Source organism: Pinus tabuliformis, chromosome 8, assembly GCF_031772625.1.
Source record: "Pinus tabuliformis cultivar Carrire ecotype Pingquan chromosome 8, CPIR1, whole genome shotgun sequence".
Taxonomy (NCBI): Eukaryota; Viridiplantae; Streptophyta; class Pinopsida; order Pinales; family Pinaceae; genus Pinus; species Pinus tabuliformis.
In genome coordinates, this window is record NC_142294.1 from 1861283128 (window position 1) to 1861355216 (window position 72089).

The window sequence follows — 72089 nt, forward strand, 5'->3', positions numbered from 1 at the left end:
AGGGGAAACAACACTTCCATCTTTATAGTTGTGAGTGATATGCTTCCTGGTTGCCATAATTTTGCTTTCCATTTTTCTTGCTAACCTGAATGCCTTCTCTAATGAATCAGGTTCCCAAAGGTGAACATCATGTTGGATATTATCCTTTAAAGTCCATATAAACACATCAATTCTATGCTCCTCTGGAATATTTTTTACCCTTATGTTCAATTTTTGGAACTCCTCAATGTGCTCCATTATTGAACCCTTTTGTTTGAGACTTATCAATTAGCTAAAAAAAGTGTTTCTTTTGTATCCTCATAATGTGCTATCATTTCTTCCGTAAAAATTGCCCAAGTGATAATTTTTTTACGAGAGCAAAGCCATTGATACCATACAAACTGATTTGGTTCCAAATATAAATTTGCAATACGTACCTTTTGTGTGTTTTGCACATTATTGAGATCGAAAAATTGCTCAATCTGTAGTATCCATGTTGTGGGATCCTTGCCATCAAACTTCCTCATATCGATTTTTGGAATATGGTGGGTCTTCGATCCAACATTAGAGTCTATGAGATCATGATTAAAATTTCTTTTGTTTTCATCATGAGTTTCCTTTACTACCCTTTCACCATTAGTAAGCATTTCTTGTAGAAACTTTGTCAAATCTGTCTTCAAATCTTCCATGCCTGTCTTCAAATCTTCCATGCCTATCTTCAAATCTGTCTTCAAATCTATCTTCAAATCGTCCATCTTAGCTTCCACGTCATTCATCTTAGCTTCTACGCCTTTCTTTAAACAATCCATCTTAGCTTCTACACCTTTCTTTAAACCATCCATCTTAGCTTCTACATATTTCTTTAAACCATCCATCTTAGATTCTGTTACTTTTTGTGCAAGTGTTACTTGTTGCACTTGGTTTCGTAATTTTGATATATCATGTTGCATTTCTTCCTCTTCTTCATGAGTCATGCTAGAGCTTTCAGGTTGCTTACGAGATGTTTGCATTTTCTTTCCTCGGGGAATAAATTATCGATAATAATGCTTTACTATGCCCTTTGAATTCCTTCAAACTAATTTTTCAAACCAAGCTTATGCAAAAATTTAAAAAAAAACTGCACACTTTTTTTTCACTTTGTAGGAGCTTGATATTGAATCTGATGTATCTCTGTAATTTCAGATCATCCAGTTCTGAAATTGCGACCTGTTGTAGCCCTCTACGTCCTCTTTCCAATGCCACCAATCTGATCCAAATTGGATTCTCCAGGGAAGAGTTATGCCAAATATCTCACAGTGACCTGATTATAGACTAGTTCCATAGAGTGAACTTGTACGACGTGCCACGTGTCACTCTTTTGACCTTTGGCTCTAAAAAATATATACAAGAAACTACAATCCGTCCTCTTTCTGTACCTTCTTACAAAATTTCAATCTAATGCTCAGAGAGAAAGTTATGACTACTTTTCCCAGGTCACCTGTTTGGAATGTAATTCAGGAGTCTACAAAAAGACCAACTTCCTTAGATCATATCTCTGCAAATATAGCTCGAAAAGCTTTGAAATTCAGATCCAAGGTTTAGTGAAATTTCATATCAAATGGGTTTTTTTTTTTTTCTCTTCTGAAACGTCATAGAAAAAAACTATAGCGAAAATGCCACGATGACCTATTTGGAGCAGCGAAACCGTAGAATCCAAAGCTCTGATACCAAATGTTATGAAACCAACTCACAAAAAGATAGAAAAGATAGTTGAATGCCTTAGAATTTAGCCTCTTCGAGGGGGCAAACTCCTTTACATTACACAAATGAATAATTCTTAGATGATTCAAATGACAAAACCTCCTTTCTATATATAGGAGTCTAAGGGGTCACAATATAACCAAGCCGACCTAACAATAATAATATAAAGGCACAAAAATAACAATAGAGGGATTCTATGGGGCATAGTAATAACAATATGGGGACAATAGGGGCACAACAATATTAATTAGGGATACACTACAATATTAATGGGGGCATCACTAGTATTATAGGGACCTACCATAAACATCATACGACATGGATCCCAAAGAAATAGCTGCAATTTTTCATTAATCTCTTGTTGTAACTGGTACAAAATGATGTCTATCAAAGCCTAAGCAATCCCATTGAATCTAACCCTTTACAATGAGAAAGAAAAACAATATATAGACCTCAATTCAACCTCCCCCCATCCTCAGGGGTCGAATCCCTAAGTTGAGGAACCAATCCATCAAAAGCTGAAGAAGAAACTAGAATCTAGGCAACCCTAACAACTTGCCTCTAAAAGGAAGGGAATCGATTCATTTGACTTCAAGAGAAAAACATAGGCCTAGCCTAAAAAAACATCACGTTGTAACAATAGGCTAGGGTGTGTGGGAAAATGGTGAATTTGAGGGTTAAAAGTGATGGGAAGTGTTTGATAAGGTCTATGAAGGGTAGGGGAAGGTATATGAGCATTAGGATATAAGTTTTGCTGATTTTTTTACCATGGGATTCATGGAACCAAGAAAAATGGCCTCAAAACCCTAGGAGAGGGAAATGAGCCTTAAAAGCACAACTGAGGAAACAAGGTAAAAGATGACCCACTCACTTCAAATTATAGTTTGGAACCTGTAATAATGATGAAAACTCTTTGAATGATGGTACACTCAGCTCAGGGATGACATGGACCAGTACTTGGAAAACTCTGGAAGGAGTGAAAACAGTCCTAGACCTAATACCCAGTGACCAAATTTTTACTTGAGGGCTCACTGAAATGAAAAATTTTGACTTTTACACCCTAAGACCACTTTGTAAGAACATGTTTGATCATTGGTGGAAGGCTGCAAGTACTAACACTAACCAACATGATGAGTGATGAAGACCATGAGTAAGTGAAGAGAGCGGTGGTTACCAAGACACAACAACCAGTGACCAAATTTTTATTTGAAGACTCACTGAAATGACAAAAAAATGACTTCACACCCTAACACCCCCTATGTACTTCAACAAAGTATCTTGTGATTGCAAATCTACACCTAACATTAGAGATCTTTTTCTGAATTCTTGGGTGCAATCTTGCACATGTTTACCTTTAAGTTATCTAAAGTTCTGCCAATTCATGATGCCTTTCTTCATATAAGCTAGAGGGTAAAATTGTCTTTTGATTGTAGCAATGAAATCAGATAAACAAATTGATATTTTACTGTGTTTTTTTTATATCTTCTTATGTCTTTGATTCCCACCATACTAGTGTTTCACCCTCCAGCCTCAAGGAAGCTAGTTGAATCTTTATGTCATCCTCTTGAAGGTTTTGAATTCTGCAATAGACCTACAACTGACAAACCCAATTGTTAAGCTTCTCTGCATTCACTTCATCATTATACATGGGCAGTTCAAATTTAACATCAAGTTTTAATAGGAGTGATTTACCAGTTCCTTTTGAGGTATGTTGATGAGTATGAGTAAAGGTTGTATTAGTGGAAGAGGGTGAAGATGCTTGTGAAGAAGAAGATGAAGAATATGGTGGAGAGGGTGTAGGTTTATCTCCATTTCCATTACCTCCTCCTCCTAAAGAACCTTCTCCTTTGGGAGGCTTGGAGCTTTCACCTTACAGTCTGGTATTCGTCTCTTCATAGAGGACCTTCACCATCTATGTTATATCAAAGAAAGCCTTCCTAAAGACCTTCCCATCTTTTGTCATATTTGTAGGCTCTCCTTCATCAGACATGCTCATTGAAGTCTCAACTGCAGCTTGAGGAAGAACTGGTGGTGGAGATTGTGGCAACCTTGCACTCCTTCTACTTGACCCAACTTCAAGGATTTCAACCAGCTTCCCTTCTCCTCTCTTGAGCTTCAACCTTGTAAGCATGACATTCACTTACAAACAGTTAAATCCTTCTTGCACAAAGAAAACCAAGAGCTATGATACCAAACTTGATCTGATTGGGAAAATTATTTTTGTTGTGCTAAATTGCTTTTCAGAATATGTTAAATGTGCTTAAGGATTCATGAGATTATTTGCAAGTTTAAAACATGCATTTTTTGTTGCTTTTATGTAATTTTTTTTTCTGCAAATTAACATAAACAAATGACTGAATATTAACATATAATAGACATACCATCACCATAAACAATATCACAACAACACATGATGAAGGAGTTCGCCCCTCCTAGGCTACGTCTCCTTGGTTCAACTTCCAATGGCTTGGCCCTCTCTATTATGCTAACAATTGTGAATACATCAGTTTACAATGCTTAGAAAGATCTGAAACTTGTTCCATTAGCTCTACAATGCCCAAAAATGCCTGTGTAGCCTCTTTCTGCTCCTGATTTGGTCAAAACCTAAAGGAGTTATGGCATTTCCAAGTTTTATGCTAATCGCAAAGCAAACTCCCAAAAATCCGGCACCATTCTACAAATTTGCACCAAAATGCACTAACGGAACGACTATTTTGTTGATTTTCAGGCGAAATTGTTAGACACTTTAATTAGCCTCCAATGCCTATAATCCGAACAATTTGGGCACATTGGGGCCACGTGCCCGAAGCTAAGGCCAACGGCCCACCCGTGCCAGCTAGGCCCCCTTTCCTGTCCGCTGGTGGTTGCATTGTGGTGGTGTGACCAAGGGCTAGCCACTACACCTAGCCCTACCCCTAAATGGCATGCTTATAAAATTTAAATATACGTGAAGAACTTATAAGGTTAAGTTCTAATGCTATGGCATATTCGTGGAGGCTTTGGAATTGTGTTGTGAGGTTGCCGGTTCGACCCCCATTGCTCCTGCCCGGACTCTACCCATAATTTTGGTGGCCCCTGGGCTACTACGTGGCGGCCTCTCACTAGGCCACATGTTAGCCTGTGGTTGGCCACCAATCCAACCAATGAAAAATCGTTGAATTTCATCCAATAAGAACGTACCACTTAGCACAATATGATTCATCAAATAATGTTGAGTAGTCAACCTACCACAAAGGCCTGCATAGTTAGTGCCACGTTAGCAATACGGATTGCTAACTGGGCTGCCAAATTTTTACAAAAGTTCGCTTGCTTGGGAATGTGAACAGAACATGATTCTGGGAGCATACGGTCTCTATTTCGCGCATAACAAGTTGCGCTGAATTCAGGATGACGAGTACTACGCGGCCGTCCAGGTTCCACACCAATCTGTCAACTTTAAATTTTGAGCTATTTTTTTCAGCACCTGATCAGGACACCTTAGCCTAGCCCATCTCTTCCTTCCCTCACTGTTATCACCCACCAGTGCACTCATAGCCAATGGGGTGGTAGAGGACATGGTAATGTTGGGGACTCACGAGCTCAATTCTATGCCGAAGATTATGTGGGTCACTTTCAGGGCCACATTGTCCCTGAGTTTCAATTAGAACTCCAAACTACAAATGATGAAGTAGATCATAAACAACAAAACATTCAAGACATAGAGGGTCTCGATGGTCTCATTGCATGTGAACATAGTGACCGATCAAACGAGAAAATGAATTGATACCCGTTTTTTTGAGGTAGCAAAAAATTACTCGATTTTGAAAAGTGGTGATGCGAGAATACAATGTTTTAGCATATTTTTGGCACTTTAATTTTTCTTATGTATCAAGTATGAACATTTATTTTTAGATGTTAGTGATTTTCATGGTGATTTTGAAAAGTGTTGATGCATCATCAACCCTTTTTTTTAGAAGATTGATTTTTTACACTTTAAATTTTTTTATGTATCAAGTATGAACACTTTTTTTAAATATTGGTGATTTTTATCTCGATTTTTAAAAGTGTTGATGTAGCGTCAACCCTTTTGTTTAGAGGGTTTATTTTTTTATACTTTAACTTTTCTAATGCATTAAGTGTCAATATTATTTTTAAATGTTTGTGATTTTCACGTTGGGAAAAAAAAAAAAAATTAACAACATGACAAAAAAAACTCAAATAATAAAAAATATATATAAAACAAAAAAAACCCAGAAAAATGTAAAAATAAAAACAAAATTAAACTGTAAAAAAAAAAAAAAAATTAAAAAAAAAAAAAAGAAAAAAGAAAAAAATAAAAATAAAAATATATATATATATATATATATATATATATATATATTTCAAAAAGCATATAATTTAAAGAAAAAATTTGAATATTAAACCAAAAAAAACACATCTATAAAGATTTTTTTTAACTAAAAAAAATAAAAAAATACAACCACATAATAATAATAGTAATAATAATAATAAAAACCTAAAAAAAAAATTGAAAAAAAAAATAAATATTTAAATTAAAAAAAATTAAATTAAAAAAGGTTAACTTTAAAAAAAAAAATAAAAAAAAAAAATCATAAAACTTATAAAATAAAAATAACAAAAAAAATTAATCCCAAAAAAAATTGAAAATTGAAAATACAAAAATTTAAAATTTAAAAATAAAAATTGAAAAAAAAAGAGGTTAAAAATAAAAATTGAAAACAAAAAATAAAAAATAAAAGTTAAAAATAAAAAAACAAAAATTAATAAGAAAAAATTAACAAAAAAAGTTAATAATAAAAAATAAAAAATGAAAATTTGGGCCAATCAGCTTGCGAACCCTTGGGTGGGGTTGGCCATGGGCACGAGCAGGGAGGCAGATTGCATGCCACTACCTCTACTCTTGCACCCGCAGCCAACCATGCCCGTGGCCCAAATTTTGATTTTTTTTTTTTTTTTTTTTAACATTTATTTTTAATTTTTAATATTTATTTTTAATTTTTAACTATTTTTTCAATTTTAAATAATTTTTTTTCAAGTTGTTTTGTTTTGATTTTAATTTAATTTTTTAGTTTTGTTTTTTTTTTTTTTTTCAAAAATATGTGTTTTATTTTTATTTTGTTAATTTAAATTTTGTTTGTTTGTTAAATTATGCCTATTTTTGTTTTTTTTTAAATTATTTATGATATTTTAGCTTTTTGTTTAATTTTTTATATTTATAAGTTAATTTTATTTTATTTTCTACATTTTTATAGGTTTTTTTTAGTTTTTTTTTGTCTTTTTTCTTTATAGGTTTTTTTGTCATGTTTTTAAATTCTTTTTTATGCTTTATTTCTGGTTATATATATATATATATATATATATATATATATATATATATATATATATATATGGGGTTTTAATGTTTTTAATTTTTTATAATATTTTATTTTTTTGGTTTTTCTTTTGTATTTTTTTGTGTTTTTTTATTGTATTTTTTTCAACATTTGAAATTTTTTGTATTATTTTTTGTGTTTATTTTTATTGTTTTTATTTTTTTAATATTTTTTTTTAATTATTTATTGTGTTTTTCTTTTATTAATATTAAGATTTTTGTTTTCTGTTGTATTATTTTTTTGTGTTTTGAATTTTTTTCAATATTTGAATTTTTGTTTTCTTTTGTATTTTCATTTTTTTTAATTATAGGGTCTGTGTTGATACTTGTCTAGCAACCCGATCCCATTATGGGCAATTGGATAGTTGATTTTAAAATTTTTCTTATAATGAATCAAGTATGCCCCCACAATGTATCAATTTCATGATCGGTCTTTCAGTTTTCATTACAACGGGTCGAGTTCATCTAGATCATGTGTCAATTTGATGGTAGATTTTTAATTTTTGTTGCAATGTAACAAGTTGTCTTAGGCTAAGATTTTAAAATCGCTACATATTTAGCATTTAAAGAATAAATTAATCTCAGGTGTTCATTTTCAAAGTTTTTTCATAAAAATTTCCATAATGTCATGCTTTCAATATTTTGAAAAGTTGAGATTTTTTTGTAGTCATAATCTTTGGTTTTAATTGCATGGTTGAAAAATTGTCAAGATTTTAATGTTTTTCTAAGTCATGATATTTTATCTTTAATGATATAGTTGAAAACAATTACACTTTCATGTTTTTTTTAGAGTCAAGATATTTTATCTTTAACAACATGGATGGAAATGTTGGAATTATCAGGGTTCGAGACATGAGATTTTATCTTTAACATCATGTTCGAGAATTGTTGGAATTTTATAGTTTTTCAAAATCCGGATATTTTCTCTTTAACTTCATTGCTAAAAAAATGTCAAAATGTAACACAATTTTTTTTTTCTTATTCCAGAATAAACACTTTTTTAAGGATGTTTTTTTCATCTATTTTTCAAAACAAAAATGGTTTTTACTTCCATTTAAAAAAAAATGTTGAAAATCTACCCTAAAAAAAAAACATTGTTGGCATAAACAATTTTCATTTTTGGGTAGTTTTTTCATGTTTTTTTGGGGTTTTTGGACTATAGTACCCATTTTGAGGTAGTAGTTCCCGTTTGATCGATAACAATGTTTGTGTCCCTAACATTGGGAAAATTGGGGTTAGACAAAATCTTTTCCTATATATGATTAATTTGTATTAACACTTAAAATATGCTTTTGGAAAAAGTATTAGTAGATGGGTGAGATGCTCAGGATGATATTCTTTATAAGCTAGATGAATTGAAGATGTTGATGATGGACATGTATAAGCCTGATGAATTGAAGATGTTGCTAATGGATTTCTAAGGCAATTTCTCTCATCTAGAAATGGGATCACGTCTCCACTCAATAGTAGCATTGTCCCCACTCAATAGTGGCACTGTGTTATAAGGAAGTAGACCATCCCATAGATTCATACACTTAGGCCAATCTTCTTGGGATGGTCTACTTCCTCTATGGGATGGTCTACTTCCTTATAATACAATATTAATCCTTGATCGATTCATACAACTATAAATTCTACAAGATCAATCCTTGATCGGCGTAAGATCAATGTTTAATAAATTCTACGTAGTAACTAATACTCATTTGTATTTGGAATGATATAATACTTACTTGTAACTGTATTTGAGAAGTTCAAATTGACACTAGAGATTCCATATTTTCCACCAACTTCCCATCAATTCCATTGCTATTCCGTTTATTGCTATTCCATTGCTAGGAATCAACGACAATACTTTGATTAATTACGTGCTAATCTATAGTTAAAGACATTCCTACAAGTAGGAATAGCTAATTGAATAGCTAGTAGCTAAATAATTTGTATTATATTAATAACACTAATGGCTAAATAGGGAATAATCACCATAATAGTGAATAGGGATCTTACAGTTATAAGGATTTGTGAATAGCAATATAATAGGTAGAAGCTAAATAGGAATAGTTAATTTAATAGTTATTATTCAAATAGAAAATTATTTAAATAGTTATTATAAATTATTAGATAAATGGTAAATATAGCTTTTTTGGTAAGTAAGCATTTATGGGGAATTTGAACCAGTAATTTATCACAAGGAGTGCCTTAATAGTGCACCCATTCACCATCAATCCAAAACCCCTAGACTAAATGATAAATATAGTTATTTTCTAAAATTTAACTATTATTTTTTATATAACTAAATAAAATAATAAAATAATTGTTATTAGTTTCATTACCTGTACATATATATTACTATTCCTTGGAGATTATATAGAACGTTAGCTTTACTTGAACATCATGACTAAAAAAAAGGAAGTTGCTTTTAAAACAAGGGTATGAGATGTGGCAAATCACGTTGAATTTGTAGTACAAATACTTAGGCCACTCGACCGTACTAGGCCTCTCGACTTAATCGGTAACAGAACTATAATTACACAATAAAACCCTCAAACAAGTGAACTAATCAAAAAATTAAAATAATAATAATAATAATAATAATAAATTCATAATATTATAATAATTATAACGTGGACAATTAAATTTTGGGTCGGGGCTTAATATTGTTTCTCCGTCACCTTGTAATGAAAACTAGAAATAAATTGTGCAATTTCATATAAAAATCATATTTCCATATTTAATACACAAATAGAGGGCTTTCCTGAAAGCGAGTTTTCAAATTCAAACCAAATCCAGCAAAGTTTAACAAATATCATAAGAATTTACATTACTGAGCTAGTCTACTTCTAAGACGACATGAGAGGTGTAAGGGCCACGAGCTGCAGCCTATACAAATGAGCTCGCACGGAGGCGACGAGTTGAGGAGCAGTAGCACGGTGGGAGGAAACGCGCAAAAAAAGACTAAGTGTTGGTGGTCGTTTCGGTATATAGGCTGTGGGCGGTCTCGACAGGCCGACAAGCGAGCTAGGCCAAATGTGGAGACATGAGACTTGGGTCGGTCGGTGGGCGAGCCGACCCATTCAAGAATTAAAATGGAGTTATATGGTGGGTCAGCTAAGCATGGAGTCACAACGTTTCATGGAGGGCGAGCCATATATATGGACGAGCTTTGGTGAGGAGCTAAGGCATCAACAAATGCACAAGTTTAGGGCGTTCAAGGTGGAACAAAGGCTAAAGTGTGAAGTGGTCTAAAATCTTAGCGAAAGTGTAGGTGGACGAGTGCAAGGCCGAAGTACCCAAGGCGAAATGAAGGAGGTCATTCGAAGGCATTCGTGCAGGATCGTTCGAGGGCGTTCAGGTAGGAAGTCATTCGAGGATGTTTGGGCAGGAAGTCGTTCGAGGGCGTTCGTGCAGGAGGTCATTCGAGGGCGTTCAAGCAGGAAGTCGTTCGAGGGCGTCATTCAGAAAAAATCATTCAAGGGCATCGTGTAGAAGGTAGCTCGAGGGCGTTCGTGCAAGATCGTTCGAGGGCATTTGGGTAGGGTCGTTCGAGGTCGTTCGAGGGCGGGACAGGGCGTCCGGGGGAACGGTCGTTCAGGAATTCGTTCGAGGGCGCGACAGGGCGTCTACCCGAACGACACGAGTTGGTGAATGACAATTCGAGTGAAGTCTTGAATGGGTGCACGATGAATGACTCATCAGTGGAGACTTGGCAAGTTGGGCGTTCGATGGAGAGCGCCCGCTAGTGGACGAGTTGGACGAGTTGAACGAAACACGTTAGATGAACGTGTAGAGGCAAACGAAGAGTTGGGCAAAGTCATTCGGATGACCGTGTGGGCGTGTCGACGAGCTGGCTGAACGTGTTGTGTCGGTGATTGTAAAAATATTCTAAGTGTAAATTTGGGGTTTCCTTAAGATTGAACTTGTATATTGATATATTATTTATTACGGGCAGACTCATTACAGGGAGTTGCCCCTCCCAGTTATACTATTGTGCATTTCCTGTTAATGTTGATTCATGGTGTAATGAAGTTAATATGATAAATGGTATAACGAAAGATATGCTTAGTTGTTGAAAAATAAACTAAGTATCGAAAGGAGGCATAGTCCACGATCGAAAGTATTGGTGAAAAGAAAGTGGTCGGTGGTGATGCACCTCCTATAGTGCAGTTGGAAGAGTACTGCCAGTGTAGGGGCATGATAGGTGGTATCAGAGCTGGTGAAATACAACGCAAAAGTTGATTCCATTGCACTAATGTGATAGGTGGTATCAGAAATGATTGATGACAAGGAGCTGATCCCACTGCACTATCATGACAGGTGGTATCAAAGTTGATGGTGAACGAGGTGATTTAGAAATCTGAAAGGTGATTCAGATTTGCAGAAGGAAGTGTTATACTTCGTGAGAGGTTTAGCAGGGGTGAAGGATCATGCTTGGGCCAAGCTGAATGACAAGACATGGTAGGTTTAGAAGAATGTGAAGGGAGGATCTTGCTAACCTTGTACAGGTTGAAGTGGATGAAAGAAGAGAACCCACAGATTTGAGATGAACTTGAAGTGTTGGAAATGAATGTTGAAGACGAACTTCTTCGACTTGGTTGGGCAATGGAGCAAGTTGTAGCTACAGAGTGTGATGATGAAGAAGAGGAAGCTATGATATTTGAGGATGTTGCAGGCATGAATACGATAGAGGAAGAACTTGAAAGTGTTCAAGTTGGACCAGGATCGTGCAGTTTGCAGACATGGGTGGATGAGGAAACTCATATGGAGGAGCCTCATGATGAAGTAAGTACTATTGATACTTGTGTTTCAGTGAGACTTTTGGAAGATGAACCGTATGCAGGGAAGAGAAAAATCAGTTTGTCGATGCAAGGAGGGATCTTACCATGGATGTCTACGATGGGACCTTGTATGGAGAAGCAGGAGTCATTGACTGTTGCAGGACTTCTTGGGGTTGTTTGTGACCTTATGGTAGAAGGTAGAAGGGCCTGTGACAAGGGAGGAACGTGATGATCATTGCGGAGTAATGGGTCATGCTTTAGCCACATGTAGGATTGGCTAAGTGCCTGGCATGACTCATGGATAGATTGGAGGAGGGCACACACTTGAGTATGGTGATACTTGGGTGGACTTCTCATGGCCGAGACCAAGAGGAAGTCTTGGTGGAACCTTTAGTGGGGGAGCCATGGTGGAAGAGACTCATGTGATGATGATATGGTTGGGTGACCGAGTTCACTAGATCGATTTGCAGGCTTGGATGAGGATGACCGATTATTGAGATGGGTCTACTTAGTTGGACAACATGGGCAACTTGTGTCATGGACATCAGGTTGAAGACATGGAGCATGGCAGTGCTATGCAGGGACATTATGCAGGAGCACTTGTAGGGGTGTCACTTGGACATCCAATGAGGAGTGCCAAGGCAGGGATGTTGTGTAGGTGGACTTGCTGGTGTGACATGGAAATGTTTTACTTACGAGCCGGTGTAGATGTTGTGCACTTGGGTACAACAAAGCCATGGACTTGGTTGGATTTGTGAGCAGACTATGGAGCATTCCTACTACATCGAAAGTTAAGGCATCTTGCAGAGACCTTTTGGGCCGAGACATGTATGCTTGCTAGGATGTTGGTTGGAGATGGATCATGGAGCTCATGGTGACCTCAGGTTGTGACTTTTGAGGACTTCATATTATGGTGGACTTGGAGGATCTGATGCATTGAGGAAATGAGGTTAGGGACTTTGATGCAAGATGGGGTGCATACTTTTGAGTGCATGTATGGGTGTGCTTGAAAGATTGACTTGATGAGGAGGATTGATATGAGACACTTTGGAGTGGTAGAGTTGCAATGATGATGATGCCTTGGTGGAAACACTTGGGCATGGGTTGAGCCGAGACTTAACCACTTTTTACACATGGGAGCTGATTGGTCTATGATCATGGGTAGCACATGGGCGATGAGACAAGTGTACACTTGTTTCTTTGGCAGACTTGAGGGATGGCACATTACAGATATGATGGAGGTTGCTTCATGGACCTAGATGTGGCACATCGAGAGTCGGGTTTGATGAGAGGATCTCTTCATATTATGGAGATGGATTTTATATATGGATGATGATGTTGGGATAGATGCGATTGATTTCATGCGGCACATTGATAGCAAACATCATGGACAACATGCTGCAGACGAGATGGAGACTACTTCATGGATCTGGGCATGGCTTATATGGAAAAGGATTTTTGAGAAAGTTGATGTTGTGACAGGAGTCTGAGAAATGACTGATGATGGCATGAGGATGTGCATTCTCATGGTTTGAGCGTGACAGTTGGACTGATCACCCAACTAGCTCGAGACATGGGGGCTATAGTAGTGTGCAGAGATGTGTTGGCATTATGTTGGAGTATCATGACAACAATTCACACGATGATGATACATGATGAGGTCGACACGATATGTTGCAATAAGCATGTAGCTTGAGTGGAGGGACCAGCCTTCCATAGTAGGGGCAGCATGTGGAGATTCCGACGGATGTGGTTGATGATCATGGATTGAAATGACTTTCCGATGTATGGCATACCAGTGATTTATATGGCATTGGTATGGATATCTTGGCGACAGATGGTTATTGGGATGAGACATTGTCGAGGACGAAAATGATTTCAAGTGGGGGAGAATGTAAGGGCCATGAGTTGCAGGCTATACAAACGAGTTCGCATGGAGGCGACGAGTTGAGGAGTAGCAGCACGGTGGGAGGAAACGCATGAAAAAAGACTAAGTGTTGGTGGTTGTTTGGGTATATAGGCCATGGGTGGTCCTAGCGGGCCGGCGAGCGGGTGAGGCCAAACGTGGAGACATGACACTCGGGTCAGCCGGTGGGCGAGCCGACCCGTTCAAGAATTAAAATGGAGTTATATGGTGGGTCGACCAAGCATGGAGTCACAATGTCTAATGGAGGGCGAGCCATATATATGGACGAACTTTGGTGAGGAGCTAAGGCATCAACAAACACACAAGTTTAGGGCGTTCAAGTTGGAATGAAGGCTAAAGTGCGAAGTGGTCTAAAATCCGGGCGAAGGTGCTGGCGGACGAGTGCAGGACCAAAGCACCTGAGCTGAAACGAAGGAGGTCGTTCAAGGGCGTTCGGGCAAGAAGTTTCTCGAGGGTGTTCGAGCAGGAAGTCATTTGAGGGCGTTCGTGCAGGAGGTCGTTCAAGGGCGTTCGGGTGGGAAGTCGTTCGAGGGCGTCTTGCAGGAGGTCGTTCAAGGTTGTTCGAGGGCATGACGTGGCGTCCGAGCGAATGGTCATTTAGGAAGTCGTTTGAGGGCACGGCAGAGCGTCCGCCTGAATGACACGAGTTGGTGAATGGCAGTTCGGATGAAGTCTTGAATGGGTGCACGGTGAATGACTCGCCGATGGAGACTTGGCGAGTTGGGCGTTCAAGGGAGACCGCCTTCCGGTGGACGAGTAGGACGAGTTAAATGAAACGTGTTCGGGAGAACGTGCGGAGGCAAACGAAGAGTTCGGAAAAGTCGTTCAGATGACCATTTGGGTGTGCCAACGAGTTGGCTGAACGTGTTGTGCCTGTGATTGTAAAAATATTCTAAGTGTAAATTTGGGGTTTCCTCAAGATTGAACTTGTATATTGATATATTATTATTACAGGCAGACTCATTACACGGAGTTGCCCCTCCCAATTATGCTGTTGTGCGTTTCATGTTAATGTTGATTCATGTTGTAATGAAATTAATATGATAAATGGTATAACAAAAGATATGCTTAGCTGTTGAAAAATAAACTAAGTATCGAAAGTAGGCATAGTCTACGATCGCAAGTATTGGTGAAAAGAAAGTGGTCGGTGGTGCCGCACCTCTTATAGTGTGGTTGGAAGAGTACTGCCAGTGTAGGGTCGTGACAAGAGGTGTCAAGAAGAAGCTCAAGTATTTCTCTGGAGGAAGAAGCCTCGGCCCGCCTCCGTAAACCATTTGGAAAATCCACAAGGGAGGAATCGATAACGAAGCTTATTTTGGCCTTGAGTTCCGTTAACGGCGTTCGCACTGCCCCTCCACACCCACGAGCTTGCCTCCGTAAACAGTTTGGAAAAGCCACAAGGGAGGAATCGATGTTGTCCCTAATGAAGCTTATTTTGGCCCTGAGTTTCGTTAACTACATTCGCACTGCCCCCTCCACACCCATGAGCTTAGTGGTTAAATAAATGAAATCTGCATAGTCTTTATTGATCAACTCCACCAATTCGTTCTTTAGCATTAAGGTTCAATGTACAACGTGCATTTTTGGTTGCTGATCGTATTTAACTGCGCTATGTTGTGGTATGAGAATTCTAGTCCTTACCATACAAATTGATTTAACATTTAGAATGTTTTTATTGGAGTTGTTTTCAGTGTTATTTTTTAGATTTTTTGGAGCTAGTGTCTTATGGAAAAAACTGAGGTGAAATCTTGATTTATGTTATTTAAACTAGTTTTTTTTTACTGTATATATGGATTCATCACTATGAAAACCCCTAAGGTTCTTTGATTGTGGAGGGGGTACTCATCAAACTTGTGATTTCAATAAATTCCTACTAGATTTTAGAGAAATTAGACCAGAAAAATCCACAACATTAATATGAGAATTCAAGTCTTTACAAATTGATCGGAATAATTTAACATTTAGTGTGCTTTATTAAACTATCACCCTATCATGTGATGGTACATTATCATCATTAATTATAAATAAAACCAAAATTAAAATAGGTAAAAAATAAATTAAATTAAATTGGCTTATGATATAAATTTTGGAAATAATTGTTTAATTTTTTTGTCAACCACTGATTAATTAATAGTCATCCAATACGTTATACCTGCCTCTGGCAGGATAATAAGAAGTTGGAGCAGTATCTAATCTTAGACATGAATGAATTCCCCATGGAATTTTAAGGTCAATTAAATAAAAAGAAAACTGATACCATTTTTCATTGTTGAGCATTCTTATTATAAATTTGTATTTTTTTATGTGAGGATTTTAAAAAATGTTTTTATATTATTAAAATTTATTGTAAATATTGAGTTTATAGAAAAATGTAATTTCCATTCAAACGGAAAAACAAACTTACTGCAGCATCTTCCTTTGAGTATAAAATTAGTTATGTGAATATTAAATAAGAATATTTTTTATTATATGTATAGATCAATTTTAAATATGGATATAAATTTTAAATATAGATATAATATGAGTTGGGAGATTTAATTTTTTGATTTGTAATTTTTTTTATAAATAAGTATTATTTAAATGTTTTGTATAGTTATTTTAATTTTAGATTTAAAAAAAAAATATTTTAACTTATATTAACAAAATTTCAATTTTGTTGATGAATAACCAAAATTACATATCATACTGACCTGTAAAAGAAACTTCTCTAATCAATAATAATATTTTTCACTACATGTAATATATGTTTTTAAATTCTGCAAATACCTTTTTCTGTTTTGATATACCATGAGAGTTTTGAAAGGTGATTGCTTTTTTGATGTTTTGGAAAGTGATTGTATTTTAAATTCTAAAATTTGAATATTTTATTAAAAAAAATTATAAATATTATTTTAATATGCCCTATTATAATATAATTGAGAAATTATATATATATAAACTAAAACATCCTTTAAAGATTTTTGAAAGCATAAAATTTTAACTTCGTCCCCAACCATCTCATCTTTCAAGGTGAGAAACTGAAAAAGAAAAATCCAGTGTCACAGCATAAATTCGTTTCAAGCCATATCCTACAGAAAACGCTAATATTCCATAAATCTCGCTTGCAGAACCATTACGGAATTACAGCAATAATGCTTAATCACGTTTGAAGAACCATGATAGCATTACAACAATCATACTATTTTAAACAACTGAAACAAACAAAACACGCAATCTAATTGGAGGAAGCTCCTTCCTTACAGTTCCAGCGATTACTACTTAAATATTTAAGCAGAAATTACATCTCAAAAACAAAGCAAGCAACCTAATTGGAAAAAGGTAACAGAGTTTTCATCCCCAACTCCTGCAAATTCAGCCCTTTCCAACTTTCACTTCGAATCCATCAAGGGGAATGCTCTTTTGTATTTTTCCCATTCTGCCGAACATGTCATGAATCTGCTTCCTTCGAGGGAAACATCTGCAGAAATTTTGAGAGCGTCGTTCATGGTTGTCACATACTCTTTCCTTTCTTCCCACCACATCATGAACCTGCTTCCTTCCAAGAAAACATCTGAAGAAATGCTGAGAGCCTTTACCATCGTTGTCACATACTTTTCAAACTCTTCAAGACTTTGTAGGCTTTGGTGTTGGCCTTGTTTCAGATTTTCCAGGTCTTTCCAAGCCTCTTCTACATATGCCCAAAAGCACGAGTCCTCAGTAAGGGACGCAGGCTTGCCGCGGCTTCTTTGACCTCTTCTATTGCGAGTTTTTTCTTTCGCTTCCATCCATTCCTGAAGAACTTTATGGCGTTTGGGTCTTCCATCTGAAAGATAGTTGCCATTGCTGTTATGGCAATAATAATATGCTATATCCAGAGGCTCTACCAGTTTTCTATATGTATTGCCAGCATTTATCCACTTATTTTGGGATTGGAAATCACTGGGCAACTCGTGATTCTCCCACATTTCAATAATTCCATCCCAAAACTCTGCAAGCTGTACCCTACGAAAATTCGCATCGATATCGCGCTTCTTGCTATGGTTCTTTAAGGCATCATAATATCCTTTGCCACCATCCTTCTCACCATCCTTCTCACAACTCTCTTTATACCATTCAAGCTCTGCCATGGTTCCTTGTCTTCGGCTTAACTCGATAGCTAGCCTATCAACATTTGTGTTATACTTGTTTTCAGTTTCTCCAGCTTTCTGTAGGGCAAGCTGTGCATGATCATTCTGCACAAAGTTATCATCACCATTTCAACAACACCAAGAATCAATTAGTATGCCTGAACGAAAAAAGTAAAATTCAAAAGTGCAGATAAAAACAGTGGTACAATAGAACCTTATATAAAATCTTAAAAGGCCCTAAACTAGGAAAAACAACATGCACAGTAAAGACTGGGAGATCCTTAAATTGAAATCTTGTGACACAGAAAAACCCCAACACCAATAGTATTACCTGAGCTCCAACGCCAATAGCTTCAAGCTGCAATAAAATACCCATCTCGTAAGGAGATTCTGAATTGGAATTCTCTATTGATCGTATCCCTCTTATGGAGTTTTGCAAAACCTCCTCCAAAACAGAATCATACCTTATGTGCTCTGAAAGACAGGACTGTACAATCTCATCAAAAGAAGTTTGTTGGCTTGGCATAGTCAAACTAAGCATTTCCAAAACCGTCTGAGCGTTTTGAATACAAGCTGCACCATTGCTTGAGCAAAGCATGTAAGTGCCAAAAGGTCTGTATGGGCTGCTTGGAGAAACAAGGATCTGATTCAGAAGAGTCCTACAAGCATCTTGAATTAAAGAATCAGGCACATTTATGCCCTGCCAATAAGAACAAATAGTAGTAAAGGGCTTAGCAATTGACTGAATCGGTGCAAGGAGCATCCTAGGAACAATATCATGCTTGGAAACCACGTGACAAAAGTTGCCTCCTCAATTCTCACGCCCAACTGCTTCAACAAGCCTTTCATTCCCGACCAGAGGGCAACCAAACGTGATACAGAAGGGAGAGATTTGCCTTAGCCTCTTTTCCAGAACCCATAATGTGGCCAATGTTGCAATTGCCCCTCCTATGGAATGACCCACAAATATGATGGGCTTGAGTTTCCTTTGTTTGGAGTCCGCGTAAATCTGCAGCTGATTGATCATGTAATACGGAGTACAATGTTACTTTTCTTTTTGAATTTCAAAAATTTGCTCGTAATGAAGTAAACCATGTTTTTAAGAAACTAAGGTCATTTTGTCCTTACAGCTGTACATAGATACATTAATTTACCATTGCTTTGAAATCAGTTTTCTCCATTATATGGAGGAACAGCGTAAGAGCTCCTGGATGAATGAGGGCTGGATCGAGGCAACCAGAGAAGACCTCCTTTTGAACAGTTTGTATATTGTCCTCTCCACATTTACTCTGGTTGACAATGAAATCTTCTACTCTTTGAAACGAAGCGAAAGCAACACATACAAAATCTTCATGCTCATTCAGAGTAAAGCCCTCTGAATTGCTTGCACGAAGAGACTCTTCCCAAACCTCGGGCAGTAGTCCATATGACACAAGAAAAGTTGCAATCTCCTGACTAACAGTGAACCTGCATCAACATTTCTGTAAATCAGCACCATATAGGCTCTATATGCAGGAATGGACCCTTCTGAATTTAGATATGTGTGCATTAAATGGATAGAAATTGCAGAGCTTTGCAAGGTGAGAAATGTTGACCATGGATAAGTGAGCATGGAATCTTTGTCAACTTATATTTTGGTACACTATATGTGCCAGTTGGACACAGTTGGGTAAATAAGGAGAAATGGAAGAGATGACCCGATCCAACAAAAACACAACATTGATGCGAAGAACCAAGATGCAAATGAAAAAAATTAACCAAATATAAACATAAATAAAATTTGATGGTAATGATAATGCACAAATAAAAACTGAAAATGATGTATTATTAAAATAAATAAAAATGTAATTAAAATAAGCGAAAAACTTAGGTGTTGAAGCTAATGAATATAAATGAAAAAAACATTCCCAGCCTGCACTCTGACAAATTAATTTCAAGATTGACACAAGGAAGCCTATGACAAAAACAAGCAGATCGTGCAAAGAGAAGAGAAAACGATTGTGGAAGCTCATGCTTACTGTGGAGTTTGCCATTCTGATTCCATGGTCTGCTATTGCCGCTGGATTTGCTTCGCAATGGTAGTCAGATCTAACACCTGAAATTTCGTTATAAATGCACAATGGGGCTCTTGCTTTATATAGAAATTGGAAGGAGACCAGTAATATCCTGCAAATATAGAAAATGGAAGGTGCTGAGTAATATCGTGGAAATACAGAGGAAAAAAAGACTCCAAGATTTTTAATGGGTGGGTCCCTAGTTACATTGAATTAGTCCACATATTTCCGAGTTACATTGAATTAGTCCACATATTTGCAGGAAGCGGCAATATCATGGAATTGGAAGGTTCCGAGAAATTTAATGAGTTCGAAGTTGTTAGGTAAATAGGTTGTAATTTTTTAAAAAATTATACAAAAGACTAAAATTACATCAGAAAAACTCATCACAACTTTTTTTTTAAAATTACACTTAAGAAAACGGGTAAATTGAAAAATATTGAAAATTTTGGATACACCCTACACTGGTTAAAATAGTGAATAAGTGGAGGAGAAAGATTATTCAATAATAGCTATCCAAAAAGAGAGGGAATTATGAGGAATTATGTTGTACTTTTTGTGAGGGCCATCTGTTTATTATTATTGACTTGACTTTAAGTGGTTCCTTCGTAATTTTGTTTATTTAATATAGAGAATTAATAATAAAATAATTATATATTTATTTTAAGATAGCGGTTGTACATTTTGTGAGAGCAATTTGTTTATTATTATTGACTTCATTCATAAGTTTGTTTATTTAATATAGATAATGAATAATAAAATAATTATATATTTATTTTAAGATAGCCATATGTAGTACTTTTTCTACAATGACAAAATTATTATTATTATTTGTGTCAAACATATATTAATATATAATGATTTTTTCATATTAAAAGCAATGTTTTGTTTATTTCTATAGTTATTGTAAGATGTATGTTTTGTTCAATTAAATTAAATTAAATTTATTTTAATTTCAAATTTCTTAAGCATTAAATCAAATCAAATTTCAAAATATATATATGTTATCTTTTTATAAATTATTTTCATTAAAACTATATGCAATAAAAAGGAGAGTTAAAATTCCTTAACTATGAACACTTAACTAATAAATAATAATTACCTAAAAAACCTTTAAAGGAATCACTTGTACAGACATTCTAATATTATAAGTTTAAAGTTTTTATATATATTTAAAACTAGTGCAGCTATATAAAGTAAAATGGTTGCAAAGATAGAAAGGAGTCAAAACATTTATCTCCATACATCTCACATTGTTAAGATTAAAAAAATCTTAAAAGTAAACTAAATTATAGTTTTATTTTATATTATTGTTATTATTGTGATTAATTATAAAAATAATTAATATATGAGTTAAACATATATAAATTTAAAAAAAACATGTAAAAAATTGACTATTTCTAAAAATATTTGAAGTAAAGGTTAAATTAAAATTTTGAAAATCCTATATCAAAATATACACATTCTTAACATAATTAAAATGAATTTCAATTAATTGAGAAAAACATTCTATATATTAATTAATCACATTAACAATTTTTTAATTTATATGATTATTTTAAAATAATAATAATTATGTAATTAAATAAAATATTGAACTTAACAAGTAATGAAATTAATAGAAACTCATTTCAAGTTGGTGTAGCTTAGGTGGTAGGGAGGAGGCAATATTATTCTCCCCATCGTATTTCTAGTCCCACTGCTACATGAGGCTTTTTAAACCATTAATAAGCACATAACATATAAATTACACCCTACACTGGTTAAAATAGTGAATAAGTGGAGGAGAAAGATTATTCAATAATATCTATCTATCCAAAAAGAGAGGGAATTATGAGGAATTATGTTGTACTTTTTGTGAGGGCCATCTGTTTATTATTATTGACTTGACTTTAAGGGGTTCCTTCATAATTTTGTTTATTTAATATAGAGAATTAATATTAAAATAATTATATATTTATTTTAAGATAGCCATATGTAGTTGTACATTTTGTGAGAGCAATTTGTTTATTATTATTGACTTCATTCATAAGTTTGTTTATTTAATATAGAGAATGAATAATAAAATAATTATATATTTATTTTAAGATAGCGATATGTAGTACTTTTTCTACACTGACAAAATTATTATTATTATTTGTGTCAAACATATATTAATATATAATGACTTTTTTCATATTAAAAGCAATGTTTTGTTTATTTCTATGATTATTGTAAGATGTATGTTTCGTTCAATTAAATTAAATTAAATTTATTTTAATTTCAAATTTCTTAAGCATTAAATCAAATCAAATTTCAAAATATATATATCTTTTTATAAATTATTTTCATTAAAACTATATGCAATAAAAAAGGAGAGTTAAAATTCCTTAACTATGAACACTTAACTAATAAATAATAATTATCTAAAAAACCTTTAAAGGAATCACTTGTACAGACATTCTAATATTATAAGTTTAAAGTTTTTATATATATTTAAAACTAGTGCAGCTATATAAAGTAAAACGGTTGCAAAGATAGAAAGGAGTCAAAACATTTATCTCCATACATCTCACATTGTTAAGATTAAAAAAATCTTAAAAGTAAACTAAATTATAGTTTTATTTTATATTATTGTTATTATTGTGATTAATTATAAAAATAATTAATATATGAGTTAAACATATATAAAATTAAAAAAACATGTAAAAATTTGACTATTTCTAAAAATATTTGAAGTAAAGGTTAAATTAAAATTTTGAAAATCCTATATCAAAATATACACATTCTTAACATAACTAAAATGAATTTTAATTAATTGAGAAAAACATTCTATATATTAATTAATCAAATTAACAATTTTTTTAATTTATATGATTATTTTAAAATAATAATAATTATGTAATTAAATAAAATATTGAACTTAACAAGTAATGAAATTAATAGAAACTCATGTCAATTTGGTGTAGCTTAGGTGGTAGGGAGGAGGCAATATTATTCTCCCCATCGTATTTCTAGTCCCACTGCTACATGAGGCTTTTTAAACCATTAATAAGCACATAACATATAAAATTTTAATTTGGTAGTCGGGATTATTTCGAACACCCCCCCTTAAGTAGTTGGGATTATTTCCAACACTCCCCCTTAATCACAAATATTGATATTAATGATGCTTGAACAACCTCTTACATGAACACAATTTTCTTTTGCTGATGGTTTGGTGGAGATGTTAGCATATTGATTTTGAGATCTGCAATGTTCCAAAACAATTTCTCCATTATTAATCAACTCCTTGACGAAATGATACCTTGTTTCAATATGTTTACTTCTTTTGTGAAAAACTAAGTTTTTGGATATCACAATTGCAAACTTGTTGTCACAATAATTTTTTGTTGTTCCTTCTTGTTCATGCCATAAATATTTCAACATTCTTCTCATCCAAATTGCTTCACATGTTGCCCCTATTATTGTGGCATATTCATATTCAACTGTGGAAAGAGAAACAATTGGTTGTTTCTTGGAAGTCCATGACATAACTCCCGAACCCAAATGAAAAACATAGTCTGATCATGTGCTCTTTCTATCATATACAGTTCATGTCCAATCATTATCAGTATATCCAACTAGCCTAAAATTATTTGTTGTAGTATATAAAATGTCATATACTTTGGTTCCATTAACATACCTTAGAATTCTTTCAGTTGCTAGACAATGTGTCTCCTTTGGTGTCTCCATGAATCTTGAGACCAAACTCACTACATACATTAAATCAAGTTTAGTTGCAGTCAAATACATCAAACTTCCAACCATGCTTTTGTAGTGTTGGATTTACATGGTTGCTACAATCTTCTTTATTCAATTTCAAACCCATGGTTATTGGAGTTGGAACAATCTTGTTGTTTTGCATTGTAAACCTCTTCAAGATGTATGTTTCATACTTTGCTTGAGACATACAAATGTTATCTTCCTTTTGCTTCACATCTATACCTAGAAAGTACCTTAACAACCCCAAATTTGTCATTTCAAACTCATCTTTCATGACTTCTTTGAAATTAGCAATGAGAAGATCATCACTCCCAGTGAAAGTCAAATCATTTACATATAAAACCATAATTAAAATCTCACCATCACTTTCTTTGATGTAGAAGGCAGGCTCACCATCACTTTGGGTAGATCCATTGTCCAACAAGTATGAATTTATCCTATTATACCATGTGCACATTGCTTGCTTCATCCCATAAAGAGATTTCTTTAGTCTATACACTTTGTCTTCTTTCCTTTGAAACTCATAAACAGGTGGATGCTTCACATAAGCTTCCTCTTTCAGTACTCCATTCAAAAAGGTTAATTTCATATCCATTTGATATGCCTTCTATTTGTGTTGCACTGCTATTGCCTAAATTGTCCTCATAATTTCCATTCTTGCAACTAGTGCAAACGTTTTAGCATACTTCCACGCTATTATTTGTATCCCTTAACAAATAGCCTTTCTTTATGTCTTCCTATCCTTCCTTTCGCATTGCTTTTGGTCTTATAGACACACTTTACACATATCACTTCTTTTCCTTGCGGAAGATTCACTAATTCCCATGTGTCATTATTTTCTATTGCATATATTTCTTCATCCATTGTTGCTACCCATTTTTCCTACTTGATTGTATCTTCAAAATTAATTATATCATCTACGTGAGAAAATAAAGAAAAAAGAAAATTCAAACTTGCACAACGTTCACCTTCATTTTGCTCATAAATATCACTCAATTTTCTAAATTTTTGTCTTCCCAAGCTTGCCAAAGATGGATTTTATGTGTAACTTGAAGTTGAACTTGGAGAATGTGGAATTGCTAATATTTGTTGCGCACTTGGAGGAGTATTTTCTTGAATGTGATATTTGCCCATTACTTGTTGAAGGCATTACTTGAGGACTACTTTGTTGAAATTAAATAGGCGTAGGAGTCACCATTGAAGAAGTACCTATTGCTGCTAATTCCTCTTTATCTTCTTTTGGTAAATGTGATGATAAATTAATTGTCTTCTCCAAACTCCATATCATGCTTCCTCTACTATGAATTGTATATATCTACTAATTATGACCTTTTTGGTTATTGGATTATATAGCTTGTATGCCTTGGAATTGTCACTATAACCAACCAATATGCATTCCCCCCCTTGTTGTCTAATTTATTTCTTAACTCATCTGGGACAAGTGCATATGCCACACATCCAAACACTCTCATATGAGTAACACTATGTTTTCTCTCACTCCATGCTTGTTCCATAATCACCTACTTTACATATTTTGTTGTACATTTACTTATGATGTAAGTTGTACATGTTATAGCTTCACCCAAATATTTATTTAGCAAATCATTTTCTTTTAACATACTCCTTTCCATGTCCATAATTGTTTTATTTTTCCTTTCAACAACACCATTTTATTGAGGTGTGTACATTGTTGTAAATTGGTTGGCAATTCCATGCTCCTTAAAAAAACGTAGGAAGTCATTTGAGATGTATTCACCACCTCTATCACTTCTCAAATCTTTGATGTAGTTCCCACTTTTTTTTTCCAACAAGAGCCTTGAATTGATGAAAGTGATCAAACACATCATTTTTATGTCTTAGAAAATAAAAGCATGTCTTTCTTGTGTAGTCATCTATAAATGTAAATAAATAATAACTTCCACTAGTTGAGAGTGTATGCATTGGTCCAAAAAAATATGAATGGACAATTTCCAAGGGTGCCTTTGCCCTTATTGACTTTCCTACTGAAAATTATTATCTATGTTGTTTACCTAAGATGGCTCCTTCAGATAAGCTATCTAGTTTTTCTATGTTGGAAATATAGTAGCCATGGTCGGTACTTTCATCATGCAAAGAAATGAAAAAATTTAATTTAATTTTTTCCTCCAAATATTTCAAGTAGACCTCCTATTACTTTAAGTTGGTTGGGCCCCTAAGAGGCACCCATTCGACCCCCCTTCAAAGTATATATAAAGGATATTGTTGGGTAATTTAATTGCCTGTAAAATTACTTGCATTTATATGTCAATCTGGTTACATGAGCTTGCGAAGTACACTACAACATATGTGCTAGGAGATTAGCTTTCGATATTTATGCATAACTGAAATGAATTGGAAACTTCAAAAGGAAATTAGATTCTTTAATATAAACTATGGAAGTACTAAGTTCTTTGAAAGGAAATTAATGTTAAACAAAAAAACATAAAGATTACTGATCTAAGAAAACATGAGATTTTACCCTATGAAAGCATGGAGATTTTGTTCTAAAACATATAAACTTTAATCTATGGAATCATGAACATTTTAATCTAAAAAAACGTAAGCATTTAATCTGTAGAAAGAATGCGTTTTTAATCTATGATAAGCATAAACAATTAATCTATGTAAAATAGCCCCAAGGATTAGCTTAGTTGGTCAAAATCAGTTCCTCGCCATCGGGAGGTCACAAGGTCCATTCTCCCCGAAGCCCTTGGGGTCAGGTCTTGTGGTAGGCCGAGGTGCGTAAACCCAGATTTTTCTATGGACGTAGCGCCACCCATTGACTAGGGTGTCCATGAACCACTCTAAAAAAAAAAAATCTATGTAAAAAAAACCATGCATGAGAATATGAAAGAAATGGAAAACATCTATACTATTCTCACAAATATCCAAATGGGCCTCTTGAGGACTGTGAGGTGTTGAAAACTCGGATCAAGAGAAGAGATTTAAATCACCAATTTCATTCAGAGCTGCACTATATTAAAAAAATCACATTCAATGGAAAAGAATAGAGTTCTTCTCTTTCAATTAACAACAAAAATTACAAATTAGGATCATCCTTGACATATTCTCTCTCCTATCATCAAAGGGATTTAAATTTATAGATCTTTGAAACAACAACAGGCTTAGAGGGAAAAGAAGGCTAGCAAGTGAGGAGAAGGAGGCTCCGGATGGCGCGCACTGCAGCTGCCTGCAAGGGTTTCGGTTAGGGATACAGAAAGCCCTCCCACAACCGCCTGAAGAAAAACTGTGCACCTAAACCGCTTGTTACCTGGCCTGGCTTTTCAGGCCCCATCTGTCATTTTCAATATGACCTCGAATACTGTCAGTGATGTTATGGAAACGGAGGAGGAGGTTGACTATTCTGAGGATCCGCTCCCTTCACAGGTAATTTTTGGTCACCCTAATTTCATTTCGTCTTCTGCTGGCCCTAGCCTTTCGCCGCATCCATCGTCGCATCCCCACCCATCTTGCCTGCCTGAAGGTTCTTCTCCCCATGAGCCCCCTGGCCTAGAACTCCCCCCTCTGTCTCCAGGGACTCTCCGTTTCCTGTCGACTGTCATCCCCACGTCGCCATCCTTCGACCCGCACCCTCCGTCCACCTCGTTCTTGGCCGCATCCTCTTCTGGACTGCCCCCTTCGTCGGCGGCCGGGCCCTCCGCTCCCCTCCACTCACCCTCGGGTTGTTTTGAGACCCCTGCCGTCAGGGTCAGCTCATCGAAGGCGACTCCTCTGGAATGCTCCCCGGATCCATTGGCGGACCATCCTTCAGCTCCACGTTCGGGAAAGAAAAGAACCAAGTGCGTCAAAGCAACCTCCAGGGACATTTCTATCTGGTTTGGAGAGACATCGGCTATTGGGGAGGCAGCCAGAATGGCGAACACCATTCTAGTCGGGCATGTTCGAGGGCGTGCATATTCGGCGGCCCGGCTCACCCTCTGGGTGAAGGAGATCTGGGGAGGGGTTCTTAAGGAACTTCCTGAGGTGCAAGTTCTGCCCCGAGGCTGGTTCGCCCTTCATTTCGCCAAGGAAAATTACACTGATATGGTATTAGCTAGGTACTGGCACATCGAGATGGCGCCGGTGCTGTTAAAAAGATGGAGCCCCCTCTTCGATCCTGAACGAGAACAGATAGGGGCAGGGCCTTTGTGGGTTCGTCTGCCTGGGCTCCCCCTCCAGTACTGGAGCGAAGAAGTCTTCATTCGCATCGGGAACGCACTGGGATCATACCTCGACCATGACCGCACCTTTGTGGAATCCAGGAACAGAATGCTTGCTCGCATCCTCGTTCATCTGGACACCCACGAAGGCTTGGAGGAAAAGATTACACTTCACTCGGGGAGATTCATGCGGGTTCAGATTCTAGACTATGAAGGGGTGCCATTCAGATGCCGACGATGTCACAGAGTGGGTCATATATTCAAGGATTGCCCTCTCAACAAGAAACAAGAAGAAGCACCTATGCCAACTACCATACCCTCGAGGACCATATCTCTGGCCGCTCAGCGCACTCCGGCAGCGGGCACCCCCACCAGCATATCTCATCAGGCACCTGGTGCAGCTCACTGCACTGTATCAGTGCCGGTCACCAGATCTCGGGCAGCCTCAGCAGCCACAACAGCTCTGGGTACATCTCATCTCTCTCCTTTGTCTTTTTACTCTAATGTTCCCTCTTTGCACTCTCCCTCATTGTCTGCTGCATTTTGTACATTGCCCACCTCACCGGCTATTGCACCTTCCGCGCCCTCATCTCATAAGCTCCCCTCGCCATCTTCCTCTCCCTCATCATCCCGGGGATCAAAGCATAACTATAACCTTCGCCCTCGTGCCCACATCCTGGGTTCACATCTGAAAATTGCTGGATTGGGCATCACATCATCAGGGTCGACCCCTTTATCTGCTCGAGGGAGAAAATCACATCTTTCTAAAGCTATCAGGAGAGCGGAAGCCGAAGTTGCCACTGGGCGACAATCCACAATTGTTGGGGTTCTTATAGCAATGAACACCCCTGGCAATCTTCCTCCATGAAGTGCCTTTCCTTCAATTGCAGAGGCCTGGCTAGCGCCTCCAAGAAGCTAGCCCTGCACAGACTGATTGAATCATCTCCTGTTGACATAATCCTCCTCCAGGAAACCCTTGGCCCTGTCGACTCCATATCTGCCTCTCTATCCTCCATCACCCCGGGATGGCAATACACGGCGATGGACTCCACGGGTCGTTCGGGGGACCTTGCGATTGGTTTCAACCCAGCTTCTATCAGGGCTCAAGGTACATGGGGGGGACTTGGATTCATGGGACTCGATCTCTTCTCGGCTGATCTGGGTATCAACCTCAGGATTATTAACACATATGGACCCTATCATCAAAGAGAATCCTTATGGAATCACCTTCTGAGTTTATCTATCTTCACAGCTGAGAATATCATCCTGGGGGTTGACCTAAATTTTTCCCTGGGATATTGCGAATCTTGGGGGTCTATAGCTCAGATTGACTCGATCATCGGATATATGACCGAACTCCTGGAACGCCATGACCTGATCAATGTTCCCATGAATAAACCTCTCCCACCTGGAGAAACAGAAGAATTGGAGAAGTTGCCCTGGCGCGTAGGCTAGATAGATTCATGATGAAAGGTACTCTGTTTCAACAACTTCATCATTACAAACAATGGGTCGGTACTGGAGGAATATCTAAACACAATCCTATCTACCTGGAGATTTCAGGCCCAAATAAAAAATCAAAAGCCCCCTTCAAGTTCAACCACGGCTGGTTATAGGACCCCTCCTACATTAAGTTGGTTAAGGACTTCTGGATACACAATCCGATTGACAGAACAGACTCATTGGCAAAAGGCTTCTGCATGAATCTATCACAGCTCAAACATCATACTATCGAATGGGCCAGAGAAAAAAACCAAAAGGAGAATTCTGCTCTTATGCTCATAGAATCCGAGCTATCCTCACTCACAGATGAAAGAGGATTGGGCTTTACCTCAGCTGAAGACAAAGCCCACCTGGTGGAACTTGAAAACCAGAAGCAAAAAATCTTAAGGGAGCGAGAAGAATCTATTCGACTTCGTAGTAGAGCAACATGGCTAAAAGCCGGAGATGACAATACCCGCTTCTTTCATAATTATGCAAAAGGCAGGAAGGTAAAAAATACCATATGGAGCCTCCCTATGCCAGATGGTGGTGTAGCAGACACTTTCCCCAAGCTCTCACAGCTGGGATCATCCCACTTCAGGCACCTTTACAAGCAGCCACCAGGTTCAACTATTGCAGACATCATCAACATTGCTGGTCACTTCCCCAGGTTTGTAAATGAAGAAGAAGCGGAGAACCTCTTCGATCCAGTGACACCTGAGGAACTTGAAAGCACCATTAAGTGGTTCAAGAAGGATCGAAGCCCGGGGCTGGACGGATGGACCATCGAGTTTTACATTACCTTCTATGAGCTAATCAACAATGATTTACTGAGGGTGGTAGAGGAATGTAGGGTATCCGGATCGCTGTACAATGCTATCAATTCAACTTTCATAGCTCTGATCCCCAAATCTGATTCCCCTTCCTCTTTTGATGATTATCGCCCCATCTCCCTCTGCAACGTGCTCTACAAGATCATCTCCAAAATCATAGCAAATCGCATCCGTCCCATACTGTCTCGCCATATCGCTCCTCAACAATTTGCCTTCCTGGAACACCGTCAGATTCATGAAGCCATTGGAGCGGCTCAAGAAGCCCTTCACTCTATCTGGACCAAGCATCACAAAGCCATTATCTTAAAGATTGATTTAGCCAAGGCTTTTGACCGGGTCAGTTGGCTCTACCTCAAGATGCTTCTCATCCATCTGGGGTTCCCTAATAACTTCATCACTTGGATTATGGCTTGTATCTCCACTCCCACATTCAGTGTACTAATAAATGGATCTGCATCCCAGTTCTTTCACTCTGAACGTGGTCTTAGACAAGGCTGTCCTCTGTCTCCCCTTCTTTTCCTGATCGTCATGGATGGCCTGAGTCGCCTTATTGAATCGGCTAAGAGAAATGGGGATCTTTGTGGTCTCAAAATTACAGATGACTGCTTCCTCACACACCTTCTTTTTGTGGACGACGTTATGATCTTCCTTGATGGCAGCATTCAAGACTCCCACTCCTTCTCGAACATTATCTCTCTTTTCTCATCCGCCACAGGGATGCTTGCCAACCACACAAAATCCTCCATTATTCTCTCCAGAACTTCTATCCATGAATCACAACTGGCCCAACATCTGTTTCCTTATAGCATCCATCCCTTAGATAACGGCCTCAAATATCTGGGTTTCTGGATCAAGCCTATCAACTCAAAGATCATGGACTGGGTCTGGCTAGTCGCAAAATTGGAGAAACGCCTCAATATCTGGAGCCATCGATATCTCTCCCGAGCAGGCAGACTTGTATTGATTAAAGTTGTCTTGGAAGCGACCCCAGTCTTCTGGATGGCTCTAGCCCGGATCCTGCACAGCATTCTGGCCAGGTTACAACAAACTTGCAATAGATACTTGTGGAACGGGAATCAGGATAAGCGCATATATGCTTGGGTCGGATGGAAGAAGATCACAACTCCAAAAAAATGGGGAGGATGGGGCCTAAAAGATCTTCCTACATTCGCTCAAGCCCTCGCGGCAAAAATGGGATGGACCTTACTCACTGGTAACAATCTATGGACCAACATTACATATCACAAATATATTTGGCCTCTCCATATCTTGGATTGGATTCGCCTCCCAACCTGGCCAAAATCTGGCATATCATCTGTATGGAAAGCTCTTCTTAACTCTATGCCACTTATCAGGGATAATCTGGTATGGAAAATCAATGACGGAACTCTGGCTCGTATTGGTCTGGACCCATGGAATGGTAGTGGCGGTAGGCATATTCTACCTGAAGCACTCATCCGTCATCTCCACTCACAGAATATTAAAGTTTTGGCTGACATTGCAGATCCACAAAACTCTTCCATATTTGACCAGCACTGGAAATCAGCATTTCAGATCAATATCCCTCCCCTCTGGCACCAGGATTGGTCTGAATATATCAATGCATTATCATAATCGCATATCAGGATCAAACAAGGGCAGGACAAGCTCATATGGTATCACTCGGATAGCGGAGTATACACTCCAAAGTCTGGCTATCTCACTCTGATATCGCACAAGGTTCCGGATACAATCTCTTTTTGGTGGAACTTAGTTTGGAAACTCACCGCTCCCCCCAGGAAGAAACTATTCTTCTGGTGCATATTAAAAGGTGTTGTCCCCACTGGGGAATATCTCATGCGTCGTGCAGTCCACGGACCGACCTGGTGCACCCTATGCAAACTTACCTCCGAATCGAGCGCTCATCTATTCATAAACTGCTCTTCATTAAAGTCATTATGGCAAGCTCTATCAACCTCTATCCAACACACAGGAAAATGGGAGGGAGATGATATAATACGAACTTGGGAAACTTGGTATTACAACCACAAAAACTCCAAGCTTCAAAGCCTGCCTGTCGTTATTTGCTGGTACCTATGGCTTGCCCGAAATCGAACGATTTTCGAAGATAAACCTGTTAACTGGCCGCATCTCACTGCCCTCATCACATCGGCCTATAATGAGCTACCTGAGCCGCCTCAGCCTAGAGCTAGAATACCGCGCGACCCTCCGCGAATAGATCAAAACACTCCATGGGCATTCTTCGACGGCGCAGCCCAACAGCAGGGTTGTGGGGGAGGCTTCCTATTATACATCAACGAACAACATTTTTACAAAGCAAAACTGGGGTTGGGAACTGGCACTAATAATTTTGCTGAGATGATCACCCTCCGACACCTCCTGCATTTTGCATTGGGACACAACTGCATGCATATTCATATATATGGAGATTCGAAGATAGTCATTGATTGGTTCAACAATATTACTGTATGCCACACACACACTCTCAGCAACATATTGGATGATATAAACTTACTAAAGGCACAATTCATTGATATCTCTTGTCAACATATCTACAGGGAATACAACAGCAGTGCCGACCAACTATCCAAGGAGGCCACGACATTACCCAGAGGAGAGTGGATGATCCAGGAGCAGCGAGGAACAAATGCATACCACTACTACCATCGTCCGTATATAGATACACACTATCACAGGGCAGCCAGCCCATGAGATACAGATCTGAAAAATGATACTTTTTGAACTTATTGTACATAGCTGATAATATTATCTACTTGCAGCCCTGTGTGGCAATATGTATATATATAACAGATCAACAATGAACATCCTGCGTGATGATTTTTGCTTTTGAACGTAATAGATATATAGTTATACCCATATGTGGCAGACGAACTTACAACATATGCAAAATGCATCTACAATATGTAATTTTTCAAAGTTAATGAAAGATTACGATTTTTCCAGTGGACAAAAAAAAAAAAAAAAAAAGGCTTAGAGTTTTATTACTACAATTCTAGTCATGGGATCTTTATAGATCAGTTTGAAAATCAAATCAAATCAAATTTTATGGATTTTTGGATCAAAGATCAACCCATATCTGATCAAACTTATCTTTATGCCATGAATTTTCTAAAGAACAACTCGTTCTGGCCTCTTTGTTGACTATGCATTGAATGATGAATTGGAAAACTGTTTATCCATGTAATTTGAAAAATAAGGATCCAAAGCACCTTGAACATATCTCAAATAGTAACAAATTTGAGACAACTACTCATTAAGAACTTAGTTGGGCCCATGCTAAAAAATCCCCATGTTGTTGTTGTTTTTTTTTTTTTTTCTTTCTGAAATTCATTTTCATTTGCTCAAAAAACACATTTGAAGTTGAATGTTCAAAACTGCTACATTTTTGCTTTGATATTTTGCTATAGGTACACATGTGCGAGCGGGGTGGGGTTTGACCAACATAAATCCATATTTGAACTTTTAGAAACAATGTCCATGTGCCGAATTTTGCTTCTAGAGTGGTGCTACTACCTCAACCATGGAGATAGCTATGGAAACTTGACTAAACTACAAAAACTTGTATTGGCCAAACTGTCATTCGTAAACCATGCATAATTATCCTTAATCTACTAAAAATAAAGGAAAATGGTGTTAATTAACCACTTAGACATATAGAGACACATCAAGAAGAATTATGGGAAAAATGGTAGCAAGTGAGTGAAATGGTGCAATGGATGGTTGGAAGTGATGACTTAATGAATGACAAAGACAAGTGAGAATGATGACAAATCAGTGAGCCAACATCTCCCCCACACTAAGATATTTGCATGTCCTCATGCAAATAACAAAACTTGATCAACATATTTGTTCCAAAATATATCTTTGGGAATGACTTAACTTTCTTACACCATTTCTTAGCAAACTTGAATAGTTGTCTAGTATGCTTTGTCACTTAAATTTGTTGTGTATTCTGCCACTGACCAAGGCATTCACTGAGCTATTAGAGTGACAATATTCCTTCTTTGTTGCGCTGAATGGTGGATATCATTTCTCAACCTTTTTTCTACATTCTCCATTTTCTAGTTTTACTAGGACACTACACAATGTTCATCAACCTGTAATTTCACTTCAGAATTTGGAGGCTACTAGAAAATGTCGAATTGTGCAACTTAACACATTTTGACTTGTTCAATGAAGAAACATACAAAAGCAATAGAATTATGAACATGTAACTTAAAATTCTAGTTCTTGTAACATTGTTTCTCATGTAACACTTGTATGCACAAATGAAAATATTATTGATATGAATGGATGGATGGAGTGCCTTTATGAATTCAAAAAAAGGATCAAAACCAAGTCAACAAGGTGAAAAAACAAATGAATTATTCACCCTTGTAGCCTGCTCATCATTTGAAAAATGAGATATCATGAGATATATTAGGTTTTAATGGGTTATGATAGATTCAAAAAGGCCATACAACATAAGTGAGATATATTTTCAATGTCCATATATTCTATGTTCTGTAGTTTACTTCAAAGAAACAAATAAAACGTTACCCTTTTTCTCTTTTGACAAGATCTTTACAAAACTGGTATTTGATGTAAGTTGCCTTCATGTTGTTGATCATCATGTCATTGAAGCTTTTTTATACTTGATATATGATGTTGGAGTTAATGTTAAAGTGTATAAATGTGTCTCTTGCCAAAAACCTCAAACCATTCCAATACTTCGTTCTCAAAGGTAAATGCAATATGTAGTACAACTAAATTATAATACCCATGAAATGATCTAGTAGCCCTCATTTGAAAATTAGAAGATAATTAATGAAGCATAACATTCAACTACCCAATCAACTTTTAATTATGTCATACCCCTAGTCTTCGAAGTAATCAAAGCTTGGTCCTCAAGACTTGTTGCTTGATTGTCTTCAATTGCTAGAACAAGTATCTTGATGTCAACATCTCTTCTAATTTTTGACGCAACAACCTGCCTTGATGCCTAATGAACAAAAAATTGTATTCACTTGAATAATTTCCAAGCCTCTTCTAGGCATCTTACAAAACCATAAGCATAGGTTGTATTATGGTTTCATATTCTTGATTTTACTAGCCTTATTGATTCCATAATCATCTTTTAGTGAGAAAAACTTGCCAAGATGCTTGAAATTGTCTTCATTTCCCAACTTTTGAATTTGTCTATTGCAGCCTTGTATGGTGAGTTTATATTGCTGTCATAAATATTTATTTTTAAATAGAGGAAAATTTAATCTAAATGAGTAAAAGTGAAAGGGGTGGTTGATGGTATGAGTGGTCTGTATAATGAAAGATATTATGGCTAATAATGGTTGATGGAAAAGTGGAGGAATATAGTTTATTCTAGAAAGGAAAAATCCTATCTTCCTCAGAGGTAGATACTATATTTCCCTTTTAGTTTCTATTTTGCGAGCAGCAAGGGTTTCAGCAAGTTGAAAAGGTTGATACTGATGGAGGGTCATAGAGGAGGGAGCTCCACTCCCTCCTATAAGGATGTTGTAGCCAACAGAGGTAAGTCAGCTCTGGAAAAAAATGTCAGAGGATCAACGGAGGAAGGGAATAGGAATAATGAAAAAGAAACATATGGGACCAATACCAAGGAAAACAGTAGCACAAAAGACAAGGAGGAAGAAGAAAAAAGTTATGCAAACAAAAAACAAAAAGGACCTTGCAAACCCAAAGCAAAGATCACTCCTAAGGTAGTTTTAAATGATCCTGCTCTGCAGGCACACAGGGAACACATGGGGACTTATGCTATCATCTGTAAATTCATGGGACTATGGCCCACTGAAAAATCTTTACAGATGTGGATCAAATATCACTAGAAACTCAAAGGAAGCATTGACCTACATCTCGGATCAAAGGGATTCTTTACTGTGGTGTTCACAAACGTTAAAGATAAAGACAGAATAGTCGAAGGAGGACCCTACTTTTATGCAATGGCCGGCCTCTATATGCGGCCTTGGAAGATGAAATTTGTCCCAGAGCGAGAAACTTTCACTTTGGTACCAGTATAGGTAAGGCTCTATTCCCTACCTCTTGATTATTGGTAAACTGAATCGCTAGCTGCCATAGGCAATAAACTAGGTCGTTTTGTCAAAGCTTCTGAAGCCACAAGAAGGGGGAAATATACTTCCTTTGCAAGAATATGTGTGGAAATGGATCTATTAGGAGCTCTCCCGGATGAAGTTATCTTGGAAGTTTTTGATGAGGAATGGGTGTAAACAGTAGACTACGAGCATATCTTGTTCAGATGTCATAGATGCCACGAACATGGACACTTATTTAGAGACTACCCTCTCAGTAAAGCAGACAACAAGAGAAAGGCTAATATGATGAAGGACACAGAAAGCTTTAAAAAAACGATAAATAGAGGAAAAGGCGGTAAAAAATGGCCAAAGCAACAACATAATGAGGGGCAAAAGAGCAGTGAGAACAAGTTTCAAGTATTGGAAGAGAATGAAGAAATTGCAAAAGAAGACCAATCTATGGAAGAAGGTCCTAATGAAAAGGAGAGAGAAGAAGACAGCAACCAAACACAAGATATTGGCAATCAGAAAGAGACTATGATGAGTGAAGTAGAACTGGAGATGGATCAGGAAATGACCCAAAGTGAAATAGATCTAGAGGACCATGAGCTACAGGAGATCCTTGAAAAGGAACACCTAGATCTGGAAGGGTTCTTGATGCAAGGAACCACGAGAGGGATAGATTCATTGCCTCAAGAAGAATGCAACAGAATAGAACAGTTGTTTTTATGGAAAACTCAGGAGAGGGGGTTGGATAAAGGAAAAACCATTGACAAGCAGGATCACAAAGGTGTGAAAACAATTAAATCAACTCCAAGTTTAGCTACTAGAAATCCAAGAAAGAAGAGGGGCAGAAAAAAGCAGAATGAGCTCTTGATGGAGTGTGGAAGGCTAATGATAGATTCGAGTAAGATGAAAGATCTAACCAGCTACTCCTTTACAAATCTTTAATAATGAAGTTCACATCTTGGAATATCAGAGGTCTAGGTAGTAAAATAAAACAAAGATTACTTAGTAATAGGATGAAACAAGCAGCACCGGATGTGATCTTCATCCAGGAAACTAAATGTTCCATTCAAAAAATAAAAGAGATTCACAACAAATGGCTCAATAGATTTGAGTTTCTAGAAGTCAAAGCAGAGAATACAGTAGGAGGCATTCTCACACTTTGGAACCCCCAAAAAATTGACATTATAGATGCAGAGGCAGCTAGGGATTATCTTTCAGTGGTCATACAACCAGTGGGAGATAAGGAAGTCTACCTGGTCACGAATGTGTATGGTCCCCAAAGGATGGATGGTAAACTCAAGCTTCTAGATTCCCTGTAGGATCTCAGGGAAAGACATGCAAGAATCCCTTGGATCTTGGGGGGTGATTTCAATATGATCAAATCACTGTCGGAGAAAAAAGGGGGTACCAGAATTCTAAATAAAGACTCTTGTGCATTCCAAACCTTCATAGACAATATGAAGCTAGTGGATATTGTTATGAGTAATGGTACCTTTACTTGGAACAATAAAAGAGGAGGAGAGTCTCAGGTGGCCTCTAAATTAGATAGATTCATAATCTCAGAGGATCTTATGCTCAAGGACAAGGACATAGTTGCAAGAGTGCTCCCCTTTGGAGGCTCGGATCACTGGTCAGTGCAATTGGAAATTTAGGGCATTGGTACCCCCAGGAATAGACCTTTCAGATTTGAAAACATCTAGCTCTCCCACCCAGATTTCATCAACAACATAGCCATCTCATGGGTAGAAGAGTTTAATATTCAGGGCACAAGAATGTTCCTACTTCATAAATGACTAAAACATATCAAACTCAGGCTCAAGGAGTGGAACAAGAAGGAGTATGGTAATATTTTTGAAGCAAAAAAATCTGTTGAGGGAAAATGCAGGAACTCAACCAAACCATTATCATGGAGGGTTTTGATAAAGATAGAAGTGATTAGGAAACCAAATATCATCAAGAAAGGGAGAACTTATGTAAACAAGAGGAGATTTTTTGGAGGCAAAAATCCAGAGTGCAATGGCTAAAAGAAGGAGAACGTAATCTAGATTTTTCCACAGATCAACTATGGAAAACATAGCTCACAACAGGATTTCTTCTATCAAGGACGAGGGAGGTAATCTTCTCAATTCTCATGAAGAAATAGAAGCAGTGCTGGTTCAGCACTTTCATGGTATTGCACAGGAAACCTGTTCAGATAGAGAACAATCCATTAGGGTTATATCAAAACATATTCCTAAGCTGGTTACCAGAGAGGACAATTTCAACCTTAATAGACCAGTGTCATAAGAGGAGGTTAGTGAGGTCCTAAAAGAAATGAAAAATTGTAAGGCACCAGGTCCGGATGGGTTCAATGTTGATTTCTCTAAAGCTTGTTGGAACATAGTAAAACAGGATGTTCTGAATGTAGTGGAAGACTCCAGGAGGGACAAAACCATACTAAAGGCGCTTAATACCACCTTTATCTCCCTAATCCCTAAATAGGATTTGGCTCAAACTCCTGATAGGTTTAGACCCATTGCCTTGTGCAATGTTGTCTACAAGATAATATCCAAAGTTGTGGCCAATAGACTCAAGCCTCTTCTTCCTACCGTGGTGTCGATTGAACAATCTGGATATGTGGAAGGTAAGCAAATCCTCGACAACATCATTCAAGCTCATGAGATGGTACACTCACTAACAAACAATAGGAAAGTTGGAATGATCATGCAATTGGATATAGCCAAAGCTTATGATAAACTGAATTGGACCTATATCAGAAAGTTCTCATTGCCTTTGGGTTTGATCATAACTGGATTAGATGGGTAATGGCCCTAGTTACTTCTCCTAGTTTTCCAATTCTTGTTAATGGATCTCCCTGAGAGACTTTTATTCCTTCTAGAGGCCTTAGGCAGGGAGATCCACTCTCTCCCTTTCTCTTTATTCTCATGATGGAAGGGCTGGGTCGATCTATCAAGCATGCAAAAGTAGTTGGTAAAGTCAAAGGTCTCCAACTTTCTGAAGATGGTCAGGCCTTAACACATCAACAATTTGTTGATGATACCATGCTGCAGGGTATCCCCATGGTCAAAGAAGCTCTAGCTTATAAGAAAATCTTGAGAGACTTTGCCATGGCTTCAGGTATGGAAGTTAATCTCTCCAAATCTAAGATTTTTTTCTTTAATACTCACATTGCTATTCAGAGAAATATTTCTAGAATTTTGGGCTTTCAAAGGGAGATCCTCCCTTCAAAATATTTGGGAGTTCCTCTAACAACCAAACCTTTACACAAGAACATTTGGGAGCTAGTGATTAACAAATTGCAAGATAAAATCGGGAAATGGACTATTAGATCTTTAAATTTGGATGGTAGGTTGGTGCTAACCAAGGCTATCCTATAATCAATCCCAGTCTTCATGCTATCAGCTCTCCCAGCACCTAAAGCAGTCCTGCAACAATTCAGAAACATGCAAAGAGACTTTCTTTGGGGCAAGGGAGAAGAAAGAAAGAAATGGGCCTTGGTAGCATGGGAAAAAATCTGCAAACCTAAAAACTATGGAGGGCTTGGATTGGATGATCCTGATATTCTAAGCAAGGTTTTAGGAGCTAAATTGTGGTGGCAATGGGTAAAAAATCCAGAGGCTCAGTGGGCAATGATATGGAAAGAAAAATATGCCAGCACTTGGCAAAACAATGATCTAATAAGAATGTCAGGATATAGAAAGGGCTCTCACATTTGGAATAAGGCCTGGGATAACTGGGGCTTAGTCCAAGGAAACAACTTCTGGGAAATCAGAGAGGGAAACCTTGCCCTATTCTAGGAGGATAGATGGCAACAAGAACCTATATTGTTAAAAGAAGACTTGAGGGATCTCAAGGAAGATACAGACACCAAAGGGTTATCTAAAGTAAAAGACTTTTGGGATCAAACCAACAGTATCGGAAAATGGAGAACCTGGAGGAACTTTGATTTTAGGGATGATACCCCCTGAAGTCTATAGCAGAGACTCTAAAAAAAATTTTAGAACAAAGGAAGATTTTGATGTTATAGGGGTAAGACCAGCTAAGATGGGGCAACAATAATGAGGGTGCCTTTAATCTTAAGGAAGAAAAACTCATTCTCCTTGACCTTAATTGACAAGCTTCGAATAAGATTTGGCAAGACCTATGGAGACATCAAGTCTGGATGAAAATTAAACTCTTCATGTGGCTGGTTCAGCATAAGAAAATCCTGACCTGGCATAAGACTAGGAAGAGGGGTGTCCTGGGACCTTCCAGATGTCAGCTCTGTGAAGCCCAAGAGGAAACTATGGAGCACCTTCTCAACAATTGCATTTTCACCTCTAGTTTGTGGGGTTATTTTGCCACCATTTTAAAACAGAATGATAGGGATAGAGGGATTATCATCAATACTCTAAACAAATGGAGAAGAAACTTTTCAGATAATGAAGTTCTTAGCTCAGCATGGGACATCATGCCAAGCTTCATTATTTGGAATGTCTGGAAAGAAAGGAACAATAGAATCTTCAAGAATGAAAAGAGGCCATCCCAATGCCTTTTTGAGCAGATCTTAAAACAAATCAAGGAAACGGTCGACACTATTGTGCGAAATCTCCCTAAGAACCCACCTTCAGTAGCTGATTTGAGAATTCTCAGTGAGTTGGGTTTGCAGGGACTTATTCCTCAGGGACTGGATAGGAAAGTAATCTCCCTGGATTCTGAGCAAGATTTCTGGCATCCTCCCCCCAAGGGCTTTTTGAAATTCAACATTGATGGGGCTTCAAAAGGCAACCCGGGCACTGCGGGTTATGGAGGTGTGTTAAGGGATGAGAATGGAAGTGTCCTTTTCATCTTCTACTGTCATTTAGGAAGAGCCACCAATAACATGGCAGAATTGATGGCTATGGAGCAGTGTTTAGATTTCCTGGAACAGGATAACCGACAAAATGTGATTGTTGAAGCTGATTCTAAGTTAATCATCAAATCGGTTAAGAGGATCAACTGGGGAACAAGGCTGGAAAAAGTCTCTAGGAACTGGCGGACTAATCCAGGGCTTTCAATGGATTTAGCATCACCTCCAGAGCCTTCGTACAGTTAGCTTTAAACATGTATGAAGATCGGCCAATAAATTGGCGGATCTTCTGGCCAATCAAGGTGTGATCAGCACAGAGAACAAGGTTGCATTGAGCTGGCAAGAGCTGCCTCAGAGTAGGTTAAAAGCGAACTGTCATGACCAGGCAGATGAAGACAGGGTCGTGTTTCGGAGTAGGGCCATGGAGTTAGAGTCCAGTTGATTCAAGTGCTTTATGTTTCTCATATTTTCCACTATCAGGTCTTCAGTGGGTTGCAGGCCATTTTTGACCATCGTAACCCGGGTAAGCACTGTTTTAGTGAATCTAGGTGATAGCCAGTCAGGTGGCTCTGGTTCTTCGAAGAAAGGCAGGTTGGCGGGAGTTTCGTCTTTCCTTGATTCTGGTAGAGAAGACACATCGAAAGGTTGGTACATGGGCACTCTCGGCGCCCTCAATACTAGGATTTTTCCGTCCATGATCGTTTTACCAGGACGGGGGTGGTTTTCAGGCGGTCGCGGACCTCATAAGTAGGAAATGGTATTTCCAATTTTGAAGCGATTCCATATAGCAGGTTACACGTGGCGGTGGGGTCAGCTATAATACCACCCTCATCACACGCTAATGTTCGGTGATATTCGTCGGTGTGATATGATCCTCAGCCGTCGGATCAGGCGAAGCGGATCGATGACTGGGATTGATCGAGCAGGTTGGTGGTCTAGATGGCGGGAAGCGTTAATGCGATCTTTTCTTGGCGGGATGAAAATTGTTCCAGGTAGGATACTTAATGTTATGGTGAGTCTCACGAATATGATATCCATTTAAACCGTTGCTTTGGTTCCGATGTTGACTTCAACTTTATTTTGGCTTATATGAATTTAGAGGTTGGGTTTATACGGGTAGAAGCTTTTGCCTCGAGCCCGTGATCTGTTTGGTTTTTAGGTCTCTTCCTTGGTCCATAACTCCTTGTGGATTCATGTAAATTTTGTATTTTATTAATGAAATAGAAGGTCTGACTCTTGCATTAGCAAAAAAAAAAATGGTTGATGGAAAAGTGGTTATTCATCATATTTTCCTAATATTTTTAATAAACTAAAAAGCCTTATGCAAGTTTTTACCTCAAGTTTACCCTTTTAAGAACTTGAAATGTTGAAGTAGGGGTTGTAGATGTTGGAATAAAACAATTCTACCAAAAAATAAATTCTTGAATCTGTGAGCTTTTGAAAATTCTGAAAATGACTTATCATGCCATCCAATGTTGCACAAAAACATATGCAATAGATTTATTTTAAGGCCAAATTGAGTGCTTCAAAAGGGAAATGGTGTATTTTTACCTTTTTTACGCCACATGCCTTCGGAATCCCATTTTGATGAAGAAAAGGCATTGTTGTGCAAAAATACTAAATGTTGTCTTGATGTGCGATAGTGGTGAAAAATGAAAATATGCCTTAAAAACCCACTTTAAATGTCTTGGAAAATTGCTTCTTTTTTTCTAATTCTACCCACGTCTTACTCAATTTATCATATTCTGAGAAAACCTAGTATCTCATAATTTTTTATTTCTTCTCCAAATTCTTGTAATCTTTGTGCCAAAACTACCTTTGGAACAAGGTATAACCAAAAACAAGCTGCTACAACAATAACTGCAGAAACTGCAACTTTCCGTAGTTGTCTCTATTTTTCTTTGGAAAATTGTTTTCTCTAAGTCTAATCTGCCAATTTGGATTGTGTGATGTATGTTGAAGTAGAAACCATGAAACATAATGCCTGATGACTTGAAATTAATGTAATTTGCTTAGAAAATGAAATGAATAAGAGTTGTAGTAGTGCGTCATCATGCTGCTATTGAATGACAAAAAGACGAACATGCTACTAAAAAAATCTAATAAAATATATTGCTGCAAGTTGTTGTTGATTCCATAAAATCATATAGTCTTCATCAAAACCAAAATTCATGGTACAATTCTTACCATGTGAATGGATGTGCCGAAGTCGAGCATGAAAAGAAATCATTGGATTATCGATCAATGATGAAAATCGTTAACCAATGCGAGACAACTAACCGATAATGTAAATGAGTATCAAGGTACCTGTGTGCATCTTGACAGGGATGAACGAATGTGTTGAATTCGAGTCACCTGCAAGATCTGACAATCAAGAGACATTGTTGTCAACGAAGAGGCTTATCATTGATGTATGCAAGTTCCAAGGTACTCCAAATAATCTCTGATCTTGGTCCCAAATAAGGTGTTGAGGTCGATGGGACAATATTTGTTGGAAGGTGGCATTGAGGAATCCCACATCAACCAACTTGAGCATAGAACCAAAAATGATTTGAAGAACCATAATGAAAGATTGAAACCATCATAAAATTGCAAAACTTATAGTGAACATTCCTCGCCAATTTCTTGGTTTTCAAGCAAAGCCCATGTCCAATTGCGCCAACAAACTGGTTTTCACAATATGACTTATTTTTCACTTTAGTTTTTTTATTTTTTATTTTTTATATGTCCTACTCTACTTGAAAAATAAATCTCGTTCAAGTATATGAATACTTCCAATGGAACCATGTGTGTAACAAGATGATAGATAAACTCATATGCAGGTTTGAAATATATGCTTTGATATGTACTAATATATGAGAGACCAACTGCCTTGATTGAGATGATGTCAAAAAATATTGAAGAATTGAGCACTGGGATCCGATGACTGTCTTGAACCAAGATTCAATGTAATCTTGTCTTCCTTGGCTTCTTGCTATCATGCCATGCAAGTTTTCAGAGATGTGATCCCCATTCATAGAATCTGGTGATATGCATGCAAGAAAGTTTTCAATCTCAGGTTCCAACAACTGCTCTTCTTCAACGAGCATCCATGATTCTTGGACCTTATTTGAATCTTCTTCTTCTGGTTGTTGTTCTTCAATGGAAGCTGGAGAATCATTTTGCAATACCTCAACATTGTAAGTGGATTGAGGTGTTTTATTATGGGGATCTGAAATGGTTGTGCAAGTAGTTGAGTGGGAATGGATCTTTGGGGTGCTTTTGTGGTTGGTAATGGGAAAGGTTGAATTGAGGTCAACTAAGGGTGAAAATAATGTTGTGGAGGAGTTGAATGGTATGCATAGCATTGAGATTGGTAGTGAGGATAGTGAGGATAAGATTGAGGATATGGTGGATTTCCTCTTTAAGGCCCTTGCCAACCTTGTTGCCAAGATTGGTTTTGGGGTTGGGATTGAGATGGCCAAGGTTGTTAGGGTTGGTTTTGAGGTTGATATTGAGATGTCCAAGGTTTCCAAGGCAAGGGTGTTTTCCAATTACTTTGAGATTGTTGTGCATAACCCTAAAATTGTGAAATAAGATATTGCATCATACTAGGTTGATGAGGCTACCATGGACTTCTTGGAGCTACATAACATGATTGTTATATTGTTTGATTTGCTCCTTGGAAAACCTCCTTTAAACCTGGTAATGATGTATAATATTTAGTAGTGAAATTTTAATTTTATCACGTGGACATTCATGCAAAGCATGTTTATTTCTACATTTAGGGAAAAATATAAATGAAGTAGCAATCTAGACATTTTCCTTGTTTTTCATTCTTAGCATATCAATTTTCTCATTTAAATTACCAAATTTGACTTACCAATCCTGATGCCGACTTACTTACTCTTTCCATAACTAAATCCTGAGGGGATCTTCCATGCTTTGCTTTTCCTCTTGATACGTTCTTGCGCAATTCACAAATCTCTTGAAATGACAATTGAGAGACATCTCATTTTCCCACCAGGTTAAGAAGATCAATCCATTCATCCTTTATAGCTTTTAGTAGGAGAGTTTTTAATGTGTCTAATCCTAAATCATGCAATTTAGATCCTTTGACATTATAAGTAAATCTCTCCACTAAATCTTCTAGGATTTCATCCTCTTTTTGGTTCATCTTAAAGACATCATTTCTAAGGTCATGGTGTATGCAATAATCTTTATATTTTTCCAAAAATACTCTTTTCATATCATCCCATGTCCTTATAGAATTTGTTCCTAAATTCAAGAACGACCAAAGAGATTTACCCTTCAATGTTATTGGAAACAAATTCAATTTTTGAGTGTGTAATGAGTAGCCATAAGATCTACAAAGTATTTCAAATTCAAAAAGAAAGGTTTCCAGGTCTTCAGATCTCATGCCTTTGAAGTTAGGAAGTATGGATGGAGGGATGTTCTTCATATGAACGTTGATATCAATTTCTTCAATGGGAAATCCAAAAGGATCTTCCTCATTGTCATCGTCTCCATCCATTTCTTCAACCTGTTTTTTTCATCTCTTCTTCTACCTACAAAAATATGAATTCATGATGTGGAATATGCTGTGGCCCTTACTGCACCACGTGATTTGGGGGGGGGGGGGTGGTAGGTGATTGAAGTCTTTTTTTATTTTTTAATGAATCTACTTCTATGATGTACTAAAATGAGGCTAATATTATGTAGCTAAATTGATGCAACGAAGAATGAGATGAAATTGAAAGGCAACACCTATGTATACTTTCGCAGCAGTGACACCAAAATGTTGTGTAATTTAATTAACTGTTAAATTAGTTGCATTTATATGCCAATCCAGGTACGTGAGCTTTCAAAGTACATGACACCATATGCGCTAGGATATTAGATTTCAATATTTATGCATAATTGAAATGAATTGGAAACTTCAAAAGGAAATTACATTCTTTAATATAAACTATGAAAGTATTAAGTTCTTTGAAAGACAATTAATGTTAAACAAAAAAATACATAAAGATTATTGATATAAGAAAAAATGAGATTTTACCCTATGAAAGCATGAAGATTTTGTTCCAAAGCTTACAAACTTTAATCTATGGAATCATGAACATTTTAATCTAAGAAAACATAAGCATTTAATATATGGAAAGCATGAGTTTTTAATCTATGATAAGCATAAACAATTAATCTATGTAAAATAAACCATGCATGAGAATATGAAAGAAATGGAAAACATCTATACTATTCTCAAAGATCTCCAAGGGGGCCTCCTGAGGACTATGAGGTGTTGAAAACTCAGATCAAGAGAAGAGATTTAAATCACCAATTTCATTCAGAGTTGCACCATATTAAAAAAATTACATTCAATGGAAAAAAATAGAGTTCTTCTCCTTCAATCAGCAACAAAAATTACAAATTAAGATCATCCTTGACATCTCCTCTCTCCTCTCATCAAAGGGATTGAAATTTATAGATCTCTGAAGCAACAACAATATTAAAGTTTTATTGCTACCATTTGGTTCATGGGATCTTTATAGATCAGTTTGAAAATCAAATCAAATCAAATTTCATGGATTTTTGGATCAAATATCAACCTAGACATGATCAAACTTATCTCTATGCCACGAATTTGGTAAAGAACAATTTGTTCTGGCCTCTTTGTTGATTGTGCATTGAATGGCGAATTGGAAACCTTTTAACCATGTAATATGAAAAATAAGGCTCCAAAGAACCTCCAAAATCTATCAAATGGTAAATAATTTGAAAAACAGCTCACAGGGAACCTAATTGGGTCCGTGTTGAAAAAAAAGGCATGTTTTCATTTTCCAAAATTCATTTTCATTTGCTCAGAAAACGTGTTTGAAGTTGACTGGTCAAAATTGTTTTGTTTTTAATTTGATATTTTACTGGTGTTCCACACGTGTGATTTGGGTGAAGTTTGACCAACATAAATCTATATTTGAACCTTTAGAAACAATAACCATGTGCCAGATTTTCTTCTAGAGTGGTGCTACTACCTTAACCATGGAGATAGCTACAAAAACTTGACTAAATCGTAGAACTTGAATTGGCCAAATTGTCATTAGTAAACCATGCATAATTCTCCTTAATATACTAAAAATAAAGGAAAACGATGTTAATTAACCACTTAGACATATAGAGACAAATCATGAAGAATTTTGTTAAAAATGGTGGCAAGTGAGTGAAATGGTGCAATGGATGGTTGGAAGTAATGGCTTAATGAATGACAAAGACAAGTGAGAATGATGACAAATTATTGACCCAACAGATACCTCTCCTCCACATTTGGCACATCGATCATGTGTTTTTTATGTATGATCCAACAAAGTTGGGAGCAAAAGTAGGAGGTCGAAAATCTGAAGTAAGGTTTGGCACATGGCTTGACACTTGATCTAATTGTTGGTTAGTGGATTGGATATTATATTTTTATGGTTGTTTCTATTGAACTCTCTCTCTCTCCCTCTCTCCACCATAAGGAAATACCTTTTCTTGGATTTCCCCTTGTGGGTTTTTCCCTTGTCTAAGGCCTAATTTATGTGTCTCTTGTCTGATTGTCTCATGGTTATTTTATTGTTCTTTCTGATGTTTATAATTGAGTTTTTCTTTTGTATAACTGCTTAATGGTATTGGATATGTAATTGACACTAAATGATCATTAGAAGTGGTTATCATGATGAAGAACAAATTATTTTAGCTTATGCTCTTGAAATATCAACATGATATTATAGCACAGGTTGAAGAGCACTCTAAAGAAGACAAGCGCTAGACTTCAAAAGGAACCAAGCTATCAAAAAATTCTTAGCATAATCTCTTAAATACACATGTGACCAGGATCAAGTAAATTCAGAAGAGGGACAAGACCCATGGTAAAGTTGGGATGTAAGGCCAAGTTAAGGCCGAGTTGCCAAAAGGATCGACGAGGCATTGATTCTCTATGGAAATAGGAAACGTTTATGTGGCATGGTATGCAAATTTCCTAAGGCTCTTTACTTTTGTGACAAAGTTTTGTGACAAGAAAATATGTGAGTTTTATGAGTCAAGTTCATATGTGGAATATTGAACCATGCACATTTCACTGAGATATAACCTAAATGAGGTAGGTAATTTACCCGAAGATCTAAAGTTTGGTTTCATTGTACACAAGTTCTGAGGCCTTTTAATTCTCTACAGGATTTAACCAAACTGACAGATCTGTGAACATTGCGAGGTCTGAATTAACCTTGTAATAAAGGATGTGTCATTATTATGCAAATTTGCTAAATTAATTGAAAAGGCATGTGATTCATACACTATACTAATATGTGAAGTTCTAAGATATTGTTGCAAAGTCTAAGCTCTCCTTTATGGGTGATCCAAGCTTCAAGAGACCAAAGTTCTAAATTGAAAAAGTCTGAGTTGTTATATGGAATTTATACCTGCGGATAAGTACATCTTCCCTAAGTGGGTAGTTACACTTAGAACAACAGAAAGAAAGTGATTTTACCTTTTCCTACAATAGATAGATGAGATGAAGGAACCTACTTGTGATCTTTCACTTCCTTTGATCTCCTTTGAATTGCTACTGTCGCTCCTGCTCGAACTGAATTCACTCAATTGGTACCCACCAACATTAGAAGAAGACAACAATGATCAAAGCATATGATCTATCTACTATAAGCAAATGGAATCAACAACATTTAAACATATATGCATCATAAATATAAACAAGAATATGTGAAAAGGTACAAACAACTTTATTGATTGATAGAAGGAGGAGTTACACCCAATGTGGTTCAATCCCTTATCACTCATCCAACTTAGTCCAAACCCTTATCACACCAATAACACATCAATCCAAAAACATAACATTACTTGACAATGATCTCAAGTCTCAAACCAACAGTATTTCTCTTCAATATTCAAATTCCAACCCTTGATCACTATGATGAGTGGTCAATTTATAGGGAAATGCAAGTGGTTTTGTCATAAATTGGTTATTGAATGGTTTTCCAAAATTGGAGTTAGTTTCCATGGAGAAAGGGATGAGAGGAAAAAGGGCTAATTGATCCATAGCCTATCCAAAGTCGAGCTCATAGGATGAGATAAGAGCTAGGAATCCTTCTAAAATGCTCTAGAATCAAGGAATATTCCCAGAATCCTATGTCAATTTCACTCATTCTCACCCAGCGTAGGTCAAAGTGGGCCTAAGTGTAGTGCAGTGCATGCCTGAATGGGCCTACCTACTCTGTAGCACAGTTACCCTTGTCCAAGGTTGCGCTGGTGTCCCAAGGAGGCATTTCAACAGCGTTTCAAGCTAGGAAACTTTCATGGATGAAAGCATTCAATTTGATGACTTGTCTATGACATGTAGCAACTGAATTAGGGTTTGATGAGCCCTAATTGTACTGATCTGATTTTCGAGAGTGATGTGCCCAAATAGACCTGTAACAACTACTCCCTAAAGCATGAAGTCAAAAATGATAATGTTCAATGATATGATTTATGATGTGATGAGGAGGATCTAAAGCGAATGGTGACCTGCATCAATTACAATACATAATATCATGATATCTTTGATTTTTTCATGAATTGTTGAGGGAAGGCATACCCATACTCAAGATATAAACTTTTCATTACATGTACATAAATCAGATAGTTGTCTATAGATATAGACTCATGATAGGATGACCATATGTGTAAAGCCATCATACAGATGATTTAATACTCTCCTGAAATCGCAACCCGAATAGATGAAACTAGATCTGGGGTCTTCTATCTCGTCCAATTGTTCGCTCAAGTATGAGTCTAACCATGTGAAAATGTGATCTGAAGTCGAACATGGGAAGACATCGTCTGATTACCAGCAAATGATGTAAGCGATTAATAGATGCAAGAGAAATCACCGATAATGATAATGATTCTCAAGGTACTACAATACATTCTTCATGGTGTGAATAGATGTTTTGGTGTTAAACACCATATAAAGTCTTTTAGTCGAAGGCCCGTGATTTCAACCTGTCGCCAGAAGCGAGAAAATTTCCATTGATGTATGCAAGCCTCAAGGTACTAGAAGGGTGTTTCTAAGTCAACTTCTTGGATAATGTGCTGATGTCAACAAGAAGCGACTCGTCGCAGAAGGGCCTTAATGTATCCCCCATCAATGACACGAAACGAGTGTAGTTATTTTGAAGACATAATGTGACTAACGACACAATGGTAAGGAATGGCGGTCATGAAATTGAAGGTTTATGAGTATTGCAAAGGATGAAATTTACTGATTGACTTCTCTTAAACATGTCGGCGACATTGAATGAATTGGCGGCATTGACCCAAAACCAAAGTGATGGATGGTGTGATAGACCATAGGTATGATAACCATAAAGCAGATAACCCAACTCAAATAGTCACAGAGATGAAGTGAAAGTGTCATGTTTAAGAGCGAATTTCTACCTTAAAGTGATTTATCCCTTTTCCCATTTTCCCCAGTCATTGCTGACCAGTACCTATTTATTTTTTAATAAGCTTGAGGAGGATAACATATGCTTGTAGTATAATTCCACCCTTGGGGTGAATCCATCGCTATGTGATGTTTTAACGAGTCTAACGAAGGTGAAACTCGATCTTGTCAGGATGGACAAGTTTGTCGCTATTTGATGTTTTAATGAGTTTAACGACAATGAGAACTTGGTCCTTTTCATGTTTAGAGAGTTTGAAAAGGAACAAAAAGAAAACTCCACAAGTTATTTTTCGTAAATTTTCCTCTCAAGTCCGAAAAAGCATAAAATAATATAAGAGATAACCTATTGACCATGTTCGATCAACGTATCCCTTTTTCGTAAGTAATCTATCTCGGTCTAGAAAAGTGTTAAACTTATACTGAGTAGATGTTGTTTCCAATCCGTTTACGAGCTGAAAAGGACAAGCAACCGACAACCTTTCATGTTTAAAGAGTCGGAAAAGAGCTTAAAAGTAGACCCCCTATTTTTTTTTTCTTTTAACAAGTCAAAAAAGGAAAATACTTGGGGATCTTTTCATTTTTTACGAGTCAGAAAAGAGCTTAAAGGTCACTTGTCTTAGAGGAAAGAATGGTGTCTAAGATAGAAATTGGTTCCGGTGATGTTGAAACTTATCAAAACATGTTGATTTATGTGAAGAGGCTGGCTAATAAGACTGCTCATTGTAAATGTTCCTCAAGAAAGGTAAAAGAACCAAGTGAAAGTGTATGATCGGCCAGGTAGATAGTGAGGATGGAACGAGAAAAACCAAGGATTATCTGACGGAAGAGGCTGATAGAATGGCAATCACGAGGGTTAAAATGGAGATGGGTTCATTTTTATAGAGGCTTGAACCACAGGGAACTATGCTTGGATTTAGTTTCATGTTTACACAAGCTGGAAACGAAAAACTATGCCTGAGATTGGTTTACATACCCCTAGCATGATGACTCGATTCTAGGTACATGCCCCCCAAGCTTCATTACATTCACCAAAGTAGACTACTCGTGGCTATCAGGTGGATGGAATGAAGGTTCATTTACGAGATCAAGTGAAAGACTCGACTGGTATTTTACGAGATCTAATCAAAGACTCGAATTAGAACTTTGCTCGAGGGGACCTTGTTTCATTTTTTAATGAGCTTGACACAAGACAAGGAACTCTGCTCAGATTCCTTGTTTCATTTCTTAATGAGCTTGACACAAGACAAGGAACTATGCTCTGATTCCTTGTTTCATTTTTTAACGAGCTTGACATAAGACAAGGAACTATGCTCTTGGACCTGTTTCATTTTTTAATGAAGATGACACAGTAAAAGAACTATCCTCATATTCCTTGTTTCATTTTTTAACGAGCTTGACACAAGACAAGGGACTACGCTCGTCATTCATTGATCATGACCCATAAGAGGTCATCACTTCCCAGAGGTTCTCATCAGATGGGAGAACAATTCTCTAGAAGGGATACGTAGCAAGGAATCCATTAGAGATATATGGTTCCAATGCCCCCAGTACATAATGCACAACATCACGGAATTGATCATCAATTGATGTAGGCATGGAACAGGTTGCCACATAATTGACCCGTGGTGGGGAAGATACCATTGGGACAAAATGACCATTTAGGGAAGATGGTTGACTGGAAGCCATATTTAGACCAGGAAATGAAAGCTGGTCAACGGTGACAATTTTGCCTTCATGCAGGAAACACATCGCTCAAAAGAGTGTTGAAACAATAGCTCCCAAGTCATAAACATAGTCACACCCAAGAAGTAAATTGTAATCTAAAGGGCCTAAGACTACCATCACATTGAGATAAATAATTTTTCCTCCCAAAGTAATAGGCAACTAAGGAAGGATCCCTAATGGTTGACTGGTTCCTCTGTTAAAAGCCAACAGATTCTGGGTAACAGGCACAAGTGGTGGTGAACCAAGTGCCTGCTAAGCAGTGGAGGAAAGGATACTCAAAGATGCACTTTCATCTATAATAGTGCCAGATACAATCATATTATAAATCTGTACTATGATCTAGAAAGGCACATAAGAAGGAAGACGACATCCTACCAGTGGATTCCCATAAAAGGAAGTGACCAGATTACTTGGAGGGAGAACGGGATAATTACCCCCTTGAGTTACGATAACAGGAGCATTTTCCTCCTGTCTTGATGGAATAGGAGGGTTGCCTCCAAGCTCATTGGAATCTAAAGAAACAAAAAGAACTTGAGTGGTATCATACTCACTCTTTATGGGAAAGGTACGATTAACTGAAGGTGAAATCGGGTCAACTGTTTCCTTGACCTGTGATTGGTCAGGTATAGACTCATGGGATTCACATTAAGAGAGAGTGGGTTTGACCGATGGTTGATTTGGGTCAGTCACTTCATCAACTAGTGAAGGATGAAGGGAGAGTCTCCTGAAACTAGATGGAAGTCGTTGCGGAGAAGCAGGACGGTTATCCAACACTTTTTGGCATCATCTAGATAGGGAAAAAGGTGAATGGGGTGATTCCCTTCGCATAACCTATAGGGAAACTTAACTTTACCCTTCTTTCCATGAAATTTACTACCACTAGTTGATGGTGTGTCACCAGCATGATCTCCAGAAGTTGATGGAACAGGATGATGTGAACAAGAAGACCATTCTTCTAAGATCTGAGGAATATGATAACAATTTCGAAGAATATGGTCTCTCGTACAAAGTTTGCAAGGATATCGAAGTTTGTGAGGCTTAATGGATGGTTTCTCATTAGAAGTTGCATTCAAAGCAATGGTTGCTTGGTTGCCTCCCTGCTGAATTTTCTTCTTCTTCTTCTTCTTCCATTGCTTCTTCTTCTTATCCAACTAGTTACTAGTGTCAATACTTTCATCAGGCGAAGAGGAAGAAGGGGAGGAAGAAGCAACCAACAAAGAAGGTAAAGGGTCAACTTTAGGATTAAATGGAGCTTGATTTTGTCCAGTTGTAGGAATATTCAGTTGCAGGGCCAAGGAGGTTAAGAAAAACCATACTGGAAATCCAATGGTAAGCCCTGGAAGGGCCAATGTAGCCATATAAGGAGCACTAATATTTATGAAAGGAGGAAAAGGACTAGGATTCCCATCAAAAGGAATTCCTTGATCGGTGGACTCCGGAGTTGTTGCCATATGTCTCAACCTAAGATCAACTAAGGAGTGACATGGAGGATGTTATCCATGTTCAGTTAATTTTATTTTAATCAAAATAACATAACAAAACAAAATAGGGATAATCTAGGCAAAAGGATTACCAAGTAACTGTGAACTGCAATATACTGCCTCAGTAAACTAAGGACTTAACATATGTGCAGGCAATCTCCCAAAATGTTGTTTTCGGTGTATCACAGTATACAAGGCGGCCGATTTAGTTACCTATGGATGGATAGCAACCTAATGTAGTTCTCCCAAATATTCCTGAAAGTACGCGGAGTCCCAATCCGTGTTAGCACTATTTAATGCGAAACCGCACAGTGAGAGCATTCCTTTATAATTTTCGTACAATAACACCGCCCGATATACCCGAACGTACGTGGACGAGCTATGATATACTTACGTACATGGATTGAGGTATCACACTTAGAATGTATCGCAGACCATTAGCGACAACTGCTGTGTTTAACAACGGCAGAACATGTCTCTAGCCTAGACCTCTAAATGTTATGCATTAAGTTACAATGCTCCATTAGGTTAATTGAGATAAATTTAGTTGATCTTGTTTAAAAGTTTGTCTTTTAGGTTCACCGCGTGATGTTTCTGAAACCCTTAGAATGCAACTATGATGAGAAACATTCTTTTCATTTGATTTAAATAATGAAAACCGTAACTTAAAGGGATATAGCAATTAGAATCTTTAAACAAAGAGCATAGAGCACATCTAATGCAACTCTCCCTATACTATTCCTACAAGCACACACAAAATTCTAAATGCATTATGCATGTTTTTCTTTTCATTCCTTTAATGTTTAGATGAACATAAAGAAACTGAATGCACAAACGATCAATCAATGCTTTTCACAAGAAACAAAGACCTTACAACAGTTTATTTTTCAAAGAAATGAAGACTTTATGACAATTCTTTTTCAGAAAAGTAAAGAATAATCAATGCTAACTTTGACAATGAATTGATAATGATAAATAAATCTCTTAAGAAACACTAAACAATCAAGGTCAAAGTAGGTCTAGGAGAGGAAATACAAACTAATTTCAGTTCAACAACAAATTTGGAAAAAACAAGCAAAATATGGGTTTTTTGGCTTGAGAGGGATCAACGCAGCCCTAAGTGGGAGACAGTGCACTGTAGAGCATTGGCTCTAAGCCAAGGGTGCACTGCAGTGCACTGTCCCTTGACCAAGGGTGCACTAGTAACATAACATTCCTAGAATAGGCATTCTAGTGCAATTTTTTTACCAAAAAGCTTCAAAATGACTGAAAAGAGATTAATGAAGTCAAGTAAAGTCTACTGTGATGTAATATGATAATGGTAAACTACCAGGAACGACATTCGTTCTCCATTGGAGTGGCCAATTTGTTATATGGAATTTATACCTACGGATAAGTACATCTTCCCTAAGTGGGTAGTTACACTTAGAGCAACAAAAAGAAAGTGGTTTGACCTTTTCCTATAATAGATAGATGAGATGAAGGAACCTACTTGTGATCTTTCGCTTCCTTTGATCTCCTTTGAATTGCTCCCGTCGTTCCCGCTTGAACTGAATTCGCTCAATTGGTACCTGCCAACAGAAAAAAAGACAACAGTGATCAAAGCATATGATTTATCTACTATAAACAAATGGAATCAACAACATTTAAACATATATGCATCATAGATATAAACAATAATATGGGAAAAGGTACAAACAAATTTATTGATTGATAGAAGAAGGAGTTACACCCAAAGTGGTTCGATCCAGTGTCACTCATCCAGCTTAGTCCAAACCCTCATAACACCAATAGAACATCAATCCAGCTGCATAACATTACTTGACAATGATCTCAAGTCTCAAATCAACAATATTTCTCTACAATCTTCAAATTCCAGCCCCTTATCACTATGATGAGTGGTCAATTTATAGGGAAATGCAAGTGGTTTTGTCATAAATTTGGTATTGAATGGTTTTCCAAAATTGGAGTTATTTTCCATGGAGAAAGGGATGAGAGGATAGAGGGCTAATTGATCCATAGCCTATCCAAATTCGAGCTCATAGTCCATGAGATAAGAGTTGGGCATCCTTCTAGAATGCTCTGGAATCACGGAATATTCCCAGAATCCTATGTCAATTTCGCTCATTCTCGCCCAGCGGAGGTCAAAGTGGACCTAGGTGCACTGCAGTGCAACCCTGAATGGGCCTACTTTCTCTGCAACGCAGTTACCCCTGGCCAAGGCTGCGCTAGTGTCCCAAGGAGGCATTTCAACGAAGTTTTAAGCTAGGAAACTTTCATGGATGAAAGCATTCAATTTGATGACTTGTCTAGGGCATGTTGCAACTGAATTAAGGTTTGATGAGCCCTAATTGTGCTGATCTGATTGTCAGTAGTGATGTGCCCAAATAGACCTGTAACACAAGTTCTATTTGAAATTGATGCAAGTCTATTTGTGACTCATATTATCCTCTTTTGTCCATATCCTAAGATATGGTTTGATTTAAGTGAGAGCTCTAAGATTTGTACTTCGTACGAATCACATTTCTTATGAGAAATTTCTCCTAAGGATGTGGTTTATGTCTATGGAATCTGTTGTACCTGAGCTCCAACACCAATAGCTTGAAGTTGCAATAAAATACCCATCTCGTAAGGGGATTTTGAATTGGAATTATCTATTGATCGTATCCCTCTTATGGAGTTTTCCATAACCTCCTCCAAAATAGAATCATACCTTATGTATTCTGCAAGACAGGCTTGTACAATCTCATCAAAAGAAGTTTGAGGGCTTGGCATAGTCAAACTAAGAATTTCCAAAAACGTCTGAGTGTTTTGAATACAAGTTGCACCATTGCTTGAGCAAAGCATGTAAGTGCCAAAAGGTCTATATGGGCTGCTTGGAGAAACAAAGATCTAATTCAAAAGAGTCCTACAAGCATCTTGAATTAAACAATCAGGCACATTTATGCCCTGCCAATAAGGAAAAATGGTAGTCAAGGGGTTAGCAATTGACCCAAGCGGTGCAAGGAGCACATGAGGAAAAATATCATGCTTGGAAACCACATGAAAAAAGTTTCCTCCCCAGTTCTCACGACCAACTGCTTCAACAAGCCTTTCATCTCCGACCAGAGGGCAACCAAACGTGATACAAAAGAGAGAGCTTGCCATAGCCTCTTTCCCAAAACCCATAATGTGGCCGAGGTTGCAACTGCCCCTCCTATGGAGTGACCCACAAATATGATGGGCTTGAGTTTCTTTTGTTTGGGGTCCATGTAAATCTACAACTAATTGATCATGTAATACAGGAATACAATGTTACCTTTTCAGAATTTAAAAAATTTGCTCCTAATGAAGTAAACCCTCTACTTAAGAAACTAAGGTCACTTTGTCCTCACAATTGAACATAGATAGATCAATTTACCTTTGCTTGGAAATTTGTTTTCTCGATTATATGGAGAAACAACGTAAGAGCTCCTGGATGAATGGAAGTTGGTTCACCATCATTACCCGCTCCTAGAGGAATGGAAGTTGGTTCACCATCATTACCCCTGAGGCAACGAGATAAGACCTTTTGAACAATTTGTATATTGTCCTCTCCACATTTACTCTGGTTGACAATGAAATCTTCTACTCTTTGAAACGAAGCGAAAGTAACACATGTGAAATCTTTATACTCATTCACAATAAAGCCATCTGAATTGCTTTCATGAAGAGACTCTTCTCAAACCTTGGGCAGTAGTCCATATGACACAAGAAAAGTTGCAATCTCCTGACCAATAGTGAACCTGCATCAACATTTATGTAAATCAGCACCATATAGGCTCTATGCAAGAATGGACCCTTCTAAATTTAGATTTGTGTGCATTAAATGGGTAGAGAGTGCAAAGCTTTGCAGAGTGGGAAATGTGGACAATGGATAAGTGAGCATGGAATCCTTATCAACTTATATTTTTGTACACTCCATGTGCCACTTGGACACGGTGAGGTAAAATAAGGAGAAATAGAGAAATAACCAACTCCAACAAAAACACAACATTACTCTGACTACGTGATGTGAAGAATTCAGATGCTCTTTACAAAAACGCATTTCACGTACCAAACCGTTTTAGCTTTTATAAACCAATTTTTTTAATTAATAATTATAAATAATTAATTTTAAAAATATTATTTATTAAATTTATTAATAATAACACAGACTTACAAGTTAACGAGTATGACAAAGAAAAATTCATTCGCAAAAATATGAAACACTTACCCATGCGAATGTAAAAAATTAACAAAAAATAAACATAAATAAAATTTGACGATAATGATAATGCACAAATAAAAACTGAAAATGATGTATTATTAAAATAAATAAAAATGTAATTAAAATAAGCGAAAAACTTAGGTGTTGAAGCTAATGAATATAAATGAAAAAAACATTCCCAGCCTCCACTCTGACAAATTAATTTCAAGATTGACAGAGGGAAGCCTATGACAAAAACAAGCAGATCGTGCAAAGAGAAGAGAAAACGATTGTGGAAGCTCATGCTTACTCTGGAGTTTGCCATTCTGACTCCATGGTCTGCTATTGCCGCTGGATTTGCTTCGCAATGGTAGTCAGATCTAACACCTGAAATTTTGTTATAAATGCACAATGGGGTTCTTGCTTTATATAGAAATTGAAAGGGGACCAGTAATATCCTGGAAATATAGAAAATGAAAGGAACGGAGTAATATCGTGGAAATACAGAGGAAAACGGACTCCAAGATTTTTAATGGGTGGGTCCCGAGTTAAATTCAATAATTCCACATATTTTCAGGACGGGAAAATGTGCTGGAATTGGAAGGCTCCGAGAAATTTAATGAGTACGGAGTTGCTGGGCAATTGTCAATAGACTGTCATCCTAGATTATTATAAATTGAAAGACCTGTGAACACGTCGCGAAAGTAGTGAATGGGTGGAACGTGGAGAGAAAAAGTTATTCACTAATGGCAAACTCAAAAGCGGAGGGAATTATTAGGAATTATGTTGTAAGTTTTGTGATGGTAATTTGTTTATTATTATTGACTTGACTTTAAGATGTTGATTCATAATGTTTATTTCATATGAAGAATTAATGATAAAATAATTATATTTTATTTGAAGATAACAATATTTGATATAGAGAATTAATAATAAAATAATTATATTTTATTTGAAGATAGTGATATGTACTATTTTTTTTATATTTAAATACTTCTAACAAATGACAAAAAAATCTGTCAACCATATATTAATATATGGGTTTTTTTCATATTAATTTAATTTTGTATAGTAATATATAAGGGTTTTCTTCATATTAATTTAATTTTATTACATGAAGGAAAGTTTTGTTTAATTCTATAATTATATTATTGTGAATTGTTTTGTTAAATAAAAATTAAATTTATTTTAATTTTAAATTTATTAAACATTAAATTAAATCAAATTTCAATTCATAAATTATATATATATATATATATATATATATATATATATATATATATATATATAACAAAAATTATATGTAATAAAAAAGACATTTAAAATTAACTCTCAACAATTAATTAAAAAATAATAATTACCAAAAGAACTTAAAGGAATCACTTGTATACACATTTTAATGTTAAAAAGTTTCTAATATTAGTATATCTATTATATTTCCAATAATAATATATCTAAGATTAGTGCAACCCTATAAAGTAAAATAGTTGTAAAAAAAAAAAAACATATATTTCATTATACATATAACATTGTTAAGACCAGCATAGATCCATTTTAAATACAGATCCAATATGAGGCGAGAGAGATCCAATTTCTGATTCAATTTTTTTTAATGAGTCTACACTATTTAAAAGTTTCGTATAGTTATTTATTTATTTATTTTAGACTTTTTAAATTTTTTTATTTTGACCCATATAAGCAAAATTTCAACTTTGATAACGGACTGACAAAGTTACACATCATAACACATTATATTCGGCTATAGAATGAACCTCTCGACTCAATTAAAAAAATCTTTAAAATAAGTTAAATTATAGCTTTATTATTATTATTATTATTATTATTATTATTAAAATTAAAATAATTAATGTATGAGTTATATATATATATATATATATATATATATATATATATATATAAAATTAACTTTTCATTTATGTCTATTTCTAAAAATATTTAAAGTGAATTTTAAATTAAAATTTTAAAAATCTTATTTCAAAATATACACATTATTAACATACTTAAAATGGATTTATATTAATTTAATTGAGCAAAACATTTTATATATTAATTAATAAAATTAACACTATTTTTTTTAATTAATTAAAGATAATAATAATTATGTAATTAAATAAAATATTAAACATAAAAAGTAATGAAATTAATACAGAAAAACTCATGTCAAATGGGTTTAGTTTGGATGGTAGGGAAAACTCAATATTATCTTCTCCCACCCTATTTCTAGTGCCGAGTGAGATTGCATACTCACATATTAATTGGGCAGTATGCATGCAAAATCATGTTGCCCAGTTTAAATGATACTAATTACATATTAATTGGGCAGTATGCATGCAAAATCATGTTGCCCAGTTTAAATGATACTAATTAATTTTTAAATGATGGATGTAGAGATGGGAAACTTAGACACAACTCAAAATTTCATTTACACTCCCGTTCCTGGAAATATAGAAAATGGAAGGAGCCGAGTAATGGAAGGAGCTGAGTAATATCTTAAATACAGAGGAAAAAATACTACAAGATTTTTAATGGGTGGGTCCCGAGTTACATCGAATGAGTTCACATATTTGTAAGACGCGGCAATAAACTGCAATTGGAAGGTTTTCTAGGACGCGGCAATAAACTGGAATTGGGAGGTTCTGAGAAATTTAATGAGTATAGAGTTGTTAGGCCATTCTGAAAAGCTTTTAAAAAATAAAGACAACTAAATTAAAAGACCCGTACAGGTAAGTAGTGAATAGGAACAAAGGAAAGATTATTCACTCATGACTATTGAAAAGAAAGAACGAATTATTAAGAATTAAGAATGATGTTATACTTTTTGTGAGGACAATTTGTTTATTATTATTGACTTGACTTCAAAATGTTCATTCATAATTTTGTCTATTTAATATGGAGAATCAATCATAAAATAATTATATATTATTTTAAGATAACAATCAATCATAAAATAATTATATATTATTTTAAGATAACAATATGTGGTATTTTTTCTATATTTAAATATTTTTAACATAATCAATGACAAAATTATTATAATTCTTTTTTATTTAGTGTCAAACATATATTAATATATAGTGATTTTCTTCATATTAATTTAATTTCATTGCATGAAGGAATGTTTTGTTTAATTTTATAATTATTATAAAGTGTTTTGTTTAATTAAATTAAATTAGTAATTATTTTTGTAAACAAATTTTTTTCATTGTAATTCAATTATATATTCCCACCATATTTTTATTTTATATAAATTTTCTAATTACAATTTATAGATAAATAATATTAATAAAAGTAAAAAAAAAAAACAAATTTAAAAGAAAAATAAAAAATAACACTAATTTGAGAAAGATAATGTCAACCAACTACCGCTCCACTTAAAATGCCATAGTAAATAAATATGGAAATTGTCCTTTTCCCTCACCAACACCCTCATCTCTTCATGTGATATGCTAATTTAACCAACATTAGTAATTCTTGTATGTAATATGTTGAATTTATCATGAATAAACCTAATTTCTTTATATAGAAATATTTTTCATGAAAAAAATAAACATATTTATAAAAAATAAAAATAAACATAATTATAATGAATAAAATAACATCTAAATAAAAATTTGATGTAATCGCTACTTTACCAACTATAAAATTGAGTATGAATCTGTAGAATTTTCTGCAAATTCTCTTCAAATCTACCTGTGAGATCTATGTAGAAAATTTTACTGTAGATTAACTTGATAATACAATATACCAAAGCACAATACTATAATCTACTTCTACTATCAAACTTGCAGAAGCTTAATAGATCTAGATGAATCGAAGTTGAACACATATAACCAAAAGAAGAATCAAAGCACATGGAACACAAAAAATACTTAGGGGAAAGCCTCAGCTAAAAACTCCACTATTTGTATTATCATACAACTTGGTGGAAATACATCAGAATTACACAAAGCCTTAGTTATCACAGCTAGCTAGCTCTCAGTACAATCTTCCTGGATGATCATAGGCAATCAAGACTTATCCTAAGCCTCCTCCTCTGCTCTTCAAGCCTTCTATTTTCTTGTGCAGTTTCTCCTGGGTGATCCTGTTGTTACCAAGTGTAACACTAATCACACCCTATAAGACTACGCAATCCTCAAGGAACCTCTGCCTTGACTGCATGGATGAGTTTCCTTTATAGGAAAACACATGCAACTAATAATAACCTGTCCTTGATATTTAGCTCAACTAGGTCTTTCTCTAAATAGACATGCATGAGTTATTCATGAGAGAATCTTCAGTTATCTAGAGTACACTAGTTTGATGCATGCATGCATTAACTGACTGAACTCACAATTAGTTCCTCAAACTATTTGGAACTAATTTAACTGGACATAACTCAGTTAACTGAGCTAACTAATTACAACTCAATTATAACTCATTCTTATCTCCTTAATTAAGGGATAACTATTGCATGACTTCACAAAGACTTCTAGCTTGATTTTCTACAACTAATTAATCCAAGATGAATTAATTAATTATTTTTCAAGCAGCTGGTGAGACTAAATTCGAATTTTAACTCTCAATTTTAATTCAAAGACAAATTAAAATTGGAATATACTGGATGTTATTTTTAGCATTTCTATTTTTAGAATTTCTTGTTGCTATTTTCAACACTCCCTCTCAATAAGAAAGGAATTCAACTCGATCCCGATCCTGAACCTTTGGAATGTTTTGCATGCAACACTTCTCCCTAGTGTTGTTGCTCTAGCAAATCTAGAAGCAAAAAAACATCCAACCTGAATTAGAATGATGCCTCTGTCATCAAAGTCTCTAACTGCTATTGCCTCTGTCGACTGAAAACTCTGCACCTATGTGCTCTTTAGTATCTGACTGCTCTAGCCTCTGTCGCTTTGATCTCTGACTACATCAATCCCAGTGATCCCTCCCGCTACTATGTACTTTGGGCTCTCGTAGCAAGGTACAATCCATGAGATAAAACCTCTCAATGGACCCTGCCAAATTGCAGCCTTCTTGGGACTATCACTTCACATTGCCCCACCTCACACATGGAGGTATGGCTGCATGTGATCCTTCTGCTCACCTGGCTCGAAATTTCCCCCTAATGGAGGTATCTGGATGAATGGATGCCTCCATTTGGTCTCCTCTTGGCTTCTCCAGTTGTGGCTGCTCCACAACTTCCTGAAACTGCTTCACCAATTGTTGTTCCTCCACATTTGTCTGAGACTTCTTTTGGGACTGCATGTTGAGAGGTAATCTACTCTCCCTCTCAACCACTAAGTCTCTAACATTTGCCTTGCTCCTCAAGACTTTGCATGCATCTTGAACCTCAAGAGCATACATGTTCTTAACCCGTGAACCGATCTATTTCACTTGTCTCGTGGTGATGTGTTTAAGGAAAACCTTTCCCTTACTGAAGACAACATCGTAGCCTTTGTCCTCCAACATCGCGATTGATACCAAGTTCTTCTTCAATCCAGGCACATACTTCACATCTGTCAAGGTGATAAGAGCTCCATGCTCCCTCTAAAAAGAAACCGTGCCCACTCTTGAAACACTATGCCGTTCATCATCACCCAACTCTATGCGCATCTTGAGGTCTTTCTCCTCCAAGGTATTGAATAAACTTTTATCGTCGGTCATGTGGAATGAGGTTCCATTGTCAAGATACCAACCACAACCCATCATTGATGACACCATGCATGTGATGAGGGTGAAGTCCATCTTGAACTGAGAGGTTAATGCCTCACCTTCAGATCCTTCCAAGGATCCCTTCTTGGACTTCTTCGATGGGCAATTAGTCGCATAATGACCCATCTCGTGAAAATTAAAGCATCTCACTTTAGACTTGTCACCCTTCTTCCCTCCATGAGAAGAATTCGATTTGGAATGAGAATCCTTCTCCTTCTCTTTCCTTGCCTCACCTACTAAGGCTAGATTTTCTTCATCATCATCCTTGGATGAAGAACCATCTCGTGTGCTCCTCCTGATCTCCTCCTGCATGAGATCCAACCACAATCATTCCCAATCTGACAGTTTCTCCCTTCCATTCACAGAGTCCTGGTAACTATTCTAGCTCTTTGGAAGGCCAAGGAGATCAAGGCTCACCATATCGTTATTGGCAGTAGTTATTCCCACACTACCAAGCTCATCTCTGCAAGTGGTGAGCTTGTTCAGATATGTGGAAATAGTATCGTCGTTCTCCATCTTGATTCTTCGAAGATTGTCCTTGAGCGCCAATTTCCTTTGGTCGCTACTGTTCTGGTAGAGGTCCTTTAATTTCTTTCACATTGAATATGGAGTATCCTTCCCATGGAGACTCGAGACAATATGGTCTCGAACTCCCTCAAGGATGATCCGTCTCACCCTCACCACACACTTCTTCCACTTAGCCAACTCTTGTGCATTAGTTGAAGTTGGATTTTGGATTTCTTAATCAATGAAATCCTTCAAACCATTATCTTCTAATACAGCCTCCATGCGATCTTTCCATGCTATGTAATTCAAGCTACCATCCAAGGCATACTCGAGTCTCAAGCCATAGAACGCCATTGACCAGCTTTGAAGTATGAGATGAATTCAATTTGCACCTGTAACCCTAAACTTCAAACTTCGAATTCTCTTCTCAGTATACTGTTCACAGCTCCGATGAACTCAAATTTGATACCATGTAGAATTTTCTACAAATTATCTACAAATCTACCTCTGAGATCTATGTAGAAAATCTGACTGTAGATTAACTCGATAATGCAATATACCAAAGCAAAATACTATAATATACTTCTACTATCAAACTTGTGGAAGCTCAATAGATCTAGTTGAATCAGAGTTGAACACATATAACAAGAAGAAGAATCAATGCACATGAAACACATAAAATATTTAGGGTAAAGCCTCAGCTAAAAACCCCACTATCTGTATTATCATACAAGGTGGAAATACATCAGAATTACACAAAGCCTTAGCTCTCACAGCTAGCCAGCTCTCAGTATAATCCTCCTGGATGTTCATACGCAATCAATACTTCTCCTAAGCCTCCTCCTTTGCCCTCCATGCCTCCTATTTCCTTGCACAGTTTCCCTTGGGTGATCCTGTTGTTACCAAGTGTAACATTAATCACTCACATTGATCTCACACTCTGTAAAACTGCGCAATCCTCAAGGAACCTTTGCCTTGACTTCATGGATGAGTTTCCATTATAGGAAAACACATGCAACTAACAGTAACATGTCCTTGTATATTTAGCTCAACTGGGTCTTTCTCTAAATAGACATGCATGAGTTATTCATGAGATAATCTTCAGTTATCTGGAGTACAGTAGTTTGATGCATGCATGCATTAACTGACTGAACTCACAATTAGTTCCTCAAACTGTTTGGAACTAATTTAACTGGACATAACTCGGTTAACTGAGCTAACTAATTACAACTCAATTATAACTCATTCTTATCTCCTTAATTAAGGGATAAATTCCTTAATTTAAGGGATAACTATTGCATGACTTCACAAAGACTTCTATCTTGAATTTCTCCAACTAATTAATCCAAGATGAGTTAATTAATTATTTTTCAAGTAGTTGGTGAGACTAAATTCAAATATTAATTCTCAATTTAATTCAAGAACAAATTAAAATTGGAATATACTGGATGCTATTTTTAGCATTTCTTGTTGTTATTTTCAACATCATCTATACACTCTACCTTCCCATTTTCATAGGCCTCAAAACCTAGCAATGGATTTACCATGCTGCTTCAAAATACATTACAATCAGGACACTCAAGAATTACAATCAGGACACTCACGAGGCCAAGCAAGCAACAGAGGACCCGCTATTCACCTTTAGCGAAATATGCAGATAAGACGAAGCATCACATATTTATTGAGGAGTCCCACGTAATTGTGAAGATTTTTCTTTTTTATCACCGTAAGTTTATGGAGGCCATTGAAATTGAAAGGAGGCCAAGCAATCTTCACAGGGATGATGGCTGGAAAATCAACAGTTGTTGGATCCTTGCCCTTTCCTCTTATCATCACAAATGCATTGAGGAGTCCTAGGTAATTGCGAAGATTGTTCTCTTTCATCATGGTAAGTATAGGGAGGCCATTGAAATTGAAAGGAGGCCAAGCAATCTTCACAAGGATGACTACTTGAAAATCAACACTTGTTGGATCCTTGCCCTTTCCTCTTAGCCTTTCTTTATCCTTGTAGTTGTTTTGATTTCTTTGTTTTCCCTTTGTATTTGTATTTTTAATTTTAATTTTAATTTTAACCTTTGATTGAAAAGTTTTTTTTTTTCCTTCCCTAGGGTTTATTGACTCCTCTTTGGTCCCCTTTCCTTTGTTAATTTTGTCCCTTTAGTTGTTTTTCCTTTAATTTATCTTTATTTTCAACCTTTTATATTTGGACAAGATTATACTTTTATATTTTTTGAGTTTTCTTTTATTAATCTTTTCTAGTAAAACATTTACATCCAAGTATCTTTAGTTTACTTATTTTACCATTTATAATTTATCTATTTTAAATTATTCTAGTCCTCATATTGAAGATGGGGTAAAATCCCATCCTTATTCCTTATTTTCTTAATTATATATATTTTATTTAGTTATTTATTTGGATATTAGTTTTTTCCTATTCTTTAGTCCAAGTCAAACAACTTCGAATTTATATATTAAAATAATATCTCAGATATATTTTATTTGATTAATTAAATTGTTATATAAATAATCTTCTACCTAATTTCTACTTAGTCAAATGTAGTTGTTTCATTTTAGTAATTGGAATGATTTTCTTTTCTATTTAATTAATTACCATGATCTGATTTTTCATCTAGTGTTGACCATAAACCACACAATCTGATCCGAAATAAATGGACAAATAAATCTTAATGTAATTTTCACTTTAAAAAAATTAAAAAAATTCTTTTGTTTTATTTTATTAGTCCCTGCCGGGGACTATATGCGATCGATCGATCGCTGACCCTTCGTTGACCGAGGTGATTTTTCGATATATTAAGAATATAACCTAAGTCGAACTAAGGTTTTGGGGCTGGAAAGGTTTTGGGGTCTTATTGCGGGCTTCGCGTCGTTCGAGGTGAAGGCCACGTGGTCCCGCGACTCCCATGCGGACGGCATGTACTGTGGTGGTCTTATTGGCGGACAGCTGTCCCTCCTCGAGATCCTGGAAAGTTACTCGGCTTGGGTTTTACCCTGTTCGCGCCCTTTGGGTTATTATTGTTACTTGGTTGTTTAGCTCTGCAGTCTCTGCGATTTTTCCTTTGTATTTGTTGTATTGTCTGCGGTGAAAACAGAATGCGGTTCCTGCCTGCTCGGTTAACTGTATAGCAAACGTTTGGTTGCGGTCTTGTATGGCTCGACTGTCTGGTGTCGCTTTGGTAAGTTCGGCTACTGTATTGTTTAGATGTTTGTTCCTCTGTCGTTTGGCGTTTTCCAGTGGCGTTGATGTTTGTTACAGTATTGTCTGAGCATTATAAGTTAATGGCATTCTGGTTAAATACTGAGGGTTTCTCTTACCTGCATGGGTTTTATGGAAATTTCCGTAAATGTCGGTTTCGACCACCATGTGGCTTGGGTTTTACCCTGTTCGCGCCCTTTGGGTTATTATTGTTACTTGGTTGTTTAGCTCTGCAGTCTCTGCGATTTTTCCTTTGTATTTGTTGTATTGTCTGCGGTGAAAACACAATGCGGTTCCTGTCTGCTCGGTTAACTGTATAGAAAACGTTTGGTTGCGGTTCTGTTGTTCCAGGTCCGGCTTGTATGGCTCGACTGTCTGGTGTTGCTTTCGTAAGTTCGGCTACTGTATTGTCTAGATGTTTGTTCCTCTGTCGTTTGGCGTTTTCCAGTGGCGTTGATGTTTGTCACAGTATTGTCTGAGCATTATAAGTTAATGGCATTCTGGTTAAATACTGAGGGTTTCTCTTACCTGCATGGGTTTTATGGAAATTTCCGTAAATGTTGGTTTCGACCACCATGTGACTTCCTTATCATTTGGGCCGAGACGACCTGGGTAAAGCTATGGTTCTTGGTACAGATTGAGCGGCACGTGGTCCCGCGACTCCCAAGCGGACGACATGTACTGTGGTGGTCTTATCGGCGGACAACTGTCCCTGCTCGAGATCCTGGAAAGTTAGTCGGCTTGGGTTTTACGCTGTTCGCGCCCTTTGGGTTATTATTGTTACTTGGTTGTTTAGCTCTGCAGTCTCTGCGATTTTTCCTTTGTATTTGTTGTATTGTCTGCGGTGAAAACAGAATGCGGTTCCTGCCTGCTCGGTTAACTGTATAGCAAATGTTTGGTTGCGGTTCTGTTGTTCCAGGTCCGACTTGTATGCCTCGACTGTCTGGTGTCGCTTTGGTAAGTTCGGCTACTGTATTGTTTAGATGTTTGTTCCTCTATCGTTTGGCGTTTTCCAGTGGCGTTGATGTTTGTCACAGTATTGTCTCTTCGTTTCCCTCAAGAGTCCATGGTTATTTGAGCATTATAAGTTAATGGCATTCTGGTTAAATACTGAGGGTTTGTCTTACCTGCATGGCTTTTATGGAAATTTTCGTAAATTTCGGTTTCGACCACCATGTGACTTCCTTATCATTTGGGCCGAGACGACTTGGGTGAAGCTGTGATTCTTGGTACAGATTGAGCGATAGTCTTTTGTAGTTTGAAGTGTTTTTGCACATGAAGATCTAAATAAATTGGGGTTTTTGAACTGTTTGAACTGTTTGTGCCGCATATTGGGTTTTTAATGGAATCTATTGTGGTTTGGAGAAAGAAATAAAGACCTGCAACTATTTATGTATGTATGTGCCGCATATTGGCTTTTTTTATTATTAATGGAATGTATTGTTATTAATGGAATGTGTTATGGTTTGGGGAAAGGAGCGCTGTTTGCCTGGTACTGCTCTGTTAAATTCAAGGGTCTGGTTTCACGAGTTGTGAGGCTTGAGCGGACTGCTTCGGCTTCGTTGCAGGTACGACGTTATTCTACTAATTGCTTTTTGTCAATTTTTCTATTAATTGCTTTTTGTCAATTTGTTAGGCTTTTAATTTTTGCATTGTGTAGGTTTATGGTCCAGTTACTCTAGGTTTATAGTCGAGTTACTCCGTCATCCCTGCCGGGGACTATATGCGATGGATCGATCGCTGACCATTGGTTGGCCGACGTGATTTTTCATTATATTAACAATATAACCTAAGTCAAACCAAAGTTTTGGGGGTGGAAAGGTTTTGGGGTCTTATTGCGGGCTTCGCATCGACCTGCAAGTATTTATGTATGTGCCGCATATTGCCTTTTTATTAATGGAATGTATTATGGTTTGGAGAAAGGAATAAAGACCTGCAAGTATTTTTCCAGGGGCTTGTCAAGACTTCGTTAACCAATTTCGTCATTTGCAGATTTTCTCATGGTACTCGTACAGGCTGTGTTGTGCATGAATATGGTCTAGACGAGAAGGAATTCGAACCCTGGGCTTCGTTGCAGGTACGACATTATTCTACTAATTGCTTTTTGTCAATTTTTCTATTAATTGCTTTTTGTCAATTTGTTAGGCTTTTAATTTTTGCATTGTGTAGGTTTATGGTCCAGTTACTCTAGGTTTATACTCGAGTTACTGCGTGATTGTTTTAAAAAATATAGATATTTAAGCTGTATTGGCTCATTTATATTTTTTCTCTCATTCAATTATATTGGAATTCAAATCTGGAATCGTTGTTGTTTATTCTATGTTTACATTAATATTAATATTAATATTATTAATTATTATAATCATAACAATAATATTATTTGAGATGATCCCAACAAATAGAAGTTGGGTAATGCATCCAACTAGCTGCGTATAATGATGTATCAAGACATTTTGTCCATTTAAACCTTAGATTAAAATGTCATGTTAGCTAGTTATAACCAGATTGGTTCTGATATGATGTTCAACTACCTTATTCTCCTCAGAGAGAAAAAATAATTTTATTATGAAAACAAAATTACATTTACTATATATGTTTCTGCATTTCACAAATATCCTTAAGCATAGGAAGTGATAAAAGTATTGCTGGGAACATATCTTGCTTCATAAACAGTTTTCAAAAATGTCAATATGACAGCCCTATCATAGTCATTCTAACATATATCAGAGCTTTGAAGCCAGTTTTGTCTCATAAGAAATTAGCTCCTAGATATGTCCATAAACAGTCCCATAAAAAAATATACATATAGAGATATCCATAAGCATAGGAAGTGATAAAAGTATGGCTGAGAAGATATCTTGCTTCATAAACAGTTTTCAAAAATGTCAATATGACAGCCCTATCATGGTCATTTTGACATATATCGCAGGTTTGAAACCAGTTTTGTCTCATAAAAAATTAGCTCCTAGATATGTTCATAAACACTGCCATAAAAAAATATACATATGGATATTCACATTTAAACAGTCCCATGATTATATGAAAACTGTGTCAAGACATTGCATGAGCTGCCCTTCCACTTTCTCTTGAATGATCCAAGCTCGTGCTACGAAGTGTAATCTAGCTTTTGACAGTCCATGAGTTTCCATGTTTCTGTCTTAAAGTTATGCTGCATTTGTTCATTTTGTCTTTCCATTGCTTCCTTTTGTTAACTTGCACAAATATTCTTAAAATTATGCTCCATTTTTTCATTATGTCTTTGCATTGTTTCCATTTCCAATTTCTTTGTTATTTATAAATATGGCTTCTTGCTAGAAATTTGATATTTGTTTAGCAACATAATGCAATAGCCTATTTTTTTAATATACATACATTTTGTTCAAAACAATCATGTTCAGTTTTTGCTAACTTCATCAATATTTTTTGCAAAGCTGTACAAGACAATTGCAAAAGGCAACTCTGGTAAGCAATTGCAAATCATGGATGAAATAATAGATGTTGACAATTACAAATTCAGATTGCAATGCATTTTGCCTGAGAACATTGATATTGTATTAAAAAGAAATGGTCTTTTTAGACTAAATGCATTTTCATATACTATAGGAGATTGTCTATTTGACTCATTCGAAATGCTTCTACATTTTCGTTATACTTCAAATGAATTGCGAAATGGGTTAATAGACCACTTTCTTTTTTTCTTAAAGAACAATGACGTTGAAGCAATACAATCATATCAGTATGAACTAGCACCTGACTTCATATACGAGTTACATGGTGTTAATGATATTGGTACATATCTTCATAAAATGCGTTATTCTGCATCTACAAATATAAAGGAGTCTGACCGAGGTTTATGGGGTGATACCTTTTGCATACGTTGGTTAGCTAAATGGCTAGATATATCAATTGCAGTTTGGTCATTGACAAGAAAAACGAGATATTTGCTCTTTAATCAACATGAAAATGCAATTCCATATTGCATTCTCTTTCATGATGCAAATCCTGTTAGTGGTCATTATGAACCATTGGTTTACCAAAAGTTTCCAATTTGCATTTGCAACCAGTCTAATATCTACCTGTCACCTATTTGCAAAGATATTGAAAGCCATTGGATGCACATTGCAAATAATATGCTTTTAAATGGACTAAAAATTGCAAAGCAAGTGACATCTAATTGTGGTGACAGTCTCTTTAATGCAATTTGCTGTTTAGTAGCAACAGAATTCAATGCAGAGTGTTTGCGACTTTACATTGTGCAATCTTTTTGCAATGCACTTATGCATAAGAATCAAGAGGCATTGCATTGTTTAGAGCAATACCTAGTAGTTGATGCGATACACTATACAATGAATAGCAACTGGAAACAATATCTGATAAATATGGCTATGCCATTTGAAAAAGGACAACTGGAAGGTGGACCATTTTGTCTACAATGGATATCTGTGATATTCAAAGTCAATATCCAAGTATGGTCCTCTGTTGCTAATAACTTTGTCAATTACAGTTCCGCTTATTCGAGATGCAATGATATTGTTAACATCTTGTCATTCATGACAAATACATCACATATTCACTACCACGCAATGATACAAGAATATGTTCACAATTCTCAACAACTGCACATGGAAGCAAATGACGTTTGTAATCAATTGCGTCATAAGCATATAGTAGAAAAAGAGCAATGTATATCTCAAGTACATTTTAGAAATA

The 72089-nt window shown here is 36.5% G+C and overlaps 1 pseudogene across 1 annotated transcript; it reads right to left on the bottom strand.

Moving 5' to 3' along the window:
- Positions 1–16855: 16855 nt before the first annotated feature.
- Positions 16856–58366, bottom strand: LOC149243749 (lipase-like PAD4; annotated as a pseudogene). Its single transcript, XR_016246701.1, has 4 exons — positions 58260–58366; positions 19050–19362; positions 18227–18910; positions 16856–18000 (listed from the first exon to the last, which is right to left on the bottom strand). The product of XR_016246701.1 is annotated as a lipase-like PAD4 (transcript).
- Positions 58367–72089: the final 13723 nt, after the last annotated feature.